Raw genomic sequence first — 72089 nt, forward strand, 5'->3', positions numbered from 1 at the left:
ACAGAAGGCAGGAGCAGATAAGGACATTTTTTGTCCTCCATTCCACTTGCGACGCTCTTTAAATACCCACTCCCCCTCCGTTCTATGTATTAGCATTGTCAGGGGTAAAGAATACTGTCACATGTCACTTTGAAGAGTTTCAGTATGATTGGTTAGTTTAGTAGTTATTGGTGCACCCACCCTCAGACAATCCTGGATCCGGCCCTGTATGATGAATCTTCCAATCCTTATTTTAATATTAATCCTTATTACTTTACTTTATTTTACTATATACTGTATTCCTATGTTACACTAAATTTTATTATTATAATGTTGTTATAACAAAATTTTGCCTCATCGCCAATTTTATCCTTGAATTGGAACCGGAAGTGATGTAAATCTACAACTTCCGGTTGCAGCATTGGTTCCCATAGACCAGAAACGGTAATTGGAGACGACAAACAATTTTTTTTTCGACATGGATTCAGGATTACAAGGACAAGTTTAATTTCAGCTCTCATTTTTCTACTGAAACCAGAAATAGTAAAAAAAAAAAAAAGTAACAACAAGTCCTGGTTTCGGTATTAATTCCTATGTAGTAATAATTGTAAGAAATAGCGAGAAACTGTTTTAGATGGGGCCTTACCTAATGGCGGATCTAGCCTTGGGCCGAGGGGGGCCAGGCCCCCCAGTTTGTAACCAGCAAAAATAATTGAAACTTTTATTTATATATTTTTGAAAGTTTATGTAGTAAGCACGTTGCCTTTTATTCTTTATTTGAAACTTTTTAAAACATTAGATATAATTTCAGATGCAGTTTTTCCGTTATGCTATGTGTAAAATAATACGTGAGGTCCATAATGTCAACGTCGAACCTAGCCATAACACTCATCGGGAGAGAGTTATGTTGGAAACTTGGAAACTGGCACGATCCATGAAAAATTGTAAACTCATAATATACCTATCATAACCTGGGTTCTGGCTGACACCCCTAGTTTTTAATTTCTGGATCCGCCACTGGCCTTAGCTGGTTATATCTCTGACTTTATCAGTCTATTACAACTGGAAGTAATAGATCTACTGTTTCCGATTTCAGTATCGAAATCGTGTAGTTTTAAAGCATATTGTGGTTTGACAAACTGTAACGAAACTCACTGTCAGTATTGTTATGTCTTTAAGAAGGTATTTATTGTCTGGGTAACAGATATACCAGAACATAAAAGAACTATTTGGACTTCGGTCGGGAATGAAGATAATTGAGTTTGGTTTACAATCCTTGAAGTCTTCCATCAGGAATCTACTTACGTAAGAACTTCACTCACAACTTCTGACCAATGAAATGCACCTTATAGCCACCCCTCCATTTAAAAGTCAAAACACCCTTGGTAAAGCCTGCAACAAGTTGGATTCCATTTATCAACAACTCCTGTAACTTGCTTCCCTTAACAATGTTTATTTTACGCACTGGTCGGACTAGTTTTTTTTTTAACCCAGATATATCTAACAAAAACAAAATGATACTTTGATTAGGTGCAGGTCGTTATATATTAACAGCGACAATATATTCCTTTCGTACACACATGATTGTTTACTTTGGTGGTCTGGTCTCGTTTCATTCTTGTCTGACTGTCCCTTCCACATTTTTCTCTGTTTGTTTGTTGGTATTAACTTCGTATTACGTCTACCGAGTTTTCCTTGTTCGGCTTTTAGCTGAAGAAAATACAAACTTCTTGTATGCGTTTTCCTGTAGAGTACTTACTTTGGTATTCATCTTACGCATTCGTGATGAGCCCACGTTAATGGGTCAAATTACATTTCTTTTTCTAAGTGTTCTTCTTTTGTAAATTTTCACCACTTCCTTCCCTCAGTCTTCTGTGAGTGTTCAGAGAGAATTAAAAGAGGAAATTTTTTATAAGAATTTTCCAAATATTAAGGTAACCAGGACCGACCCTAGGCAATTTGCTGCCCCGTGCAATTGCATCATTTCTCCAGAAAGAACAGATCTTTTCTCCAGAAAGAACAAATCTTAAAAACCACGACTTTAAGTATGTTACCCCATCATGAACCCCAAAGAACACTACAAAAACAATTTTGTTGTGTCTTTTTTTGAATATAATAATCTATTAAATTAGTGAAAGATAAACACACCTGCAGAGGAAAGATGGCAATCCTTTTTATAGAATTCAATATCGAGCTTCAATCTCAATATATCAGTTTGCAATTCCAGTACAACTAGATCTTTTATCTTTATTCTAGATTTTCCTTCTACATCTGTTAAAAAAATTAAAAAGAAAAAGAAAAAAGAGACTTGTTTCCACCTTCAATGATAAGGAACTTCAACTTGTTTGTGACAAAGACAAGACTAGTTTTCATATCAAAACTGTGATAACTAAATGGAACAAATAGGCTATTCGCTACTGTTCGAAAATTTAGATCTTGTATTTGACAACAATCAAACAATCAGTGCTGGGATTTGTTTGACTATTTGCTTTAGCACTGACCTTAAACTAATGCCACCTAAACATGATTTGTGAATGTAGTATTCAAATAGATCAGCTTAGTAAATTTAAGTGCCATCATCATGAAGTCTGTTTCCAACAAGAAATATTTATTTTAACTAATATAGTTATGACCAGGGGTAAAAGTGGGGGGACGTTGGGGACGCCCCCACATCCACAAAAAATATGTACGACGTCCCCCCAGTTCCTAAAAAATTACAATGAACAAAGATGGGCAAGGGGACGGCGTAACGTCATGCCGGTACCTGCCATCCCTCTTGCTTTTCAGATCCCCTTTTACTCCTGGTTATGACATATTTTGCCGCCCCTCAAAATTTGCCGTTCGTTGAAACGCACATGTTGCACATATTCCACAGCCGGCCCTGGTAACACGTGTTGAATTTGAAGAAAATAAAATTCATGATATGTAACCAAAGTTATATTTTAGGCCTGGAAGAAATAAGAAACTTATTTTGAAGTGCCTACAGAGATCAACAGAGGTTACAAGATCATTACAATTATTCTTAACGCGATGTCTAGATCTCTAATTCGATTACCGTAAGTACCTTTCAATTTATTCGTCATTTGTATTCTGGCCAGGCCTGGTAGCTATGTGATGGCCAGAGAGTCGGACTCAGTTCTCACTGAGATCATCTTCAGTCTCCACTAAAGCTATTACTTGTTTGTTTGGATAAATATGTGTTCAAAAATAAACAATCAGGAATTTGCAGTTTATTTTATTGCAAGCAAAAAAAAAGAAAAATTGATTCGGTTGTGGAATGAAATAGAGAACCCAATTTAAACTTTTGGTATTTCCGGGCCATTGTTTCTCCTAGAAAAGATAGGGCTTGCCAACCGTTCCGTAATCAAGTTGATTTAATCCATGGTTTAAACCAGCTGTTTTTTTTTTCAAAAAAAAAAAACAATTGGTTTAAACCAAAAAAAAAAAAAAAAAAAAGAACGACAAATGTTTAAATCGTGTGAACTTCATGATGACGTTTCCACATATCAAACCATACGCATTACGTTTATCTACTTTTCACCTTTTAATCAAGGGGTTCCGTATTCAATTCTCGGTCGAACCACAACCCATCTTTCAAGTGTAAACCAAGTAGCAATTCGAGGTGTCTCTTTAAGCGAAAGTCTTCTCCGTGATAACATTGGTATTTCATAAGGATTTTAAGCCTAAACATACGAAATGAAACCAAATTATATATTTCTACTTGAGTGAATTCCTGTTGTCTTATAAAGAACCCAATGTTGCTTAAAATTGGTAAAATTTATCAACTGCCTAGGTAGCTTCCAACATCAGCTTGGATTTGACTTTGTTTTAATTTTATTGAATTATACCTACATACCAAATTTGTAATTTAAAATCTCAGTTTTAGCGTAGTGATTATGATAAGTTGACCTTAAAATTTTACACACATATACATTTAAATAACAGGATTTTTCCGAATGGCTAAGGCGGGAGTTTCCCGATTTATATATAATTCTGTATAATGTTTTTACTTGTGTAACTGTTTATCTTTTTGTCCTTCTGAAATGACTCTTGACAATTATATTAACAAGTAAGCCTATGTAAAGATCAGTACAACGTATTTTTTATCAAGGGTCCTTCGTGAGTGAGTCGGCAATCACATTTGTGACCAATTATTCATGGTTTCGTGTCCAAATGGACAATTTCTCTTGGATGTAAGTCGAGAAGGAGTTTGGATTCCGTTGTAAGCTTAAGTGACCCCTTCCAGCATAACCTTATTGTTGCATAATAACACCAAGGCGAAACAAACTAATTTCTGTCCATATCTAGTATAAATACATAGAGTAAATTATTTAAACCAAAAAAAATAAAACTGGTTTAAACCCAAAAAACCGGGTTTAAACACAAAAAACTGTGTTTTTTTTGTTTTTTTGTTTTTTTCAATAAAAACCATGGTTTTTGCCAACCCTGGTTAAAGCAGAGCTTATAAATCGCTTTCATATCGACCTGTCATGCACGGAATTTGCTGAAGAGTTTAAGGCGAGGAAAATTTACTGAACTTATCAAAACTGCTAAAGGTCAACGAAAGTACATTTTCAAGAGCGCAGTTAGCACTTCTTCATCCTCAGTTACATACTCCAATTAAATAATAAATGCAGATGCAGTAAAAGTATATAAGCATTATGATACATTACCAGCCCCAGCGAAGCTAATAAGACTTATTTTTAAAGTATATTTTGAGCATGCCATAATAATATTAACAATCATATTTGCTTTTCTGTTTTAAACACGATGTATTTTTAACGGTAGACTATAAAAATTACATGTGCCGACTCAACCTAAACTGGAATAAGTAATTTTAATAAATGCTTCAAAAGTAACTAAAGTAATTAAATTTGAACTCCATAATCGCTCAATTTTATATAAAGTAAGTACTTTCAGGTTGCTTATATTTTTGACGATCAATGATGTCACAATATTAAGAGTAGCTATACGTACTCCAGGAGGGTGTCTGGTATTTCTGTTTTCATAAGTTGGCAACCCTAAGGAAAGATGAAGAAGGAGCTTTTTTTTTTTTTTTTTTTTGTTAACTTGACCACTATGTTACAATCAGGGGCGGATCCAGGACGGACTTCTGGGGGGGGGAGCGGTGGTTTGTAATACTGCTACTTAGAGCTACTTTTAAGAGCTCCAAACTCTAGGATGAGGTTTTATTTATACATATAAAATAAGAAAGTTTTATTTTCTGCTGGATCAGCCCCTGGTTATAATGAAGATTTCTGTACTTACTGACTTGACAAGGATTATTTACATCACTGAAGGAGAATGGATTTATTCATTTTTTGTCTTGAAACATTCAAGTATTTTGTCAGAAGCAGTACTTCTTTTATTACACTAAGCTGGCTGCTTCGATATTTTTCTTTCATTTTTTTTACATGAAAGTTACGGATGTTTTTTTTTTCTGCGGGCAGGTATGCTTCATATTTATTTGATTCGTTTTTTAAAATCAATCTTTTCAATTTTCAGAAGCTGTGAAAATCACATTAAACTGCGCTAATTTTTCAAAGCCCTTCAAATATTAATATTTCTATATAACTTAGAAACTATGGAGGTTCGAAAAGCCGAACTCAAGTTGACGTATTTCTGCCTATTCCTCCGGCATTATTTTGCTTTCGGTGGTTTCAAAGACATGAGCTACAAAGGCCCGTATCTACGGGGGGCTAGGGGGCCGCACCCCCTAAACTCTGGCTGCTCCTAAGAAAGTTTCACGGTAGGCTTGCAAATGAACTATAATATGGTGATGAAGTATAATATGATTGGGTCGGGACCCCCCTAACTTCTACCACCCCCCCTAAATTTTTGGGCTGGCTACGGGCCTGGAGCTACATATACAAGTTATAATGGTTAGGTTTTGTATTTAGTTATAAATATTATATTGAAAGGGAAAAACGCCAATTTTGTTTAAAATTTCAAAGAATGAATTTTTTAAAGAGCAAATGGATCAAATATATGGAGAATAAGGAAAGTATTTACATGGAAATAAAATGAAACACACAACAACATATGCTTTTCTAACTTACTAGCTATATCATTAAGAACTGAAAATGTGAATTATGGAATATTGCACTTCGGTTGAGAGCAAAAATAACGAAATTTACTTCACTGATCCCTACAATCGAAGGATTTTTTTTAATTGGGAAACGAATGAAAATAGACTTATGCGTGTGTGTTTCTAAGATTTTTTCTTCATTGAGTATCTGATGAAGACAACGATAAGTTGTCGAAAGTTTTAATAAATAAGTGTATTAACGTCTGGTCAGAAAGTGTTAGTTATTCGAGAAAACACATGCATCACACACTGGTCTAGCAGACACATGTTTCTGAGGTTTGTGGCAGTAATTATTTTGAGAGTATATTGCAACCACAAACATTATGCAATATAATACAATATCCTATAACCATCTAATATGACAATAAACAAGTCGCTTTGTAATTTTCCTTTTTTATATTTATAATTTTCCTATTGCAAATCAAGTCACGAAACCACTGAAAAACATTTGTCATCTATATGTTTGAACATTTATCCAATGAATCAAGTTTTTTCACTTGGAATTTAGAAAATAAAGAATACTCAACAGCACAAAAACTATTATTTTTAATTATAAAATATACGTAAATCAATCACACATATAGAGATACATTGTGGGAAGAGTTGGAACACGTATATTTCCTGAGGTTTTTTAAAATCATATATTTATAAATAACAAACAGGCATAGAACTTGAAACATGTGTGCAAAGAACAAACATTTAAGCACATATGCTGCAGAGCAATATTTTGTGATTTATTTGAGTTCGTACCACATGAACAAAATAACAATTCATAAATAATAATAACAAAAAAACAAAATCGCATGATGAAAAGAATTCTTATGGGCCACAAAGTTGTAAAAAAAAAAAAATAAAAAACACGATAGGTAGAAACATGATAGAAAAGTAAATAAAATGTACGGATGTCCCCACAAGAGAGGTTATGTGTTCGTTCCTTTATACCGTACGTTCAGCCTTGATCGAAGTGGAAGAAACCTGTCCGCAAACTCCTCTTGTAAAACCATATAGAACATCATTGCAATTGTTCTAGAAAATTATTCTAGAAATACCTATTTTGGCTAGATAAAAATTAATCAACTATATTGAAAACTAAACTGTTTAAAACTCACGAAATTTCCTCGTCATGTGTTCCGGAGTATTTTATAATTTTTAAAGAGTTTGGTTTACCAATCAGAACTTCTTTATATATTTTCCCCCTCTATCTGTCCGCGAGACTAGAGAATGCCCAGGTGACAAGAGTATGTGCGGGATACAAGAGTATGTCCGGAAGACATTATATTTCCGGGATACAAGATTATGCACGGGAGACAAGTGTATGTTCGAAATGAAATGAATCTTAAGTTTTACGTCCCACGGTTATGCCTGCTAGGCTAAAGGAGACGGTGATTATGAGAAATGAATGAAATGGTGGAATGAAGAAAGTGGGAGGAAACGGGAGAACCACACACATGGTGTTTGTCCATTACAAAGTTCACTTGGCGGAAGCTGGGATCGAACCCGGGACCCCAAGCACCAGAGGTGAACGCTCTACCACTGAACCACCGCGGTCCTAAGAGTATGTTCGAAAGACAAGAGTATGTCTGGGAGAGAAGATTATGTCCGAGAAACAGGAATATTTCCGAGAGAAAAGTATGTCCGAGAGACAAGACTATGTCCGGAAGATAAGAGTATGTCTAGAAAACAAGAAATGAAATGAAATCTTTAAGTTTTACGTCCGACGTTCATGCCGGTTAGGCTAATGGAGCCGGTGATTGTGAGAAATGAATGAAATGAAGAAAGTGGGAGGAAACGATAGAGCCCCAAGAAAACCCACGCACACGGTGTTTGTCCACCTCTAAGTCTACACGGCGCGAGCTGGGATCGAACCAGAGACCCTAAGCACCGGAAGTGAGCGCTCCACCACTGAGCCTCCGCACTCCCTTTCGGGAGACAAGAGTAAGTCCGAGATACACGATTATGTCCGGGAGACAAGAGTATTTCAACCGGAAGAGATGAACTAGATGAATCATCACAATTTTGGGCAGGATGTAGAGAGAGACTAAAGTTCGGAGACGAGTTAGTTTACGGAAGTAACCCATCCACCGGAAGTGCTAGAAATCAACTATTTCCGGTTTTAACGTTGATTCTATCGAACAAAAATCGGTAATAGATTGCAGGTAGTAGATGCAATCAATTATTCTTCCGAAGAATGTACATAAGAAGAAGAATATTCAATCTCCACTCAAATTCCTCTACTAAAGTGGGAAGTGACAGAAATTTACTACCATTTCCGAATTCAATATTAATTGAGAGAAAATCAGCTATACAAACCAAATTCCTTCACGTGGAGTACGTGTGATACTCCTACTTGTTTCAAATTAAATAGTTTATTCATTTATTTAATTTCTAATTTAATATCCAACATAAAATGCTTTAATAACCTTTGAATTTTGAGAAAATTTCCATTATGATTGATTTTACGGGTTTTATGCAATGTCATATACTAAAATGATACAAATCTCTTGAAATATACGTATGAGTACCCCATTCTTCAAACTCCACCGAACCGTTTAGGTTTTATGTGAGACTTTAAGTTTTAAGAATATGTTATTTAGTGAGCTACAGTAAATGTCACTTAACGCCATATGCCAAATGCCACTTCAGACGAAACTTCACTGATACCTCATTCACCAAATTCCATTTAGTAGTGTAGTTTCTATATGGGAATTTTTGTTATAACGGTATAGCATTTAGCATACCATGTTGAGTGTATCTGACATTATAAGCCAAGTGTGGAGATAATTCTTTGTGAGAATTGACAATTAGGTTAGTAACCATTTGGAGGTTTTTAAATGTTCTATCCCATGTTAAAAATGTTTTGTATATCAATAAAAATGACACACGGTTAGTGTCTCATAAATTACTGATTAGGTTGAACTTTTAAAAAGAAATTTATATATATAACTCACAAGAAGTTTCACATAAAAAACAGAACATCTGACAACATTTCCATGTGTCTGACGTTACTTCTAATCAATGCAATTAGTTCACCATCTTGCCGTCTAGAGAAACATATCAGACGAGATGCGTAATAAATATTATTTTTTCCATTTAAAGAAAAACAGTATTCAATGGCGTTAAAACTCAGAAATTCCCTTTGCGTACGCCACTGCTCACAACCATACTTAACAGCCTTGCCTACTCTCATATTGAGGCTTATGGTGTGTGATGATTGTCAGTTGTCCTAATTGTTTGAGGTTATGTAGCTATCCTAAATATAATATAGTGTCCGAGACAAAATGCCCTAATTTGAAACCAGGGCCGTGCCGTGGGGGGAGGCGAAAAAATTGGGAGAAAAGGGGCAAAAGCAAGGAAAAATTACTTGGGGTAAACGGCTCCTGAACGGGACATGTTATCATCTGCATGATCTTCAAATACACTCTCAATAACTAGTCAGGTTTCTAGCCTCAGCAAGCCATTATCGCACTTCACATCTCTCAAGCACACAGTCTTCATTCCCTAGTAGTTTGTGTGTATGCAACTCAAAAGTTGCATTTAATTTATGATAATTAGCATAGTAATCAAAACGAACTTTTGAAACTGTAAAACTTACTGAAAATCTGAGATATAGGTATTCTCTCGTAACTATATGTTAACGTACACGCTGCGGATACGCTCCTACTGAGCAGACATGTTAGTGAAGGTGATTTTTATGTGAATAAGCGCATAATTGAAGATTTGTTTCAGCATTTGTTAATACGACTGGTTCTCCGTGTCTGTATAAGCATTTCAAGTGGAGCGGATTTTTAAAGTTAAACCTTCATTTTTCCATCTTTCTTTTCGCTGTACAGTTTGCTGTCCACGCTAATAATGTTGTCTGAAAAACTTTAATGTAATGTTTTACTTTATTTGATTCACTAACGTAGCCCATAGTGAATCAACTCATCTGTAACCTAACAGTAAAGTAATTGTAAGTGTTGACTTTCTAAGCCCCATCACGGAATCGATATTTCGAGAAAAAAAAAGTAGTGAAGAGCGCAGCTTTACTGGGGAGTAGAAGCACAAGCTCGAAATTTGAATCGAGAGATTTTAAGTACTTGGCCTTCGATTTGACCTTGATGTCAGAAATCGGGTCCAGCAACAATCCATTTCTTGTTTTTTTAGGCTATCTAGATTATTTTTTAAAAAAGTATGTCCGGTTTAACTGATAATTTTAGTGGTTTTCATAAGACTGAAGTAGTTTTTTTTTTCAACCTGTATGTAATATCGCAAAGTGGAAGATTTCAATATATATATATATATATATATATATATATATATATATATATATGAGGGTAAGGCATTATTGTATCATTTTGAAATTTCCACCTTCAGATTTTATGTTCTGTTGGCCTAAATTTATCCCCCCCCCCCAATATAGATTATCTAATTCGCACACTGTTTACAAGTGTAGGGTTACAAGTGTAAAATCATTACTAGTGCTTTATGACGGGACGTTTTTGGCCATCCTCCGTTCAGTCTCGACCCCGCTCCTAACGACTTTCATCTTTTTCTGCATCTGAAGTCTGTCCTTGGTGGTAAGCGTTTCAACAACGATGTTACCATGTTACGATATGGTTGAAAACACAGGCGGCAACATTCTATGAGCTAGGAATATATAAACTTACACCACGCTATGAAATTTGGCTGGAAAATTACGGGAGCTATGTGGACTAGTGTTAGTGTTATCGAATTTTGTGCAATACATTGCTTTCTTCACCTGTACTCGATTTCTTTTTTATTACCAAACGAAACTTACTTTCCGAATGAACTTCGTACAGGCTTTCACCACTTTTATTCCTCTTTTATCCCAACCGTTTTTTAAATAATTGTTTAGTTTCTTAAATTTTACTTAATACGATTTGCTGTATTTGACAATAAGTGTCCACATAAATATATGTCTATCAAAATAAGAATTAAAAAGTCATCTTTAAAAATATACCTTTCCGCTATAGGATCCTAATTACATTTATCTTTTTCATCTCTGCTTGTGATTGCCATAAATTCCATTCGCGTCTCCCAGGCTAAGAAACACCAATAAGATTGATAATGTTTAAAAGTAGATTTTTATATGTGTACTTTGCTTTAGTTCAAATACGGAACCCTTTCCCTTTGTTTAGAAGGTTGGGAGAGGGTCGGGATTCAGCTTTGAAAGGTGGCCTTCCGTGAAGAAAAACCTGTTTTGCCTTTGGTGATAAGAAAGTGAAAAAAATTAGTCCTTAATATGAATGAATAAGTCTATGGACAACTTCTTGACTTGAGAGAAGCAGAGGTTAATAAGGAAAGAATGAAAAAGTAAATGTCTACACGAAGAGATGTGAATTCTCATAAGAATTCATCTTATTTACGATCCATCCCGTTGATAACCGAAACTAGTGGTATGAATATATTAAAATATAAAAGGGAACTCCGACAACAAGAATCAATTAGTTAGTCCAGACAGTGCATAGTGAAATCATCGATAGATTTTTAAAGTGGACAACCGGTGAGTACGTATTAAGAAAATACTCAAATAATTAGTTAATATTATAATTAACTAATTATATATATTAATGGGACTTATAAGATTGTAAAGTTAATAGTTTCTTTGTTCGTCAGTCCATTATTTCAAACGACAACTCTTGAACGAAAGCAATTTTTTTATTTATTTATTTATTTACTTATTTTTGTAATCAATAGTCAGTGATTACTCCTGTTAATTAATGGAGTCAATTCGTTCCTATCTTCACAGGTAACGGCGGCATCTCTTAGCAATAGATCCTGTTTATAGAAACGTTTTTCACACCTTGTTTCTCTTGGCATTGGGACGGGTTCTGTGGCGCTCTGCAAGAAAATAATTGACCTTAGTTCTGGATACCACCACAAGATTTGTGCTTTTCCAGCATTTGTTGCCATTTTTTTTTAAATATCAATTTCTTCGGTTTCAGCACCTAAATAAAAATGAAACAAAGATAAATAAAAAAAATAAAAATGAATTTGATAAACATTATATAAATTTCCACAGCTAATCTACAACCTAACATCTAGCTAAGTTGTTTGGGTTGTTTGTTAGGTTCAGTATAAGTGTTTCAAACAGTGCCGTGCCGTGGAAAATCAGCGTCCGGGGCGAGAGTATACGACGGCGCCCCCATACATATATTCCAAGTAATGGGTAAACGGCTCCTGAACGGGACATGTTGTCATCTACATGATCTTCAAATACACTCTCAATAATTAGTCAGGTTTCTAGCCTCAGCAAGCCATTATCGCACTTCACATCTCTCAATAACTGGTGTTTCATGGTTGAATGAACTTCCTCTTTTTCCTGAAATCAGCATTGCAACCTTCTGTCTTAAGATAAAAAAAATTAAATCTCAATATTTAACAGAATAAGGAGATATCACTAATAAATTTAATTTCGAGAGTACACTAAGTAATACGAAGTACATCGCACATAATATTATTATTAACTTCCTAGTAATGATAGGAGACAAGACTTGAAACTTAAGGCTTTTATAAGATTCAGGAGTTAACTCTTGCGAGTGACATCTTTCTGGACTATCTTCTCAAACGTGAATCAGTTTTATCAAAAAGGCTCAGGAGATTCTGCTTATATTTCATAAATAAATATTTAATTCCAATAACCCAAGAATAATATGTAAAACAAATTCTTATATAATAATATGCAGGAAAGGTAATTTCCTGTTAGGGCTGTTTCTCTCTCTCTCTCTCTCTCTCTCTCTCTCTCTAATACGGCATGCGATTTTATTGATACTTCCCTCAACTTGCAGAAATAACTCTGTTTGGGATTGCAATACATCAAGTTTACGTGAGGTAAAAGGAATAAATTCTACCCGATGTTGCACGTTTGAACATGCTCATACAAAATAATTTTCCAGTGAAACCTACCGAATAAATTATTGATTTTATTAAAATATGTGTACAGTTATCTTCTTTATCGCATTCAAACAATCCTCACTTGTTGCGATTGAAAATAGTAGGGTAAACGGGAACAAACACCCCAGACTTTGGGATTTCCATATTTTAAATAATATAATAAGAAAATAATTTTCTGTGAAGACGTTCGCCAAAATTGCTAGATTTTGACATAATAAAGAGTATAGTTTGTTTATGCATGTAGTTAAAATAGATCAAGGCCCCGTTATTCTCCCGATATTCTGAAAGTTATTCCCGCGACAACTTTCGTGAAAAGTATCCGCTTTTGAACAACGTAGTATATATATTGCTTGCGATTTAAATTAGTGAAGAATGGGGATAATCCTAGGTAGGTCATCCCGCTGGCACTTGAAAGTCTGTTCAATGGTAACTTTCGTAAAAAAAAAAAAAGTGCATTGTACTATATTATTTCTGATGCCTCAAATTTGCCACAATTTCCTTGATTTTAAAATCAATCAAGACTGAAGAAGTCATTCTTTTGAACATGACTTTAAAATACATTTTGTGATGATAAATTATATTTTTAAAAAAGTCAAAACATCGGAATCACAAATAAGAATACAAAATCATATTCGATATTACGGCACTAAGGGGAGTCGAGCTGGGTGAGCCTCCCTCTCTATGCCACTGCCTCAAAGCATAATTATGGAACATTAAACTAAAAAAAACCGTGTCAGAAGAAAATCGGCGATGCTTATAATAATAATAATAATAATAATAATAATAATAATAATAATAATAATAATAATAATAATAATAATAATAGAAGTAGTAGTATGAAAAATATTTCCTACTGTTTACTAGATTAATATTCGAGTATAATTTAACATTTTAAAACGGTCTTTTTGGGGGGGGATTTCCAGGTGTTGGCGCCTTAAATTTGGATGTATCTTCAAGAGATTATTCAGTGTGTTAGCACATCCTAGGCAAAATACTGCTGGTTAGAACATCCACATGAATTTATAACATGCGATATTGTCATTTATAAAATGTCACGATAAATTATATGCTGTCTACTAGTAGGTTGTACTAAGTAGGCTACAACCTCGAGGCGCAATGTAAACTTCCCTTCACACTTTATCCAGGCTTAGGACTGGGAGTGTAATGGTAGTGTATAAATTATTACCACTACATTGGCGTACTTAAAAGTTAAAAATTGCAGGGGAAATATACGTCCCTTTGTCATCATTCATTGAATTTAACGTCCCACATTATGCCGACTAGGCCAAAGGAGACGGAGTGATTCCTTAAAATAACATTTTATGTTTTCGAAATCCACTTAAAGCTAGATCAAATGAGCACATAAGAACGTTATAGTAAGATGGAGAATAGGAATTAATTACCTTTGTGCATACCCATACGAAAAGTTCTGGCTACGTCTATAGATGGAAAGCCCTTCCAGCTGGTCTATGTCTAGCACGCGCCTCTTAGGTGGACGAGGCCCTGGGTTCGATTCCCGGCAGGAGATTATTGAATGATAGTGGTTCGGATTCGACATTAAACTGTACGTCGAAGTCTCATATAACCGCGCTGCGGAAAAAGGAAAGAAAGGCTCGAAAGATGGCTTGAAAATTTTAAACTCAAGGAAATTGTAGCAAATTTGAGGCATCAGAAATAATATAGTACAATGCACTTTTTTTTTTTTTTTTTTTTTTTTTTTTTTTTTTTACGAAAGTTACCATTGAACAGACTTTCAAGTGCCAGCGGGATGACCTACCTAGGATTATCCCCATTCTTCACTAATTTAAATCGCAAGCAATATATATACTACGTTGTTCAAAAGCGGATACTTTTCACGAAAGTTGTCGCGGGAATAACTTTCAGAATATCGGGAGAATAACGGGGCCTTGATCTATTTTAACTACATGCATAAACAAACTATACTCTTTATTATGTCAAAATCTACAGTGACTCACATTAATATTCGGACACTTGCATTTTCTTAAAAGTAGGAAGGTTTATGAAATAAATGAGAGCCGTGTGAGTGAAAAAAATAGGTATTTAGATATTCATATATTTACAGAAAGAAACGAAGTACAAATACGGTGTCTTGAACGAAAGAAGCAGAAAGAACTTACAGATAGTGGTGACACTGTGTATTGGCAACGCCACTTTAATATTCGGACACCTACTACATATATGTTTTGTGTGTGTTGTTTCTTGCTCACAAACGCTTCACTAGTACTTAGTGGGAAACCCACGACGTTTCATGACTTCCTGTAAACAGTTGGACATGCTTCCAACAAGTTTGTTGGTAGAATGGGGCGATATGTCATCCCATGCTGCGCGGAGAGCCCTTTTCAAATCGTCTCGTGACGTTACTTGTACCCGTTTGACCTTATGCTGTAGCTCATCCCAAGTATGCTCTCTAGGGTTAAGGTCGAGACTCTGCGGTGGTGTTTCAAACACTTTCGGACAATTATACAGCAATCATTCGCGCACCACATGCGCTTCATGCTTCGAGTTATTATCCTGGTAAAATTTAAACATCCCCATAATTCCTAATTTTTCAGCACTTTGGTGGAGATTTTGCCAGAGAATATTCAAATAAACCTCCTTTGTCATAATCCCTTCAACAAACACGAGTTCTGCCTCTCCCAATGCAAAAATATACCCCCATACCATCACACTTCCTCCTCCATGCTTTACGGTAGGTTGAAAATTTGCAGGATCTAACTCTGTATTTGGCTTTTGCCACACAATTACCTTGGCATCGGACTCATGGAGATTGAATTTTGATTCGTCCGTGAATAACACGCCATTCCATCAAGTTGCGGGCTTCTCAATATGAACTTTAGCGAACTTAACTCTTTTATCTTTGTTAATTTTACTAATAAAAGTCCTTTTTCTAGCTATTTTCCCATTAAACTCTTCACTTCACAACACTCGCCGCACAGTTTCAGGATGCGCCGTCTTCCCTGTGTCTTCATACAGCTCTACTGTTCATTTCGGCGCACTTATTCTGGAATTTGTCTTCACTTTCTGAATCAATTTGCGTTTCTCTCCATCATTCAGTTTCACAGATCGACCCTTTTGAGGCTCTGACTCGATCTAATCATTTCTATTAAGTCTTTGCACAATGTCAAAACGATACTTTTGCAAATATTGAGTAGATCTGCAATTTCCCTGTACGATAGACCTTTCGCATGGTGAAAAATTACTAAATGCCGTTGCTTAAACGTTGTATTTGGTCCCTTCCGCCCCATTTTCCTTTTATGCTTTCTTTTGGTCACACTAATCACTCGTAAACGAAGCAGATACACATGTCCTGTCTAGGGACAACTTAAACTGCAACTGGAACTTTTCCGCTGTCTCGCTTATTATTGATAAACAAACGTCAAAACAACTGTCCGAATATTAAAGTGGCGTCCAAAAAACGATATATTATAATTGCGTGCTCATAAAGTGGACTTAATTAGCATAATTTAATTAACTGATAGCATATTTGTTCGATCAAACCATTGCCTTTTTGCTTGTTTTCCGTTGGTTTCCCATTTATTATTTTTTCCATGTACAGCAAGCAAATTATGTGTAATATCTATGGTGTCCGAATATTAATGTGAGTTACTGTAGCAATTTTGGCGAACGTCTTCACAGAAAATTATTTTCTTATTATATTATTTAAAATATGGAAATCCCAAAGTCTGGGGTGTTTGTTCCCGTTTACCCTACTATTTTCAATCGCAACAAGTGAGGATTGTTTGAATGCGATAAAGAAGATAACTGTACACATATTTTAATAAAATCAATAATTTATTCGGTAGGTTTCACTGGAAAATTATTTTGTATGAGCATGTTCAAACGTGCAACATCGGGTAGAATTTATTCCTTTTACCTCACGTAAACTTGATGTATTGCAATCCCAAACAGAGTTATTTCTGCAAGTTGAGGGAAGTATCAATAAAATCGCATGCCGTATTAGAGAGAGAGAGAGAGAGAGAGAGAGAGAGAGAAACAGCCCTAACAGGAAATTACCTTTCCTGCATATTATTATATAAGAATTTGTTTTACATATTATTCTTGGGTTATTGGAATTAAATATTTATTTATGAAATATAAGCAGAATCTCCTGAGCCTTTTTGATAAAACTGATTCACGTTTGAGAAGATAGTCCAGAAAGATGTCACTCGCAAGAGTTAACTCCTGAATCTTATAAAAGCCTTAAGTTTCAAGTCTTGTCTCCTATCATTACTAGGAAGTTAATAATAATATTATGTGCGATGTACTTCGTATTACTTAGTGTACTCTCGAAATTAAATTTATTAGTGATATCTCCTTATTCTGTTAAATATTGAGATTTAATTTTTTTTATCTTAAGACAGAAGGTTGCAATGCTGATTTCAGGAAAAAGAGGAAGTTCATTCAACCATGAAACACCAGTTATTGAGAGATGTGAAGTGCGATAATGGCTTGCTGAGGCTAGAAACCTGACTAATTATTGAGAGTGTATTTGAAGATCATGTAGATGACAACATGTCCCGTTCAGGAGCCGTTTACCCATTACTTGGAATATATGTATGGGGGCGCCGTCGTATACTCTCGCCCCGGACGCTGATTTTCCACGGCACGGCACTGTTTGAAACACTTATACTGAACCTAACAAACAACCCAAACAACTTAGCTAGATGTTAGGTTGTAGATTAGCTGTGGAAATTTATATAATGTTTATCAAATTCATTTTTATTTTTTTTATTTATCTTTGTTTCATTTTTATTTAGGTGCTGAAACCGAAGAAATTGATATTTAAAAAAAAATGGCAACAAATGCTGGAAAAGCACAAATCTTGTGGTGGTATCCAGAACTAAGGTCAATTATTTTCTTGCAGAGCGCCACAGAACCCGTCCCAATGCCAAGAGAAACAAGGTGTGAAAAACGTTTCTATAAACAGGATCTATTGCTAAGAGATGCCGCCGTTACCTGTGAAGATAGGAACGAATTGACTCCATTAATTAACAGGAGTAATCACTGACTATTGATTACAAAAATAAGTAAATAAATAAATAAATAAAAAAATTGCTTTCGTTCAAGAGTTGTCGTTTGAAATAATGGACTGACGAACAAAGAAACTATTAACTTTACAATCTTATAAGTCCCATTAATATATATAATTAGTTAATTATAATATTAACTAATTATTTGAGTATTTTCTTAATACGTACTCACCGGTTGTCCACTTTAAAAATCTATCGATGATTTCACTATGCACTGTCTGGACTAACTAATTGATTCTTGTTGTCGGAGTTCCCTTTTATATTTTAATATATTCATACCACTAGTTTCGGTTATCAACGGGATGGATCGTAAATAAGATGAATTCTTATGAGAATTCACATCTCTTCGTGTAGACATTTACTTTTTCATTCTTTCCTTATTAACCTCTGCTTCTCTCAAGTCAAGAAGTTGTCCATAGACTTATTCATTCATATTAAGGACTAATTTTTTTCACTTTCTTATCACCAAAGGCAAAACAGGTTTTTCTTCACGGAAGGCCACCTTTCAAAGCTGAATCCCGACCCTCTCCCAACCTTCTAAACAAAGGGAAAGGGTTCCGTATTTGAACTAAAGCAAAGTACACATATAAAAATCTACTTTTAAACATTATCAATCTTATTGGTGTTTCTTAGCCTGGGAGACGCGAATGGAATTTATGGCAATCACAAGCAGAGATGAAAAAGATAAATGTAATTAGGATCCTATAGCGGAAAGGTATATTTTTAAAGATGACTTTTTAATTCTTATTTTGATAGACATATATTTATGTGGACACTTATTGTCAAATACAGCAAATCGTATTAAGTAAAATTTAAGAAACTAAACAATTATTTAAAAAACGGTTGGGATAAAAGAGGAATAAAAGTGGTGAAAGCCTGTACGAAGTTCATTCGGAAAGTAAGTTTCGTTTGGTAATAAAAAAGAAATCGAGTACAGGTGAAGAAAGCAATGTATTGCACAAAATTCGATAACACTAACACTAGTCCACATAGCTCCCGTAATTTTCCAGCCAAATTTCATAGCGTGGTGTAAGTTTATATATTCCTAGCTCATAGAATGTTGCCGCCTGTGTTTTCAACCATATCGTAACATGGTAACATCGTTGTTGAAACGCTTACCACCAAGGACAGACTTCAGATGCAGAAAAAGATGAAAGTCGTTAGGAGCGGGGTCGAGACTGAACGGAGGATGGCCAAAAACGTCCCGTCATAAAGCACTAGTAATGATTTTACACTTGTAACCCTACACTTGTAAACAGTGTGCGAATTAGATAATCTATATTGGGGGGGGGGGATAAATTTAGGCCAACAGAACATAAAATCTGAAGGTGGAAATTTCAAAATGATACAATAATGCCTTACCCTCATATATATATATATATATATATATATATATATATATATATATATATTGAAATCTTCCACTTTGCGATATTACATACAGGTTGAAAAAAAAAACTACTTCAGTCTTATGAAAACCACTAAAATTATCAGTTAAACCGGACATACTTTTTTAAAAAATAATCTAGATAGCCTAAAAAAACAAGAAATGGATTGTTGCTGGACCCGATTTCTGACATCAAGGTCAAATCGAAGGCCAAGTACTTAAAATCTCTCGATTCAAATTTCGAGCTTGTGCTTCTACTCCCCAGTAAAGCTGCGCTCTTCACTACTTTTTTTTTCTCGAAATATCGATTCCGTGATGGGGCTTAGAAAGTCAACACTTACAATTACTTTACTGTTAGGTTACAGATGAGTTGATTCACTATGGGCTACGTTAGTGAATCAAATAAAGTAAAACATTACATTAAAGTTTTTCAGACAACATTATTAGCGTGGACAGCAAACTGTACAGCGAAAAGAAAGATGGAAAAATGAAGGTTTAACTTTAAAAATCCGCTCCACTTGAAATGCTTATACAGACACGGAGAACCAGTCGTATTAACAAATGCTGAAACAAATCTTCAATTATGCGCTTATTCACATAAAAATCACCTTCACTAACATGTCTGCTCAGTAGGAGCGTATCCGCAGCGTGTACGTTAACATATAGTTACGAGAGAATACCTATATCTCAGATTTTCAGTAAGTTTTACAGTTTCAAAAGTTCGTTTTGATTACTATGCTAATTATCATAAATTAAATGCAACTTTTGAGTTGCATACACACAAACTACTAGGGAATGAAGACTGTGTGCTAACAAAGTATACACTGGAAAATGAATAACATGTTATAACAAAACTTAACATAAGATGATAATCGATACCAATGTAGAGGATGAATATGACATGTCCGAACTTCGCCAAGTATGGTACAAGAAGCTATTTGTTTACTTCTTCTTAGCCAACCACTAAGAACATTTATAAATCCATATGTGGCTTTGTTATATGCAATTAGTACATTCACATTCACGAACGATGACGAACTGAAGGGTACGAAGTTAGAGTTGCAAGTAACAATCGTAGTCATAATAATATAGTTCAACTAAACAACGTTGGAAATAGCGGGTAATTAGGTGGTAAGTAGACATGACCAAAGCTGAATAGTTTACGTAGTTCATTTCGAAATACAGGTAGAAGATTAAACTTACAAGAAATGATAAAAATCAGTGAAATTTGGAGTTATACTGAGCATAGCTTAGGGGAGAAAGCGAGCATCCCCGGTGGGGATACTTCAGCTGACTTCCTTGGGGGTGAACAAAATGAGATTGAGGGGGGAATCCCCCTCATCCCCCCGGTAATTCGCACCCTGCTTGTAAACCTAAACTACAGCTGCATTAACTTTGTATTTAATTCTGTCTCCTGCAGAAATTTCTTCCTTAAAGCTTTTTTTTTTTTTTTCATGCAAAGTATTGAGTTTTTATCTGAAAATCTTCCAAAATGTAGTGCGCCAAAACTATACCTTACCAAAACGAAGATAAGTGACCTTAATCTTCCGACTTGCTAAAAAGTATATTCGGGTAGAACTTGATTCTTACAGATTTAACTCATTTTTTCGATAATTTTGATCACTCAAATATACTGTATAGTCGCAAAATAAATAAGTCAGCCGTGCAAATTACATCAAGAGGGGAAAATATGCCCAACCCTGTTCACATGAGTTAACTTCTTCGAGAGTCTTGCTGGGTAAACACTAAGTATTGGGGAGCTTTGCTCTCATTTTTTATTCAATTTTAACTATTTACAATTCATTACTTTGGACAATTTTATTATTTGTTACAATTTTAATATATTATATGCATTTTCAATATGTTCATGCGCCGCTTATCCTTCTGTATCATTACATTAATAGTGTGATAAACAATTTTATTTAAAACAGGCAAATTCGGCCATCTTGGCTCGTGCCATTTTAGTACATTTACTTAGGCTATTTGAAACAATTTATAATTAAAACAAATATAGTGACATAGTCCACAAGGCCCTAATGGCTAGGACTTTCTTTATAAATCTCCCGTAAGAGAGATGAATGAAAGAAAGAAGAGTCTTGCTACTTTCACGTGAGGTCTGTAAGCAAGTGACTCCAGTCAAACAAATCCAGTGTCTGCTGAAAACTAATCTTCTTTTCGATATTAAGCTTAGTGCTCTCAAACAGAGAGGAAAAAGAATACTTGGATTTGTTTTTTGAGGAAAACAAGAAAAATAATTCATGCATAGTAGCTTACAAATGCCGGATTACTTATTAAAATTAATTTAGATAATGAAATATTTATGGTCTACTCACAAGTAATTAAAATGTGAACAGTGAAAGGTGATATTGGATATTGAAGTGTGCATTATTGGTCTAACACAATGAAATGAAATGGGAATTTTAACATCGCACTATTATATCCTCAAGGCCAAAGGAAATAGATGAGTAAAAAAAAATGAAGAATGAAAGAAACCGAGGAATGGAGTGGAAGCAAGTAAAAAACTTAGAAAAGAACAGACACGATGCTGTTCAACGCATACTTACATGGCATTGCCTGGAATGGAACCTATGACTTTGAAACGAGAGGTGAGCGCTCTATCATGGAGCCACTGCGCTTGAGATTCCGATATCAATTGGTTGGTTTGTGAGTTGATTTGGAGTTTCGTCTCCTTTTCAGCGCCGAGGCTATTTAAAACATGAACCTACATCTTAACGTGGGATCCGAACCACATAAGCTGCCACCAGAAATCGATCCCAGGTCTTTCGCGCTGAAGTTGAATACGCTAACTATATAGTTACGAGGGAATTGTCCATGGTCACGACGTAAACTTCGTGATTTTTCTAGTATTGTTCACGAAATGAGATTTCAGACTCTCTTGTCTCGTAAAATATCATGAAAATTCAATTTCGTTTCTAAAAAGGTTTACCTATGGTCGTGTTGTCTCGTTTCCTTAGCAAAACTACTTTATGCACACAATAACACACACAACCATAAATAGCATGTATATGAGTTTTCAATATTATGGCGTTACATTCACTCGTCATACATTTCAATTAAAGGACAGGTCCCACACCTCTTTCTCCCTTTCCCATTCATTTCTTCCTTTCCCCTTCCCCGGATTGTATGCTCGCTGAGATACGTCATCCCTCATACTTGACAGGCTTAAGGCCATAGGTGCTGGTAATGCTCATAAAAATTTATAGATAAATAAATAAATCATCCACTGCGTTTGGCTGGAACGTTAACTGCTACACCATCATGCTGGAGAGGAAAATTACATTGTAGGTCTTAAATACTGATAACAGCAAAGTAAATAAAACTTATACAATATATTTTGAAGTTTAGATTGGTTTGAAATTTTGTTATGTTAGTAGAGCAAACATGTAAAATAGAATGGTTAGGGTATGCACCATCGCCACGAAAGACCCAAGTTGGATTGTCGGTGGAAGCTCATATGGTTCGAATCCCACTTTGAACTGTAGATCCACGTCTTATATAGCCTCGGTGCTGAACGGAACGCTAAGCCTATGGTCACAGTGAATCCAGCTTTCACCGATTTTTTAGTCTGACATACTCTGACGACATCGGTGAAATAAACAAATGCAGTGAAAGAAGTGTACGTGGTCAGACTGGCGCCAACATGGTCTGGCGACTACGGCCGACTTCTACCGACCACCAATCGGAAACAAATTATTTTGCTTTTTATCGTCAGACTACACCAGACTAACGGGTGGTTTACAACTCATCGCAAGTATTGAGACTCCCATTTACATTCGTTCTTCTGCTGATATATATTTTCGAAAATTACTTTGCTTCTCTATGCGTCCTCGGATCTTCTGTAAGATGTGCCTAAATGTATCCTGTTCCATTCTGAAGTACTGAAAAAAAAAAAAAAACTTCTCTGGCTGCTCCACCAACTTTGGAAATAGCGTGTGAAACTCGCCATATTTCTCTCTTTCTTAAAAAATAGTACAATATATTCGTTCCTATTTTCCTCTAAAAGTAATATTTTTAACACAGGATTTTCTAATAGCAGCAATTCCTCGCCCATACTATATCCCACAAGAAGACAGATTGACGACGGATCGGTTGCAGTGTGACCAAGCAGTCGGCAGACGAGGTCGGCCGTAATCGCCAGAGTGAAAAATCGGATACACTGACCGTAGGCTAAACTTCAAATCAATCAACTAACCATATAAAATAGAACATACAGATTAACGAGCAATGGATACTAAGATTTCTCATTGCAGCAGCCGTTATCGAAACAAGAATCTACAATGATCGAATTGGGCCAGTATGGCACACTGGTAGTAAACCAAGATGTCAATAATTATATCAGCTGTAAAAAGAAATTACAAATAGATCTAAGCTATACAATGTTGAAGTATACCTAAGATAGGTGTATACATACAAGTAAAACGATGCAACTTATTTTCATTTCGACCACTGAAAATCTAATATTAACTTGTTTGAGTGGGCTTTTAGTGCACTACCAAACTTCATGCTATTAATCTTGACACATTTACTAAGTAAGAAAATATGGAGGAATGTTGCCTTGTACTTTAGAAGTAATATAATTGGCATGTGGGAATGTGGTCGTCGTGCGTTGGATATTGCTATTACGGTTAATAGAACCAAAGTGTAAGTTCGATATTGGATCCGACGCTAAGAAGAAGAGGGCGAAGAAATGCTACAGAACCACCTTAGAGAAAGACAATGCACTCGACTCTGCTGGCCGGAAAAATCCCTTTCAGTCTGCTTCCACTTTTGGACAAGACTTGTACTTGCCGATATCAGCAGTTACAGTAAGGAGATGATTATATAAAGTGGGAGTCTATCACAGAATTCCTGGTCTGAAAGAAGAAGTAATTGTAGAACATCGTGCCTCAAGAATGTCGTTTTCGTTGGAGTGTCTGCCAGCTACGAAAGAGTTCTAGGATACCGTGATTTGGACAGACGATAAGTGTTCTCTTCCGTACAATTGCACTCGTTATTCACCAGACCATATTTTACAGAGGGCAAGAAGCGAAAGAATTAGCATTGCTTTCTGGGGTTAGATGTCAGCAACAGGACTTCAAGAATTGCTAGGCATATCGCCTAGAATGGATTCGAGGGAAAATGTGGGAATATTATAACGATATATGTTATCAACCGTCAGGACCATATATCCGGAAGACAGCATACCTGTCATAAATAACGTCCAAAATAACAACATTGTCCATACTTCGAAAATAACTAAACAGTGGTTCCAGAAACATTCTGACGTTTCTTTCTTCGATTGGCCATCTAAGTCCCCGGATCTTAACCCCGTCGAGAATATATAGTCATTAATAGTGCAGGATTGGGAACCGAGACGAGAGAATGACTTGTGTTCGTCACTAATTGATTCCATGCCCCGTTGAATCAATGCGGTGATAGATAATCATGATGTGTGGTCACGCTATTAGGTCTAAAATTATAACAAGATTTTTATGTTTATTGAAGAGTGTTTTGTTCAAGACTAATGTTACATTGAAGATATGAAGTGTTCACGAACAGAAGAAAATTATTTACGTTCTAAGCATTTGGAATTGCCAAGACAGACTAAAATATTTTATTTTGTTCTTTTTGTTCATTTTTCTTTCTTTTGTACTGGAATTAACAATTCTCTTTATTTATTTTTCTATGGAAATTACAAAAAAAAAAAAAAAAAAATCTGAACAATTTGGAAACACACAACGCCAAGGCGTAGGTAAATAGGCTATTTTATTTCGTTATCTTCGTAAAATATGAAATATATTTTCTCTCTTTCTTATGTATGAGAATCAACATTTCCCTTTGTTCTTCTATGGAAGTAAGACAAGATATTCAGAATAGTTGTAGGTTTTCAAACAGTTAATGCAAATGAGTAGATAGACTATTTTATTTTGTTCTCCCCACGAAACAAGCATATCTTTTTTCTTTCTTTCTTCATGGTGACCCTTAAGATACTTATCTAGTCGATCGCCAGTAGTTCGCCTAGAGAGAAAACGTTGCACAGCAAACAAGTGGATTCAACACGTGTCCCAACACAATCAATAGGGTGTAGTTAAATTTACATCAAAGTTGCACCATCATGACGGTGCACCATCATTGTGACGTAATGTCACGTGGTAACAGTGACGGATGCATGGGCCAACGGGGCGATTGCCCCCTCCCCAGAAGAGGAAACTTTTATTTTATATATAAATAAAACCCATCCCAGAGTTTGGAGCTCTTGAAAGTAGCTCTAACAAGTAAGGGACCATATGGTTGTCGCGCAAATCAGATGCAGACACACGCCATCTGATTGAGCATGTAAAGATATGGAGAACACAGAAATTTAAGGTGCTAAGGGCCATAGGGAGCGGAGCAAGGAAAGAGGAAACATTGAATTTCGGCAAAATTGGAGAAAGTCAGGAATGTCGGGAAAAGTTAATTTTTTGCAAACGGAAAGAAAGTCAACCAAAAGAAAGAAAATAAACATAACAAGGGCATCAAGGACGAAGAAAGATCATAATCAGGGTTGCCATCCGGACCGCAGTGTTGCCAGCTCTGCATAACATTGATACGGAAGATATAGCACAGTATAGCAATTCATGCACAAGATAAAATATTAGTAACACAAAAGACAATTGAAAAGACACTGTATATGTGCGTAAAAAGGTTTAACGATAGTCGTGAGTGAATAATGTACATGAGGGAGGACAAATATAGACATGAAAGTGAAGGGGGTACACATGACAACACAGAAACGAAAATGTTTGGGAGCATCGTTCCATGATGATGATGATGATCGTTCATCACAGATACATTAGTGTTCTCCAGTATTGATGTGTGGCAACGTGAAAACTTTCTCCGCCTTCAGTCATTTGTTCATTACCAGTTTTCCTCTAGGCGATTCCAAAAGATGATACGCTTTGCGTTTTTCAAATGTGGCTACTCCAATGAACATCCTGGACAGTTTGAAACACCTTCCGCATATTGCTTTGAAAAAGGACTCACAGAGGAATGGTGCAGAGACGCGTGTGACCAGATTGCTTTCATCCGCTGTGATCACTGCGAGAAATATTTGTGTGTTGACCACGCATTCATTCGTGATCTTCACGTCAACTGCAATTAAACTACAAATGGTGCGTACTGTTCTCTATTTTCCTCCATTTGTATTCACGCGGGTGTAATATTCACTCACGACTACGTTAAACCTTTTTACGCACGTGTACAGAGTCTTTTCAATTGTCTTTTGTGTTACTAATATTTTTCTTTGTGCATGAATTGCTATACTGTGCTATATCTTCCGTATCAATGTTATGCAGAGCTGGCAACACTGCGGTCCGGATGGCAACCCTGATTATGATCTTTCTTCGTCCTTGATGCCCTTGTTATGTTTATTTTCTTTCTTTTGGTTGACTTTCTTTCCGTTTGCAAAAAATTAACTTTTCCCGACATTCCTGACTTTCTCCAATTTTGCCGAAATTCAATGTTTCCTCTTTCCTTGCTCCGCTCCCTATGGCCCTTAGCACCTTAAATTTCTGTGTTCTCCATATCTTTTCATGCTCAATCAGATGGCGTGTGTCTGCATCTGATTTGCGCGACAACCATATGGTCCCTTACTTGTAAGTAGTAGTATTACAACCCACTGCCACCCCCCAGAAGTCCGTCCTGGATCCGCCACTGCGTGATAGTTAGTCCATTTTGCACACACAACTCTACTGATTAAAAAAGTGATTTACGTACGTTACGAAACCTAGCGAAGGGGGTTAGAAGTTCCGCAGGGTTAGTTTGATACCATCTTTGCCTCCCTGATAATACGACGTGACATTGCATCACGCTCGGGTGGTGCAACTTTGATGTAAATCTAACCTCACCCTTACTAATATACGAGAAAAGTCAAAAAGTAAAGGAATTTATGCAATTTCTCGCACTAGGGTTTGGTAACATTCCTACAATCCAGTGCTGAATTAGTGACGTCTGCAACACTTCTATGCAACGCGTCATTCTTATTCCCGCGTTAGTTGTTGGAGTGCAGCAGACCGTTAAACATGGCAGCTCTATTGTCGATCTGCACCAAGGAGGATATGAGAGCAATGATTCGCTTTTTGCTTGCGAAAGTTGTTATACCTGCGGAAAATATTAATTAAATGCAAGTGCAGTATGGTGACAGCTGCTTGTGGCGAAATAAGATCTACGAATGGATAGAACTTTTCAAACAGTGAAGAACTTCTTTATGTGACGAGGAAAGATTGGACAGACCATCGACGTCAACGACTGAAGACAGTTTGAAAGTCAGTGAGGGTATGGTGATAGAAAAGAGACGAATCACAGTGGACAAAATCACCAATATTTTACATATCAATCATGGTTCAGCGTAATCCATCTTACACGACAGGCTATATTTTCGGCCACATTCTGCCAAACGGACGGCCGATACAATAAAGAAGTTGGCATGCGAATAGCTGGAACTCCATCATACAGTCCAGACCTGGCTCCAGGCGATTCTCATATGTTTGGACCATTGAAGGAAGGGCTCAGGTGAAGATTTGCAACCGATGAAAAAGTCATTGATGTGGTGCAAAATTGGTTATAGGTGCAACCGAAAAATTTTTTTTCGGGAGGGGGCGAAATAAAAAAAAAAAAAAAAAAACTTGTGTAACGTTGGGAAAAGTGCGTTGAAGCGCAGGAAGATTATGTCGAAAAATAATGTATATTTCAGTTTTCTATCATTAGAATAAATGTACCTTTTCTCGAAAGTCCTTTTACTTTCTGACTTCTTCTCATATATATATTCGCTCCGTACATGTTGACAGGGGCATAAATACGAAGCGGCTGAACTGCTAAATATCCAGGGGCCCATTTTTGAACAAATGCAATTTTATTTTCAAGAAACTTTCCTGTTATGAAAATAGAGCAAAGATTTGCCTATGCATAAGTTATTTTTATGATAGACCTATCTATTTTGTTACAATTTTGTGAAGTTGAGCTAAGGGCGGCAAACACATCTTGGCTTAGGAGCGGCATCCGGCTCTACAACAGACCACCTCTTGAAAACATCACTACCTTGCTGTGTCCTGCGATATTATCACTTGATACTTGATTTTATACTTTAAAATGGTGTTTGGTAAAATGGTGCAATGTGCTGTCAGCCTCGGTGTGCATACAGTAAATGGATCATCATCTTGTAAATGTGAATTCTGGTGATAAAGATGTAAACACGTGATCTCAATATACAATCGAGTACTTGAGGGAGAAATCATGCTTTCTGTGCAGCTGTGCGAGGGTGCTACTTGAAGTTCATATTCTTGTCTGACAAGGGGCGTATGCGAAACGTGACAGCTAGATATTTATGAAAACTAGTGCCCTGCCTAATCGTGGATCGCTAATTATCGTGGTGATATTCACTCGGTGCGGAAATGCCTTGTTTACCCACTACGTATAATACATACACCAAGCAGTGACCGGGAGAGGCTGTGCCGAGTTATACCTCAAAATTGCCGGAAAAACGTAGAAAATGAAAAATGTATAAAGGTAATCTGATACCTACTGGAGGGGGACACGCGATCAAGAATACGGCAGTAATGTCACGCAAGCAGTGTTGCCATCCAAACACAAAATTATAGCTTTTCAAATAGAACGTACATTATTGTATGGCATTAAAACAATTGGCGTAAAACGTGAAAGAAAACAAGCAGAAAGTAGGTTATGAATGTTGTCAAATAAGGGAGATATGAGATTCTGAAGTCGAAGACGGCTTATGGGGTCCGTATGATGAAATGAACAAATGTATAACAACAACAAGAGTGCAGAAGAACCAAATGTAGAGTAGGGAGTAAACCGCAGCATGCGCCGCATCCAGTGATAAACGGGCTTGATAAGTCATGTCAAGTGTGCGACTAGGGCTAGAAATGTACGTATTTTGCCATACTGTCTGAGGCTTTTCTGTTGTATATTGTAAAGATTTCTCGGGTAGAGCAAATAATGTACTCGGGATTTGGACTTTTCCCTTCACCTTTTTATTACAAAAGTTTTATGTACACAAATTATAGTAAGAATTTCCTCTAATATTTAGGTGAGATTAGATAGGAGCCCGGTGACCAAGCGTCGTGGGCCTTGGGGTTAGGTACTCTCGGTGACCGTGCGTCGTGAGAGGGGTGTAGATTAGGTTTCTCTTTCTCGGTGACCGTGCGTCATGAGAAAGAGGATAGGAACCCGTTGACCGTGCGTCGTGGGTATAAGGATAGGTACCTCTCGGTGACCAAGCGTCGTGAGAGGGGTTTTAGGTGTTGTGATCAATCCGTGAAGATTGATGTTGGTCGAGGTGTGCAGGTCCTTTTTATTCTGTCTTGTCGGCTTCCATCGTGGGTACTCGTCCTTCCGACTGATGGCGATGGTGATCGACTCCTCTTCGGGAACGTCGTCTGTTTGTTTGTGTTTATTATCAACACATGTAGTTCACACGTGGTTATTGCCTGGTACGGCAACGTGGGGATCCTTACACCCCCGGGGCGTAGAAAAAAAATAAGCCACTGGATTATTTTTTCGTGTTTGTGCCAGCACGTGGAGTCCGCATATTGGGCACAGTAGACACTGGAAAACACTATAACACTGAAACACAAAATCAAAGTTAAAAAGCACTGGTCACTGATATCACTGTTTGAGATATTATCACATAAGTTTTAAAGTTGAAGTTGAGCACTGACAGTTTGTCCTCTTAAGCTAAGCAGGATCCGTATATTACGTCATCTCCCTCAAAGGAGAGGCTGTCGAAGCTCTGATGATTACAGTTAATAGTTATAACTACATCACTGATGGTAATGTCCGTAGTATATGTTATGAAGTTCGCACGTCATATGGTGCTATTATACAAAAGTTTCGAATATTGGTCTAGTTCAGGCTAGTACTAGTTAATAGATGACAGAACATACTTAGAGAACGGCTAAAGGCAGTACTTTGAGAATTGTAGTCACGTCGGAAAAAAGGTTGCCAAAAAAAATACAAGGGATCGCTTGCGATTTGAATACTAAGGTGGGTACTAGATTTGGTCACTTCAAATAGTTAGCTGTATCATATGCTGTATCTTGTTTTCTTCTATTCCATGTTTTATTTCTTTGTTTTTTTTTTTTTTTTTTTCCTTCTAGCTGGTGCGTAAGTCATCATTATCGTTGTATATGTATTCTTCGGCTGCATGAAATTGCTTGATCCTGTCAATGGAAATATTCTGTTCTCTCTCCCTGAAATTGTGGGGCATGCGAACTCGATAGAGATTATTGTTTAGTTTTGAGATTATTGTAGCCGGTCCGCAGTATCTATCGGTCCATTGTGATGACTCTCCAATCCTTCGAAAGGGAAAGTAAATGAGTACTTTATCTCCAGGGTGAAAAGTTTGTTGTTTATGTCTTCTATCAAAGTACTTCTTTTGTTGTTCGTGAGCCTTCAGTAAGTTATGCCGTGTCTTTTCTCGAAGTTTTACGAGTTGGTCCCGTTCAAGCTGTAGCTGAGGGGTAATCCTTAGTTTGCAATCGCTGATGGTCCTGGGTTCGTATCCAAACATGAGGAAGAAGCTGGATTTCTTCGTTCCTAATTGAGCGAAACTATTTAAACCAAAAGTAATATGAGGCAATAATTTTGGCCATGTTTCGTGATTTTGTTGGACGAAAAATTTTAAGGAATTCTGCAGTGTTTTGTTCATAACTTCGACTAATCCTATGTCTTGATGGTTGAAAGCAGGGCAAAACTTAAATTCAAAGTTATATATCTCTGCTAGTTTTTGAAGTTTCTTCGCTCTGTGCACAGGATGTCTGTCTAGATGAAGGAAACGAAAGGCGCCGAATTTCAGAATGATTTCTTCCAATAAGAATTGTTCAATTGTATCTGCTGTAATCCCATTAACAGCTTTTGTCACTATATAACGTGTACTTGTTTCGATGGCGACTAAAACATATTTTGGTTTTCCTTCTTCGTGCGGATAGGGACCTAAGCCGTCAAACATCCATCGTTCTCCTATATGGCCTATCGGGTGGTGCAGAAGTTCACCTTGTTGTTTTCTGGGTAGTTTTTTCAGGAGTTGGCACTCTCTACAGTTCTTGATTCTGAATGCCAAGTATGATTTCATGTTTGGCATGTAATATTTGTTAAGGACAGTCTTATATGTCTTAGAAAACCCAAAATGAGGAGCTGACGGGTCTTTATGAATAGACTCGAACCAATGTCTTGCCAAGCTTTTCGGGATGCACAAAAGATGAAGTAGCCCAAGTTCTGGATGTTTTTGTGTTCGATACAATATGTTGTCTTTTAATTGGAAATATTTGGCTGCCCTCGTGGTGGAACTTTTTGCCGGTTCTCCCCCTTCTAAAACTGTTATAATATCAGCATATGCGTCATCCTTACGCTGTTCTTCTCGTAAGTTCTTCAAAGATCCTGAGTATTCTATTTGGAGAATGGGTTCTTCTAATGAATTAGATCTGTATGCATATAGATCTTCGATTGCCTGATGTGGGTCCATGGGTTCTGAAATATTACTGCTATTCTGCTCTAAGCGGCTAATGATATCAGCCGGATGTTTCTTTCCTTCGATGTGACAGATATCAAATTTATAGTCAGCTAAGAAAAGTCTATAGCGAGTGTATTTCCCTACTCTGTCCGGATGACTACGTAAAGAGGTTAGACATTTTGCGTCTGTAAACAATTTAAATTTACGATTGAGTAAGAAATATCTAAATTTGCGTAAAGCATATATAATAGCATACAGTTCTTTTTGCCATACTGAGCTCTTGATCTCAGTTTTTGTGAGACGTCTGCTACAATAGGATACGATTCTTTCTTCGTTAGTTTTGGGATTAAAACAAGCTAATAGCCCTCCAATCTGGTGAGAGGATGCATCTGTGTATAGCCTTATCTCTAGCTTTTCGTCGAAATGATAGAGAGAAGGGGCATTCAAAATGTCTTCTTTCAATTTTTCAAATAATTCGTCATGTTTTTCTGTCCATTTAAATTTGGCATTTTTAGTAAGAAGTTGCTGGAAAGGTTCTACCTTGGCCGTGAAGTCCTTGATATGACTTCGTAAATAAGAGCATAGGCCAATAAAGCTCTTAAGTATGCGTTTGGTCGTTGGCTTTTTAAAATTCTTGATCTTTTTTGCGATTTTTGGTGAGATGCTTATCTTCTCTCCGGATACAAGGAATCCTAGTACTGGTAGTTCTGTATATAACAGGTGCGTCTTCTTGGGGTTGGCTCGGAAGTCGTGTTTCCTTAATTTTTGAAATAAAAGCTCCAAATCTGAAAGTTGTTGTTCCCACGTATAAGAACCGATGACGATGTCATCTGCGAAATTGGTTATGCGTTTAGGTAAGCCGTCTAGTAGCATTTTTATTACTATAGTCAAAGATTGGGAAGAGGAACAATGACCCATTACGCATCTAAGGAATTTATAACTTTTGCGTGTATGATTTACCTCGAAAGTCATATATTTAGTGCTTTTTGGATGCAATTTTATTTGAAAATACGACTGGGAAATGTCCAAACATGAAATCAGGTTTTTCCCTTTTAAAACCTGTAAAACGTCCTCTGTATTTTGAAATGGTATGCTTAGGTATTTCGTATAAACATTGCATGCCTGGAGGTTCAACACAAGCCTGAAATCTGAACTGTTTGGTTTTTTAATTGCAATTAATGGTGAGGAGAAATTACTAGTCTGTGTCTCCGTTATGATTTTTGCATCTAACAGCTGTTGTATCTGCTTATCAATTTGATCTCTTATCCCTAATGGAATTGGTGGGGAACGGTGATGGAATGACGCACTTTTATCTATACGAATTTTGTGTTCATATCCTCTAAAATAGCCTATATCCTCTGGGCTGTATGAAAACACATCTCTGTATTTATACAATAAATTGGTTACAGCTATTCGCTGGTATTCTGGTAAATCTGGATTTATGTCAAAAAGGTTAATGTTAAAAGATTTAGCAGTTTGCCTTAATCTTTCCTTTATCTCTTCTTGAGTACGAAATTGATGCGCTTTCTTTTCGTCTTCTTTTATTGTAAATGAAAATTCTTCCACGCCCTCCTCTGTATACGCCACTGGTGTACCTTTATTTAATGTTATTATTCGTGACGTGGGATTGGAAATGAGTAATGTGAGGTCGTTACTCGGTACTCTCATGGTCATTGCCTGTAAGCCGTATCGGTCTAATAATGATTGCAATGGAGTAATGTAAAATGCAGCGTCATGAATTGTTTCTCTTTGAATCGATACAGGAAAGAAGAAATGTGATTTCGCTGGTATCGTAACTTTACTTGCTGTGATGACGTTTGCATTCCTTTGCAAGTACAATGAGTGCATAGTGTCTCGTGACATTTCTTCCGATTCTTGCTTTTCTATTGGAAACGTAGGTTTCCTAGGTTTTCTGTATAATGATATTGATTTATTCTCCAAGTCTATTTGAGAAAAAAGTCTTGTGAGAATGTCATTCCCAAAAATTGGATTGAAGTCAGCATCTATGATGCGAAAGTAATGTGAGAAAGTAGTGTTGCCAATTTTAAATTTAATTAAAGCTATTTCTTTTAAAGTTAGAACTTTATTGGCAATGCCCTTGATACGAGTTTCAAATGGTATTAGCGTACACTTTGGGGGTACGTCCCGTCTTGACCATAGACTAAGACTAGAACCAGTGTCTATTATAGCTGGTAGACTGTTTGTATTTACATGAATATTGAGTAACAGTTTATTATTTTCTATTCCCAATCTAACATGTTCACGATGTTCATTATTGGTCGTCTGGGTGAAAAATTTGGCGTTCGTGTCCTTAAGAGTTTTCGCTGTTGCCTGCTCTTCTTGATTGCCATCACACTTAAATTGTGGTGGTATCTGTGTGGCCCGCGCCGACTTTTCGGAAATGGCCCGCGAGGCTTGACTTTGGCCTGCGAGCCCATCTAGGCGTTTCCCTGGTTGGAATTTTTTGGATTATTCCAACAGGTAGATGCTCCGTGGTTCTTCTTGTAACAAATTGAGCAGACTGATATTTTGTCGCCCTTTACAAAATTGTTCCCTTTTCTACCACCGTTGTTTCCTTTATTGCTATTCTTCGCATCCGCTTTTTGTCCGTTTCCTTTACGAATTTTTCCTCCGTTGTTACGCCTATAATTAGACTTCATGGCGTTCTGTGCTACCATTAACGATAACTCGGCCATTTGATTTGCTAATTTGGTAAGGTCCGTGTGAGGAGGTTGTGAGGGCGGGTTTTGACTATGGTGGGGGTGCGGATTCGAAACTTCTGGTGCAGAGGAAGTTGACTGAGGAGGGAAGATATTCTGCGATGGAGGTGCAGAAGGTAACGATTGCGAATAACTAGGAGCAGGTTGGGTGTGATGCACAGTAGAAGTTGGCTGTTGTGCATAGGTTGGTATGCATGAATTAGAATTCGTTTGGCTATAATGATCGTACAAAGGGAGTGGTGAAGGGCGGTTAGGTTGGCCGATTAAAGAATGAATTGCCTGTGACAATTCTACATAATTCCTCTTTTGCATGAGATCTTGAGCTTTTTCCAGTTCGTGGAGTCGTTCCTGCAGCCGCTGGATTGTTGGAAAGGATTCCAACGCTATCTTTTGCAGCAAATTTCGTTGTAGTCCTAACGAAAGAAAATGAATTTTCTGTTCCTCTGAAGCCTCTGGCATCAGCTGTCTAATAGCCCTCAATTTCCTTAAGAAATATGAATCGACTGATTCATTTTCGTTTTGTTGAATTTGAAAAATTTCTAATTCCGCCTTATACGCTGGTATATTTGGGCGGGACAGAGAAACTAATTTGGTTTTCAGCTGTTCGTAATTTAGTGTGTCGAATTGATTCAGATTTTGCAATTGTAAGACAAAGTCAAGAGCTACGTCCTGTAGATACATAGGAAGAATTTCTTTCTTCTTTTCGGGGGTCCAAGCCTGAAGTAAAGCCAAATGATCAAACAGCATGAAAAATCGATCGGGATCGTCAGTACTGTGACCAGAATATCTAGTTAAGTGAGGAATATTAAGAGGTATACGGGAGCCTGATTCTGCCATATTGTTATCGCCTTCTTTATATGTATTTTTCCCAGATCTAGTTGTCGGCATAAATACCTGCCAGCCTATAACGAATCAATCTACCGTTAAGAGTAATGAAAGTATTTATGAGAATACGGATACTATCTTTTATATGATCCTGCTTTTACTTACACTGTATTGTTAAAATGTTTTTAAGTCCGTATTTTTGTTAATAAAAAGAGCGCCCCGTAGGAAAGTCCTTTTAGTGTCTGCAAATAGACGCCGACGCATCTACCATGTAAAGATTTCTCGGGTAGAGCAAATAATGTACTCGGGATTTGGACTTTTCCCTTCACCTTTTTATTACAAAAGTTTTATGTACACAAATTATAGTAAGAATTTCCTCTAATATTTAGGTGAGATTAGATAGGAGCCCGGTGACCAAGCGTCGTGGGCCTTGGGGTTAGGTACTCTCGGTGACCGTGCGTCGTGAGAGGGGTGTAGATTAGGTTTCTCTTTCTCGGTGACCGTGCGTCGTGAGAAAGAGGATAGGAACCCGTTGACCGTGCGTCGTGGGTATAAGGATAGGTACCTCTCGGTGACCAAGCGTCGTGAGAGGGGTTTTAGGTGTTGTGATCAATCCGTGAAGATTGATGTTGGTCGAGGTGTGCAGGTCCTTTTTATTCTGTCTTGTCGGCTTCCATCGTGGGTACTCGTCCTTCCGACTGATGGCGATGGTGATCGACTCCTCTTCGGGAACGTCGTCTGTTTGTTTGTGTTTATTATCAACACATGTAGTTCACACGTGGTTATTGCCTGGTACGGCAACGTAGGGATCCTTACAATATATTTGTGTATTATATTAAAATATTTTGCACCTGTATATTGCACTGGTAGCCTGAATGCAGTGTGTTTTATCTTCATCGTTGTGTTTTCTATACTCTCGACTGACACCTATCACAGTTCATTAATTTTTTGCGAATCGATTCTGACGTACCTTTCTTGCCACAGCTTTTCTGTATTCCTTTCAGGCGCTACGCCTTTTCTTTCTGCGATTTGGAAGGCATGCAGGATTTTATACAGTGTTGCAGCCCCAAGACAGTTCATTTTGTAACTCTCGGGAACGATTATAGCTATCGATTCCACACAAACGTCATTGGAGTTGCTGGCTAGAAGACTTGTTGTTCACATTTCCGCATTATGTCACATGGGAGTTCTTTCTACGGCTACTCTACCATGTGCGCTTTTTGAGTGAATCCTGTATCAAGCTCGTTATAGCAGGGCCAATGCTACCCCTACGGTTGATACCAGTGTTATCAACCACAGTCAGTCTAATAAAATTGCCACTATAAATGCACCGAGAAAAGCCTTGACACGTGAGTAGTGGCAACGTCACCGCGAGTTGTCAGAGACCATCTCATACTGACCCTGCTATAGTCACTGGATGCTGTGCCGTGCTGTAGTTAACTCTCTACTGTCCTTCTGCAGTCTTCTTCTTGTTGTACATTGTTCATTTCTCTGTACTAACCATATAATTTCTCAACTTTAGAGTCTCATATCTCCCTTCTTTGGCAACAATGACAACCCACTTTTTGTTTATTTTCTTTCACAATTTATGCCAATTATTTTAATGCCATAAAAAGGTATACGTTCTATCTGAAAAACTATAAATTTGTATTGGGATGGCAACCTTGTGTGACAGTACTACCGTGTTCTTGATCACGCGTCCTTTCTGCCTTTTTCCTCGCGTTTTTGAGGTATAACTCGGCACATCCTCACCCGATCACTGCCTGGTATATGTATTATACGTAGCGGGTAAACAAGGCATTTCCACACCGAGTGACTATCACCACGATGATTAGTGACCCACAATTAGTCAAGGTAACAATTTTCATAAATATCTAGCTGTCACGGTTCGCATACGTCTCTTGTGAGTAAATTTTTAGGTAAGTTTAGGTTGACTCCATATTGAAGTTGCCATTAGTTTTCATTTAACGTCATGTTAATTGACGACTGAAACATTTTTCTGCTGAAGTGGACCATCAGATTTTTCTTTACGTTTATTTTTATGTGACTTTTTTTTTATCCAGGTTTATGTTTCGTTGAGATACCTCAGCAGCTGAATTTAAGTCTCCGTGCTAAACAAAGATGGAAATGATAACAGAAAAAGTTGCTAGAAACACGTTTAATGAGCTCAAATTTATAATGAACATTACTTGGAATAGAATTCGAAATCACATAATTTAGGAATTTGAACTTTAATAAATCCTGTCATTTCTATCCAGACTCTTATAAGAAATAAAGAGTTTTGAGCTACAGCTCGTAAAATATAGCCTTGATAAACATCTTATATTTCGTACTAGCACTATTCCAGAAAACTTTTTAACCTTATTATTTAGAATGTTGGGATTGTTACTGGTAATAATAATGCTAATTGTATTTCCTAATCTTGTAAGTTTAGCTCATTGATTCTCTACAGTGTTTTCCCCGGAATCCGAACGAAAAATTCGAGCAAATTTTTCCCCGGCATCCGAATGTTTGTTTGGAATCCGAACTCCTAGAAAACACTTCATTATGGCTCTAGCTAATTCTTTTTTTTTAACATTTTTATTCAAATATTATTATTTTCATTCAGTACTTTACCTCAAACTTCAGTATATTAACTGTGAAAATCTACAAGTTCGTGAACCTAGGAACAGATTAATGCAATTTATGTTATTTTAAAGCGGAAATTTTTTCTCGGAACTCGAACGAGACTATGGAATGGATTCATTCAGATTCCGAGATGTCATTGTAATGTTAAGCCTTACGGTAAAGAAACATGACATTCTCTTCGTGCTTTATTAGCCTTGCAATCCCACGAAGAGATATCTCTTTTTGCTTAACTTCACTCACTCTCACGCTCACGTTATCGATCCATCATCACATCCACTCAATCTCACAGTCACGTCATTTCGGCATCACGCTTACATTACTTCGATTTTACGCTTATTCAACGTCATCCTCCAACATCATTTCGATATCACGCTTACATTATTTGGACCTTACCTTCACACAGCCAGTCTGATATTACGCTTACTCAACGTCATCCTCCAGCATCATTTCAATATCACGCTTACATTATTTCGACCTTACCTTCACACACAGCCAGTCTGATATTACGTTTACTCAACGTCATGCTCCAATATCATTTCAATATCACGCTTACATTATTTGGACCTTACCTTCACACACAGCCAGTCTGATATTACGTTTACTCAACGTCATGCTCCAATATCATTTCGATAACACGCTTACATTATTTCGACCTTACCTTCACACACAGCTAGTCTGATATTACGCTTACTCAACGTCATGCTCCAATATCATTTCGATATCACGCTTACATTATTTCGACCTTACCTTCACACAGCCAGTCTGATATTACGCTTACTCAACATCATGCTCCAATGTCATTTCGATATCACGCCTACATTATTTCGACCTTACCTTCACACAGCCAGTCTGATATTACGCTTACTCAACGTCATGCTTCAATATCATTTCGATATCACGCTTACATTATTTGGACCTTACCTTCATACAGCCAGTCTGATATTACGTTTACTCAACGTCATGCTCCAATATCATTTCGATATCACGCTTACATTATTTCGACCTTACCTTCACACAGCCAGTCTGATATTACGCTTACTCAACATCATGCTCCAATGTCATTTCGATATCACGCTTACATTATTTCGACCTTACCTTCACACAGCCAGTCTGATATTACGCTTACTCAACGTCATGCTCCAATATCATTTCGATATCACGCTTACATTATTTCGACCTTACCTTCACACAGCCAGTCTGATATTACGCTTACTCAACACCATGCTCCATTGTCATTTCGATATCACGCTTACATTATTTCGACCTTACCTTCACACAGCCAGTCTGATATTACGCTTACTCAACATCATGCTTCAATATCATTTCGATATCACGCTTACATTATTTGGACCTTACCTTCATACAGCCAGTCTGATATTACACTTACTCAACGTCATGCTCCAATATCATTTCGATATCACGCTTACATTATTTGGACCTTACCTTCATACAGCCAGTCTGATATTACGCTTATTCAACGTCATCCTCCAGCATCATTTCAGTATCACTCTTACATTATTTGGACCTTACATTCAGACAGCCAGTCTGATATTACGCTTATTCAACGTCATCCTCCAGCATCATTTCGATATCATGCTTACATTATTTCGACCTTACCTTCACACAGCCAGTCTGATATTACGCTTATTCAACGTCACCCTCCAGCATCATTTCGATATCACGCTTACATTATTTGGACCTTACATTCACACAGCCAGTCTGATATTACGCTTATTCAACGTCACCCTCCAGTATCATTTCGATATCACGCTTACATTATTTAGACCTTAACTTCACACTACCAATCTGATATCACGCTTAATTCAACGTCATGCCCCGACATTACGCTTACATTATTTCCACCTCACGTTCACATTACCAGTCTGACATTACGCTTATTCTACGTCATGCTTCAACATCATTTCAATAACATATTCACTATACATCAAGGTTTACAACTAGTGTTCATTCAACTTCTTTTTCACGCTCACTTTGTAAAATTGAGATCAAGTCAACGTGAGTTCTGAGCTCGTAAGAGCTGACCTCATGAGTTCGGACACTTATGGCCACTTAAGAGCGTCGTCACTGAGTGGGGACAAGGAACACATTCCCTTATCTCAGATAATAATATACTAATGAAATACTTAGAACTTCATTTACATAAGAGAGGAATCTCTTTTTCCGTTCCCTAATCAAAACTGAAATGTCTCTCCTGACATTAGTGTTGGACACCAGACGAAAACTAAGTTTTCCTGTCCCATCCCGTCTCGTTTTGTAAATTTGTGTAAAAAAAAAAAAAAACTATGCCCTGATTTGTTTCTTAATTCAATCTAGAGTTGATCAGAATCATTCCGGGAAACAAAGAGCTCCACAAAGGGTGTGATACAACAACATTAGCCTTTAGTTTTCTGGATACTTCGCTCCCAGACCCTGCATTTGCTCGGCCTACGACCTCTCATCTTATATTTTAGCCTTTCTTTCCGTTCTTCGTAAGGCAAGAATACGTTTATGCATTATTCTTTGCGAAAAATTTTAACTCATTTTCCCTCTAGAATACACATTTAAGTCAAAGTGAAACGGCAAAAACCCGTGTAAGCTCAAGTGCTGTGTTCAAAAATTAATTCCAAATGGTTTACCGGTTTTTTTTTTCCTTATGATGAAATTGACAACCTCGAAGTGATTTTTATATGTTGAGGAAAAGATTAGAAATTGCCTCTTCTCTCGTTAAAAGTAGAATATCCGGAATTTCTGAAAGCGTTGTGGCATATGATCTTTGTTTCGAAAAAGACGTTTATATATCAAATTTCATATACTTAACGCGTTTCTAATCTTAAGGGATTTCGAGATACGGCCATCTTATTTTAACAACTGCAACGCCTACTCTTTTATCTTCCCTCTTTTTTCTTCCCTTGTAGGCAGTGTTACAGGGGCGAATCCAGGACGAACTTCTGGGGGGACGGTGGGTTGTAATATTGCTACTTAGAGTTATTTTTAAGAGTTCCAAACTATGGATGGGTTTTATTTATACATAAAATAAGAAAGTATCCTCTTCTGGGGGGCGATCGCCCCGATCGTTCCCCCCTGGATCCTCCCCTGCAGTATTAGAAGTGCGAAACAAAAAACAGAGGCGGTATGTTTTATCACGATTTTAACTCGACATACCGGCTATCTAAATGTTGAAATACAGTGACGGTATGTTGCCTAAAAGATTGCATTGCTATTTACATAATGACTGAAAACCACCGGAGTGCTTCTCTTTAGTTACGTGGGGGGACATAGAGAGACGTTGATCCTTCCCCAATTATTTTCTTTAAAAAAAAATTAAACTATCTCCTTATGTTGTATTATAGAGAATTATACATGAAAATGTTCAAAAACCGAGTTTTCATATTAACAATTTCCTGTGAGGAAGCTTCCGGATCCACCCACTCGACTAAGGGGTATTTCAAACCCCCGGGAGAATCGTCCCCACAGCAGACAACCTCTAAATACGCTCGTACTCAAAACAGGACATTTATGTGAGTTAATACCAAAAGACACACGAAAGAAACAATTCAATATGGCACATCAAAAGATAAAACTAGATGAACTTCTTTAAATACATCTCATTTTAAAAGCAAAAGGTAGGAAAAAGATAATAAAAATGTTGCTGTTGTCAACTTAGAAATTACTACTACATAAGAACTAAATTCTATTTACGTGCAAAGCTATTCGTCAATTAGGCCTACTGTATATAAAAATGGATTTATTAAAGATATTTAGCATCTACTCTTCAGTGACGGTATGTCTTGATCACTGAAAAACCAGAGGCGGTATGGCATACCACCGCATACCGTCTCACTTAGACCACTGCTTGTAGGAGAAATATATATATATAAAAGGCCTTATGCAGAGTCGTTTTGACGCGTGATTAGTGCCATACTAAAGAGTTCGACTAACATAAGTTTCCTGCAGTAGTCAGGTCTTTAGTATGACGCTAATCTTACGTCAAAACGACTCTGCATAAGGCGGAAAACGTTTAAGCACGTCTTTAATTATTTGAAGTCAAAAGTCTAAATGCCTAATTTAACGTCTTTAACCTTAAAGAATTTCGAGATATGATCATCCTGTTATAACAATTGTAATCCCACTCTTTTTCTTTACATTTTTTCCTTCTTTTAGGGGTAATATTAAAAAACGGCAAAACATGCGTCTAATTATTTTAAATGGAAAGGCCATATACAAAATGTTACGTTGAATCCTTTAGAAATTTGGCGATATGAACATTTTACTATAATAATAGACACCCCTATTCCGTCATCCTTCCCCGTCGAATATCGAAAAAAATCCTTCCTTAGTGGTACTGTACATTTCAAATCCTATGCCCTATCTAAATTTGAACTTTCTAGCTTAAGCGGTTTGACCTGGGTTTGATCGACCAGTCAGTCACTCGCTCAGGACTTATTCTTTTATATTGCAATATTTTGCTTGATAGAGTCTAATAAAAAGCTGAGAAACATTTACCATTTATTATAAAAATAGTGTCTTATAAAAATTTACAATGTTCTTCTAAATAATACGAAGTTTATAAGATGTTTTCCACTGTAAGAACAAAACTTCAGCAAATGAAAAGTAGCTTCAGATTAAAAAGATAAAATGTCCTAGCCCACAGCGGCGCCGAACAGTTGTTCAAAGAATATTTCCCTTACTCATTGCTGTTTCAGGAGATAGCGTACGTTAAGGATTACTCCTTTGCTCATTGCAGTCTTCGGAGTAGATAGTTATAGGAATACTCCTCTGCCCATGGCAGCTTCAGGAGTTGGGACTCCGTAATCCAAGGCGGTCTCGGAAGATAGCGTAGAAAGCTTAGCGATCAGCACTGGAACTGATGCTTCTGTTCAGTTGAGGTCCTTTTTTATGGATGTTCTCTGAAGGGGAGGTCCGTGAGGAGAGGATCGGCCATCTTCGGTTTCCTTCCGTACTAACTTCGTGTCTTCCTGGTATCTTCTGCTGGTGATTATGTTTTGAACACAATAACACACGTTCGTGATTGAAGCATATGTTTATAGGAGCTGCTTACACCTGAGGGGATGAAACCTTACAATATAAAGAGAGGTTTCAACCATATTTATTATTGGAATATATTGTTTATCTTTAAATGTTGATAAATGCTCTGTATTATCTTCATAAAACCACATTATTAATGTATAGTTTTATATTGTGAATTATATAACAGTGAAACATGGTTTGAGATTCAGGGTTTGGGTGAATTAGTGTTGTCCTCGAGTCTAGAGAAATTCCTCGGCTCGCCTTGAATTTAAAAAGGTACTTCTCACGTTTGAGAGACGAGAATAGACTAAAAATATCTCGTCTCGTGGACAACACTATCTGTCATCTACCTTTGCTAGGTAAATCGACTAGAACCTACCTTCAACCACATTCACATAACTTTACCCTTTTATCTTTCACTTTATATGATACCTCCCGTACAAATAAAACTATATTTTCGTTCGATGTACGGCATTGATTTTATGCGGGTCATTCTACACCACAGCCTCGGAAATAGCTCCGTTCTCCCTTTAATTATAAAGCTTTGAAAAGCGGATACAACAGAACACAAAGAGAACAAAACAACACAAAAGCGACTAAATTCTCTCCCAACGAAACATTTGATTATCTTTGTTTCTCTCTTTATTATTGCGTATGTCATTCATCGCACTTAATTGGCAGCGGATTAGCTCTTCACACAAGGGCATTCTTCACATTAATAGCCTTTGAATAGCATTAGTTATTTTGTTATGCTTCTGAGTTCATTTTATGATAGGTTAATTAAACACTTACAGCTTATAGAAGAGTTTTATATTTCAATATTTTGCATATGTAATTATTCAACTGGAATTGAAAGCGTACCAATGGCCTAATACTAACATTGGCCTTAATATTATTTAAATAGGTGCACCGACTTTGATTATCTCTTTTCAAAAACTATGCATTTCAGATGGTCCCTATTGTATTACTCTGAGATCTGATGGTAATTTTTGGAGATACTATGAAATACTTCAAAGGATGTTGTGTTAAATCCTCCAAAGTAACTTGCATACAGGCAACCACACATTCTTTAGCGTGGTTATGGTTGCATTACAGCACAGGGGTTGTACTGCGAAGTTTCGGAACACTTTCATTGAATAATATAATAAAATAAGTGGGTTACCTATGGAAAGCCGGTTAAGATTATTTTTTAAAGTTTTATAATTATTGTATACTAGTTGAATATATCCATGCTTCGCACGGAGGCTGTATTTGGAAGTCAACGCCTGTGAGAGTATCACCATTGATATCAGCGACTGCAAAAACTATGGATTTGACACTAATATCGGTCATTTTGGGCTATTTTTTTTACATGTCTCGGATTCCCACTCCCCCGCTGACTCCCGGCCTGCATTTAACTGTAACTAAATTTGCAAGTCATCGCTAATGGAAGTGTCACCATTGATTTCAGCGACAGCGAAAACTATGGATTTGATACTAATATCGGTCATTTTGGATTACTTTTATATGTCTCGGTACTTCCCCCCCCCCCAGTAACCCCCAGCCCGAACCGAACAACGTGAATATGGAAGTTAATGCGATTGGAGTTTCACCATTGATTTCAGCGACCGCGAAAACTATGAATTCGACACTAATATCGGTCATTTTCTACTACTTTTACATGTCCCAGTAAACGCCCCCCTGAGACCCCCCTGGTTCGAATTTTGACAAAAACGTTTAACTCTGGTCTGGAGCCTGGACCAAGGTATTTGTGACTAAAACTTGGTAACTCTCGGTAAATTTGTCTGGTTCACAAGCCGGTTCCGGTAAATGCCCCCCTGAGACCCCCAGGTTCGAGGTGCCGCGGTGGTTTAGTGGTAAAGCGTTCACCTCTGGTGCTTGGGGTCCTGGGTTCGATCCCAGGCCCCGCAAAGTGAACTTTGCGGTGGACAAACACCGAGTGCGTGGGTTTTCTCGAGGTTCTCCCGTTTCCTCCCTCTTTCTTCATTCCACCATTTCATTCATTATTCGGCATCACCGTCTCCTTTAGCCTAACCGACATTAGCGTGTGACGTAAAACTCAAAGATTTCATTTCATTTTCCCCTGGTTCGAAATCTGAAAAAAGTTCTTCGTCTTGATCTGGGGCCTGGACCAAGGTACTCCTGATCAAAATTTGGTAACTGTCGGTCCCCAGGCCGCACACAGACAGACACACAAACAAACTCTTTATTTTATTTATGTTAGATTAGACGATAGACATACTGAATGTGACAGCTCTGCCTCAATAGTTAATCCAACTCTTGGTGAAAAAATTAATTCTTAAAAACTTTACAGAAGAAAGAGCTAATCGCATAAGCCAAACCAATACCCAGAGGAAAACTCGAGATCATAGTCTACCCTTTAAAACCGAAACTACACTATGTTGCAATTCGTCACCGGACACCTTTCAAAAAATGTTTGGGAGTGTCTGTACACATAATACAATCTATAGAAGGCGCTGCTGTCAGCTCAGAGAAAAAAGTGACTTCTCCTAATGAGTTGCTTTGAAAGTGGAAGTTGTGTCCATGGATCTTTTATACAGTAGGCAGAAATGAAATGAAATGAAATTTGCGAGTTTTACGTCCCACGATTATGTCGGCTAGGCTAAAGGAGACAGTGATGATGAGAAATGAATGAAATGGTGGAATAAAGAAAGTGGAAAGAAACGGAAAAACCCCGAGGAAACCCCCACACACGGCGTTTGTCCACCACAAAGTTCACTTGACGCGAGTTGGAATCGAACCAGGGACCCCATGCACAAGAGGTGAACGCTCTACCAGTGAGCCACCGCGGCCCCACAGTTGCCAGAGCCTTAAAGTTTGATAAACACTGTTGTGTTTAAAAGCTGGTTCGTTCCTCGGAAATGACGTACTAAGAATAGCTCTTTGTGCTAATAATGAACAGGTTCTATATTTGAACACTAAAAACTGTAGAACCACATAGGAAACTAATTTTAAATAAAGACTAGAAAGCAGTATTCTGAATTTGGTTCTTGGAATTCGTTTTCAAACATGTTATGCATTTTAGGTTTTAAAGGACGGATGATAAATGAAACTAAATAATTGTGAAAAAGTTGAAGGAATACGAATATTGGAGGTAACGGGAGAACCCCGAGAAAACACACAAATACAACTATGTTCTCCACAAACTCACATTATCTGCGATTGAACGAAGAGCCCCTCGCATAAAGGTTTAGCGCTATGCTACTCAGCCAACAATGCTACCCAGCCATTGTTTCTGGACAATGATTTCTAGTTCTTGGTTTTAAACTACCATGCTCCACACAGTGGGTATAATGCTCACGAAACGAGGCGGGACGAGACGACACTCAATTTTCGTGTCGCGATATCAGACGAGACAGAGCTTTTCCAATAGGTACAGATATAATTTTCGAGACGAGACTGCACTTTACGGACAACTTTTCGAGACGAAAAATACATTGTTTTGTCGCGAGGGCAATACTAATTGCTTATAATTGTTATGGGATAGTAGCAGTGATGACGCCAGAAGTCAGGGGAAAGGGGTAGGCACCCAAATGGCGGCTAAGTCTGTCTCACAGACATGTATTGTAATGTAGCCCAAGTCATATAAAAATATATTTTTCAATATAATAATATTATTAATAATAATAATAATAATAATAATAATAATAATAATAATAATAATAATAATAATAATAATAATAATAATAATAATAGCTCTCCGCTTGCTCTTCCAAGAAATTAAAGCTAGTGTCGTCATTGGATAGGAAAGGAATGGAATTTAATCTTTCAGTTTAACATCCCACGATTATACCGTTAAGCTAAGAGGGACAATGACTAAAGCAAGTGAATGATGATGGAAGAATTGACAGAATGAGAATGCGGGAGGAAAAGGGAGTACTCCGAGAAAACCCACGGACACGATGTTGTCCACCACAAACTTATTTGGCTGCGGATAGAACCAGTGACCCCACGTACCAGAGGTAAGCACTCGACCACTAAGCCACCATGCTCCCCGTCACTGGATATTAGAGGCAACTTGTATCTTCTCTTAAGCTATAACTTAACATAGAATTTTGTAATCTTAAACAGGAAACCATAACTCATATCTAGTTTCAAGGGTAATTGAATTAATTTATCTTAATGACATGTTCCATTGCTTCTTGTCTTGTAACAACGCTCTTAAACTTTAAACTAAAGACTTAAAAGTGCTAAGTGTTTTTTTCGAACAAACGTGAAATTAAATGGAAATATGTAATGTTTTTATATGCTCGTATCCTTGATTTTGTTTTCTACTCAGTGACGTCACAACTGCACGAAACTATGATGTCATGTTTCTAAAGAAAGAAGAACTCTTGGCAGCAAAGAAACAAAAAAAAAAGATAAGATAAGATAATTATAATAATAAGCTAGTGATGCCATTTATAAAGATATTAGAACATATATATATACCGACGCAGATCTAACTTCTAGGAAGTAAATGCGGCTATTGCCTTCAGTTGACATCTTTTAAATGCATAAGGAAAAACAAAACTGTCCAAACGTCAATTCCATGAATAGATATAACGATTGATGACGTAACCATGTATTGTTCAATCTTTTCCTCTTGTTATGGGAACACCAAATGTTATATGTATTTACCACAATCTGCATTAATTGGAAGTTAATCTTATAGGAGAATTCTTATTAATGAATACTGCAAGCAAGCACAATATATTTCCAACCACTGACGGCGATTGAACGTTAAAAGTGGGTGAGCAAGACATGATCTGATTACTTGTATATCAATGTTATTTTTCCTGGTTGTTTCTAACACTTCGTTTGATGAAAGGTTGTATAACTAATAGGATACTATCTTTTTCAATTAAAATACCGTATATCGTATTTCAAATTTTATTAAGCAAATTGACAAGAGCAACGCAAGTAACTATAGGATCTTAGTACTCTTAAACAACGAAAATGTAAGAAGAGACTTGATTCCTTCATCACAAACATCTTAAATTCTGTCTGGAAAATTGTGTGGTCAGATTGTTTAATAACAAATTTGCAAAACAAATAAATAGAAAGGATAATATTGATCATTGTAATGCATAATGAGACTTGTTTTGTAGAAGTTATATTGAAACCGGGGATTAATGAACAACTTAAATTTTTAATTCCACACATGCCATTAAATGCATGTTATTACTCTTAGAAAATGAAAGACAGTAAATACTACAAGCATATGCTACGATATTTATAGAAATACATAATGGTAATATTAATTGCTTTGAATCGCAATTAAAACACAATTCCTGTAACTTTAACTCCACCAGAAGACAAATAACCAATACGTACTCGCGCAACGATGAACTGGTAATACAAAAACTTTACATTTCCAAATAAAACTATATACATTAAGGGGTCACTTCAAAAAAGTAGGGGGCAACTGCCCCCTCTTGCTCCCTCTAATCTCCGCCCCTGTTTCCAACGCTCGGAGGTAATTCTACTTATATCCATAACAAGGGTTTAAGTCACCCGGGACAAACAGGAAATTCGGTGCCCCTCAGTGTATGAATAATGCTCTTTTAGGCGCCCCACGCGTTCGGGACACGTAACCCGGTTACTCTTTCCTAGTTGTGACCTTGATTCTACTCACAAAGCAAACCAAAAAAATCTATTTAAAGGAAATTATCCTTACCCAACTTAACCAGCTCCCCACTGACTTCTATCCTTATCCAATTAGATCCAGTTTCTATTGCTGCAAGATTCATCCTAATATTGTCCTCTCACCTGTGCCGTCTTCGTAATGGCTTTTCTCCCATTACGTTTTCAGATATCGTTATTATTATTATTATCGTACTCATTCTCCTTTAATTTGTACAAAAAAAATCTAGATTTTACGTTTTTTTAAAAATAATGAGTGACCTCATGTGCATGTAAATAAAGAAATGACACTTTTTAAAACACCAGGCAGTTGAATTAAATACTGGTTACAATACCATGGCAATAACATTTTATTTCTTTCATTTATTCCCTATCTTTATCTTCCCAAGACTATTTGAAAGGAAGAGAAGAAATAAGAGAAGAGAAAAATAGTCAATCTTTTTAAAAAAAGAAGAAGAAGAAGGCAATAAGAGTATTGGCTTTCTTTTTTTCATTTTCTTTTCCAAAATGACTCCGCTTGGTATCTGGAGTTTCATCAGGCCAAGAGGCACGTAGCAAATGTTACATTGGAAGCAATATGACGTCGCCTTGAAGATACAAGACCATTTTTACAAATTGCGATTCTTTTTTTTTTTCATTCTGTTTTTTAGTGGTTCCTTTCTGTGGTGAAAATCATTTGAAGGGAATTAACCACGATATAAAAATTAAGAATAAAACTAACAATTCCAGAAAGCAAATTGTCACGTAAACAACAGAGCAATAGGTAGACGTGAGATGGAATAAATCAATATGTTTCCTATGCACAGAAAACAGTAATTGGGTTTTTGAAAAGAGAAAAAAACAGTTGAGAATACTCGACGAGCACTGCCAAAACAAACTTAAAAAGATTTTTTAAAATTTATATGAACTTTTCTATTAAATTTATTTGATTAAGTTCAATAGATAATATATTTACATATTTGGAACCTGCGTATTAGGGGATTTATTAAATTAGCTATATTAAGCTGTCACTTTTTATCACCGTATATATACTGAAAATGCAGATATAACTAGTGGCCACCGGTTACTATCTGGTACCAAAATGTGCACCATCCTCTTAGGTATTGACCAACACCAATATCATCTCTCTATGACTTATGGTTCCCAAGATGTGGCTCCTTAACTCTTCCGAAATCGGAACTTTTTTGGCCAATATCTCGGGAACGGTAAGAGTGGCGCGAAAAATTCCGATGTCTTAGCGAATGGAGGGCTCAGAATTGAGAAATTCGCAAATAACACACACACACACACAGGCATAGAATTCAGTAACGAGCTTTTAAAGTTCGTTGAACAATATTGTAAACCTTTTGATGAACTTTTGCAACAACACAAGTATGTTAGTTCTATATGAAATCATATCAGTTTTACCCCCTGTTCACACGGACAGACAGTGCTTAACGAAACGTCAATCCTTAAGCATTCTTTGGCTATGGCTGGAGATAATGATGGAATCTCCTACACGGACTGGCTAACCTAACCTCCGTGTGCTGAACGTCTTAAGAGTCTTCATCCCGGCGAAATTAAAATACCGCGAATTTTACAGTAATTATGTGATATCTTCAAATATATATATATAATATAATCGAAATGTGGAACAAGAGCGCCCTAGACAATATCATTTTACATGAGATACCATTATCACGACTCCCTTATCTGCTTTCGATTTTGAGCCATTTTGAAAATTGGCATTTATTTTCGCGTTTCCAAACGGCTGAAAACGGAAAGCCACTAGGTGACTTGTTATAACGGTACCTCACGCAAAATGATATTGTCTAGGTTGCTCTTGTTCCACATTTCAATTATCTTTTATTTATTTGAAGATATTACATAATTACTGTAAAATTAGTGGTATTTTAATTTCGCCGGGATGAAGCCTCTTAAGCACTCCGTAAGCATCGTCCGTAGCGGACAAAGTGCTTCACGACAGCTGAGCTGACTGCCATTTCTATTGCCTTCTGGGCTGAATAATCATGTGAAGTACTTTGTGAATTGTTTGACACATCGTAGTCCGAAGTTGTAACATTTTACTGGTTTAATGATTGTCTCAACATTTGAAGATGGGTGACAAATATGTGGATAAAATATATACTGAGGCAGTGGCGTATGGAGAAGTTTCTCAGGGAGGAGACTCAAGCACCTTAGTTCATATAATTTCAGGTGTTTGTAAAATGAAATCAAATCTTTCAGTTTAACGTCCCACGATTATGCCCTCTAGGCTAAGTGAGATGATGATTAAGACAAGTGAATGATGATGGCAGATTTGGTGGAATGATAATGTGGGAGTACATTGAGAAAATCCACGGACATGATCTTGTCTATCACAAGCTAACTTGGCCTGGAATCGAACCACGGACCCTACGCAACTTTGATGAGCGTTCTACCGAACTATCCTTACTTTATGTTAATTGACTACCCTGATGTTACTAAAGCCTGTGACAAACATCTTGACATTTCAGCTAAACGAATAAAACGCAAGCTCTGACGCAACGTTGCCAAGTGGTAAAGGGGTGTGGCTATGGCCAAGCAGACGAACTACAGCGTGATCAGATGGCAGAGGATAGACGTGGACGTGTACAAAATAAACGTGGCAATTCCGGTGGCCTCTCATTTGCTAGCAGCATTTAAAGGGAACTTGCAGCGCCCCCTTCAAATGCCAAGATGTTTGTCACGCCGTTTAATTACAATGGCCCGTGTCCAACGAAGTCGTATACAGTTTTGGACCCTTCTCCAAAGTAAATTATTGCGTACGTTCCTGATGCATTGTTTCCCAACCTTTTTTGACTGACAATACACTTTATTCAACTCCTACGAAATAATAATAATAGTAATAATAATAATAATATAAATTAAAGCGGTATAAGCCCCTGTATAAGTTTCTGTAAAGCACTTAAACAATACAGTACAGTACTGAGCATTGCTGGTGTCGTTGAAGACGTTGACTGGTACAGTCGGTTTCAAAATTGATTTTAAGTAATTATTAAATGTTTCACAATTTTAAATTCTAAAATTTCGTGTGACATATTCTTTGGGACTGTCTGACACACCAGTATGTCACGAAACACCGATAGGGAACCACTGGCTTAGTGACTCGCGAGCATCATTGAAATTGTAAATGTGATCCACACTGTCTAGTGGGTTCAAGATATCTGCCATATTAGAATTAATTATTAAGTTTGCGAAATAATATATTTTTCTTGATTTTGTCGAAAAGTGCGCATGAGAATTTGCAATTATCCAAATCATTTTGTTTTGATCAATTAGATCTATCAATGATATATATGTATAATTTTTTAACTTCTTTTTCGTTCAATAATATTGTAGATCTAGCAGAACGTCTGTTCTTTGCACGAGGAGAGTACGTCTCCCTTTGGACATAAAAAGCACAAAAATGTCACCAATGAACTTAGGGACCTCAAAAACTATGAATTCGACACTAATATCGGTCATTTTCAATTATTTTTACCTGTCACCATCTTCCATTAGGAGTGCCAATGGGGGCTGAATTTTAATTTAAACAGCACTGCAAGTGACACTGTTCATCTCAATGTCCCCGAAAACTGCGGATTGGACATTCATTTTTATATATCTCCCTCCCTCAAGTTGTGGGGCTGAATTTAGATTTAAACAGCATCGGAAGTTTCACTGTCTGTCCCAGCGACTTCGAAAACTATGAATTCGACACAAATATAATTCATTTTCCTTCATTTCTATATATCTACCCTCTTCCCCAAGTTGTAAGGTTGTACCGTCCCTAAGAGAGATTAGTGAAGTTAATTAAATCTTTGTTGTAAGTCGTGTAACAGAATACAGTTCTTGTATTTTCTCACAAGAAATCACTCAAGTAAACGAGTGTTAAAACTCGTTCTGAATTTACCTTAAAGAAAATCATCTTCTTAGTAGAGAAGATAAGTGAAGTTATTTTTATACGCATTTAAGGTCACCTTACTTAATTTCTCCTTAGGGAAGCATCGCTAAAACGTCAAAGATGAGCTCCACACATTTTTCACTTCAAAATATTTATGTTTTCACTTCCGAAAGAAGACATTTTTAGATCTCTTAACGAATATTTGAAGCTAGCTACTTTTTTTATTACTTCTTTCTCTTTTTCATCTGTCTCTCTAAATGCATGTGAAGCAGATCGTACTCTTTCTCGTTTGACCAGTAACCGCAGCCTTCGTCTTCAGTGCGCGGAAGGATATGAGACAGACGGTGCATGAATGCAGGAAGAAAAATGGAAACTTACAATATTTCCAGCTTTAAATCCAAGTTGCCATCTCAATGGCTTGATTTAATTCGAAATACTTTCCACAAATCGAAAATTAAAAAAAAAAGGAAAACTTATATTATTGTAATTATGATCTTTATACGTACTAGCAGCAGTAGTAATCCAATGTGGCGTTGGTCTACTGCTTCCCGCGAGATTACCAAAAGTAATCAGTACTAGATTTGGTCACTACTTGAATTCGTGACCATTGTGGAAAACCAATATAGTTGTTGTTTATCCAGCGTCGGATCGTGAGAACAATTGGGGGGCTACCTAGAAAAATGTTATAGTGTGAGCGCTGGTGAAGAAAATAAGTAAGCCTAATTAAGGCGATAAGGCTATTCACTCATCGAAAATTTGAAATCACGGCCTGAACAATTTAAGCTTTTCCAGGTTTTGGGCCAAGGAGCTTTTTCATATTTAATAATAGGAGAAAAAAATGTATTACTGATTCTTTTAGTTCAACGTTCCATGATTATGCACAGTGCTTAAGGGAGGAGCTAGTAATGAAATAGATGATAATGGTGGAATGAAGGTAGTTGGAGGAAACGGGAGAACTCCGAGAACACCATCACATACGACGGTGTTTTCCACCGCAAAGCCCATTTGTTGGGAGCTGGGATCGAACCAGGGCCCCACACCCAGAGGTTAGCGCCCTGCCACTGAGCCACCGTGGCTTAGTAGTAGTAGTAGTACTATTAGTATAATAGAAATACTATATTATTAGTAGTAGTATAATAGTAGTACTAGTAGATGCAATAGCAGTTGTAGTAGTAGTAATAGTTACACGTAGTAACGTAGTAATATTATTAGAGTATTAGTAGTAGCAGTAGCAGTAATAGTAGTAATAGTAGCAGCAGAGCAATAATAGTTACGAAAGTAGTAGCAGTAGTAATAATAATAGTACAAGAAGTAGAAGTAGCATCAGCAACAGCACTGGTACTATAGGGGAAAATGGGGGAATATCGACCACTTAAGATAAATTGCACATATCTCAAAAACTATATGCAGTGATAGGAAAAGAAAAGGTTCATTAGAAAGAGCGATGATTCCAGTATATCTTTGTGCATTACTTTGTTCGCTGCCGTTATTATTTATTGGTACAAACGTGAAAAGTAACAGTTTACGTTCCAGCGCAATTGTCCTACCGGTAGGGTGGTGTCAATCAGCAACCTTCGTAATAGTCAGTGGCGTATTTAGGGGGTGGCTATCGGGCTCAAGCCCCCCCTTCGAAATTCCATTAACAACAATAATCCTTCTTACCATTTCTAAGGAAAAATATAAATGCTTATTCATGTGTTGTGCATAGTCCCATCCGAAACAAAATCTTAAATACGCCACTGGTAATAGTAAATCAATATCAATTTTTTTTGTATCATACTGAAACTATATGTTTCCCTCTTATATTTATTACTAAACTCATATTCATTCTTTATTGATTATACAAACCTAAAACAGTACGTCTGAAAGAATCAAAACTTAACGTTTACAGATTTTGAGAAACGTTCTCGATAGATTATGCTTGTTCTTGGCAGTCGCTTTTATATGAAGGCTAATGGATCATTCATAGAAATTATTCCCCATAATATTATGGAATCTTTATCTTTTGTTTTCTTTTTTGGAAGTAGATGGGATAGTATAGAGTTCAGATAGTCAGAAGTGTATTGTACAAGGTAAAATAGGGACAGGAAGAAATGATATTAAAGCAGCACATCGTACGTCTAAATAAAGAGATTAGCAAAGAACAGCAGTAGTGTTGTAGATTTTATCCAAACATTCACCCCTCTTATTAAAAAAAAAAAAGTTTTATTCTTGTTTAAAGTTGTCAGAACAGGAGCGTCATTTGGGGCTTGATGGGGGCTAATTCCCCTCCGCGTTTCATATATAGGGTGTCCCAAAAGTAACTTGGGGTAATAAAACTTAACAACTTTTAAAATAATTCTAATATTAATTATTTTTATTATTTGTTTTAGCTTTGAAAACTAAAAGCCTGGAAATTTTAACTTTTTTTTTTAAGAAAAAAAAAATATTTTCAGATCTGAAGAGATTGAAAATATGAAGGTATTCAGTACTGAACAAAGAGTCGCAATTGTGGAACTTTATTTTGAAAGCCAGTGAAACCATCCTCAGAGATGACTATTCCTAACCTGATTACACGTTTTAGACAACTGTAACTGACCTACCTCGAACAAGGTGACCATGTTCTTGCAATACCCAGCAGAATAAGAGCAAGCATGTGCGAGGCTGAAAATGGCTCCATTTATTATGGTATATTTCAGTGTCAACCCTTTTCGTAAATTTCCTCAAAAAGTATTGGCTTTTCAATCACTATGTTTTGGGACACCCTGTATTATTTAGGTACTATATATTAATCAATAGTAATAATATAGTTATTAACAACGTGAATCTCTTAGTTATCTCGTAGGGTCTTCCTTTCCCCCAGGTAAAACCTGAAATAATGCTGCTGCATCAGAAAACTATAGCACGGCCAACAAGAGATGGTCTCTGACGTTCCTTACCATATGCGGTGGGACATTGCAGCCCCTATTTTGATACCAGTGTTACCAACCACGATCACTCTGTCGTATACCATTAATTAAATTACCACTACAGTTGCACCGAAAAAAAACCTTGACACGCGAGCAGTGGCAATGTCACTGCGAACTGTTAGAGACGTTCTCTTACTGGACGCACTTATAGCAATTCCTGTTGAACCAAATATTATTAGAGGTTACTCTCGATACTGAATATAGATAAAGTGAACAAAATGTTGGGGTTGCGGTGGCTCAGTGGTAGAGCATTCATCTCTGGTCCATGGGGTCCCGGGTTCAAACCCTGTTCCCGCCAAGTGAATTTTGTGGTGGACAAACACGTGTGCGTGGGTTTCCTCGGGGTTTTCCCGTTTCCTCCCACTTTCTTCATTCCACCATTTCATTCATTCCTCATAATCACCATCTCCTTTATCCTAATCGGCATAATCGTGGGACGTGATAAAAATGAACAAAATATTTAATGATATTACACTCCGTAACCGACTGAAATCTTACATATGAGACCCTAATTATTAGATTACATTATCCTTTACATTATTAAAATTGTATCTTTGATGTTCTAGAAGTAAGTTGTCGTGAGCTATGGCCTAGAAATTATCTTAAGTATTTGTTTCAAAACTAAAATTTTAGAAAGAAAATAAAAGTTATAACAGAAATTGTAACAATGGCGGTACAGACATTGCTGAGTTGCCTGTCGTGTGTTATAGTTGCTTTAACCTTAATTGCTCAATTTAAACGTCAGTAACGTCACTATACAGGGTGGTCCAAAGATATGGAAACACTCTAAAAGTGATGAAAGCTGCAAAATATAGCCAAAGTAACAATGTGACAATGTAGTAACAATGTAAGGTAAAATCATCTTGAATTTTATGCAATTGTCTTAAATAGAAATCATAGCAAATTCGTAGAAACTGAATGGTAGTGTTATTTTTGCTTTAGCGCTAACTATTACGAAGTTATGACTGCTTGTTTGTATCATTGCAGGTGACTTACTAGTAAAAGATGACCTTGACGCATGCAGAGCGCATTCATCTCTGGAGAACGAAGCACCAGGGTGACCGCAGACGATTTTACCTGCCGTCATCCGGAAAGGATTCTCATCATCAATGGTACCGTGTTCGAAGTTGTGAAGAAATTTAAAAACAACAACAAACGGATCTGTGGCAGATTGACCCAAAACTGGGCAGAGCACGCATTTCAACAGACGACGCAACAACTGTGGCAGTGTTGACATTATTCAGTAAAAGTTCCTAAAGAAGCACGAATGGTGTAGCTCGTGGTGTTAATCATACCTCAACACTACGCATTATGTCAATGAAAAAGAGGTACTCTTACAATCTGCAACTTCACTAACATCTTACGGAAAATGATCCAGAACGTCGTCTGGAATTTGCTCAATGGACCACAAAGCAGCTACGACAAAACACTACATTCGTCTCTGACATATTGTTTACTGATCAGGCAAACTTTCACGTGTTGGGCGAGGATAATAAAACCGAACGTGCGGTATTGGTCGGATAATATTGCACATTGGTTTGACATATCTGCAGGTATTCCCAACAAGTTGATGGTGTGATGTAATGAGTAAGGGACTTGAATTGTGTGCCCATTCTTCATCGACAGGGCCCTAATGGCATTGGGTTATCAGCGTATGTTAGAAGACGGCATTTTGTCATAGCTTTTGTCGGAGGATAGGTCATTCCCTAATTTTTTCCAGCACGATGGCGCACCACCATATCACGGTTCCTGTGTCCGTGAGTACCTCGATCAGCAGTTTACTAATGCGTGAATTGATCGGCGAGATGATGTAGAATGGCCACCACGTAACTCTGACCTAACCTCACTGGATTCCTACCTCTGGAGCAATGTAAAATCTGTTTTGAAATTAGGGATAGAAAATGTGGTGAAAATTAGGAATGCTCATCATGTGAAGGAACAAATTGTAGACGTATGTTCCAGAATTACAGCCAGACTTTGCGCAAAGTCTTACGTGACTGGAAACTCAGAGTCGATCTGACAATCGACCGGAATGGGAACACATTGCACAGTGAGTAGTCCTTGCCGCATGACTAATCTCTTTTGTTTGAGACACAAAAAAGAAACGGTCATAACTTCGTAATGGTTAGCGCTACAGCAAAAGTAACATTGCCATTCAATTGTGGTTTTGTGCAGTCAATTTAGCGTTACAAGAATATACTCAACCTCTATTCTAATCTCTACTAAAACCGGAAGTGGTAGATACTTACTCTAACGCTCTCTCCTTTGGTGCTAGCGATTTCGCGTTCGATTCCTGTTGGGAACACTCCATGGGTGCCTCTGGCGGGGAGACAAGGGGGACGTGTCCCCCAAATATTTTGAAGTTCAGAATATTAAATTTATTTACTAACGACAGAATAACATATAAATAATAATTATTATATTTATTTGGAATGTAACATTCAGGCTGTGAAACGATTATAACAGAGTTCTTGATATAACTCAGGGGATCCGTGAAGGTAAGCAGAAAGGGAACAAATGGAATCGAAGATAATAAACAGGTTGCGCTAGGTAGTGCCATTTAAAACACTTTCTTTGATGTCTTCCCCTCCCTCCTAAAAAAATGTACTACCATGAGCAAAATAAATGACGCGTCTCTTTATTTTGAAGTTTTTTGAAAATATCTCCGTTTTCTTTATATGTTCGAAATTTCGGAAGGTTTCCCCAGCAGGACAGGTTAATATCAAACCCTTTTTTATATTTGTGTTAGATATTAGCTTAAAATAAAGAAATTAGAAGCAAAAAACATTAAATCGACAGAAATCTCGAGAATTACCAACTCTGCTAAAGTGGGAAATTTTCAAGAACACGAGGGAATTCTGCATTTCAACACGAAGCAGCGACATCTATGTCATTGAGAGAAATGTGGATTAAATCTACAAACTAAACTTTTAACGAATATTTCTAGTATGTCTTATTATATGCATTATCTGCAAACTCCAAATATATGAATATATGCTAAGTATTAACATAAACATAGAGCAAATAGTGGAAATTATCTATGGAAAAGGACGAATTGGTAGGACGATCGTAATGAAATATCGTCTTTACCGGAACAGGCTCAGTTCACGTAAGAAAACAAATAGCTCAGTTAATTAAAGCAACGAGTCTGTATGCTGAAGGTAGCGGGTTCGATCCCGTGGAAGTGCCGTTATCATTTTTATCACTACACTACGGTTATTTTATTATTTTTTTATTTGGGAAAGAATCAAATTGTAACATATGTGTAAAACTCATGACGATACCAAAAAAAAAAAAAAAAAAAATGCTGTTGTCGCACTTGCATTAGCGTCCCTAATTTTGTTTGCAAACAGTTTCGTAATTATTTCCCCTGTGCTCACTGCTCACCATATGCTCGCTGGCGCATAACGAATGTTTCCCAGTAAATGTTAATTCTAATTTGGAGAATTTTATAAAGTTTCACAATATTTCTCACTAGATAGTCTTCTATCTACGTGTTTGGATATTTTGATAACAGATTTCCCTATTAAATGTTTAATTTTCCCTAGATGTTTAATTACGGAAAAGTTTTACAATGTATTTGTATTGAATTGAAATTGTTTTGAATTTACTACATAAGGTAAGTAGACCGAAGGAGGAGAACTCAAGTAATTGATATTCTACGTAAAAGCAACCTATTGTAGAATGATGATGCTTCTTACCTTCAGCACATAATCTTTACGTTAGAGAGTCAGAGAGAGAAAAATCCTGGTTTTTCCTCCTCTATGACCACCCATCTTAAACCTTTACATATCATTGTTCGTCTCACAAAATTTCGGTGCTCCAAAAACATTCAAATAATAATAATAATAATAATAATAATAATAATAATAATAATAATAATAATAATAATAATAATAATCCTGAATATGCCATCCTTACATAATGTAGGATATCTTAGTTTCCTAGTTTAAATCTTAAATATCTTAGTTTAAAATGCTTTCTTTAGTACTTATTTGAGCTACCATGTAGGAGGGGGTACGACTTTTTATTTTGCCCCTCTCATTTCAGTAGCCTTCCAACAGAAAGTAATTTTTGATAAGCAGGACAGACAAAATGAATAAGAAATATATTTACAGCATCCTCTCCCCTTTCATGATTGGAATATCACGTAATATTTTTTATTCTACGAAAGATGGCCCTGTGCGGTTAGGGGTAGGTAACTAAAAAAATACCTAATATATAGCGCCCCTTGATTGTAATATTACCGCTTCTTTATTTGTACGAGGGAGCCCCTACACAATCAAGGGTGACAAAAAGAATAGGAAGAGTGTCTATTGATTCCAGTGGTGGATCCAGCACGAACTCCTGGGGGAGGGGGGGGAAGTGAAACATTCTTTTGATGATGTGAAGCTGTCACAAATTACCAGTCAACTAAACTAAACAATAGTGGGGGGAACTGGAACCCAGTCAGTTTAAATTGATGTAAAAGTTTAATTTTTGGATTCATATTAAAGTTTTGGTTTCAAATGAGAATTTCAGTCCAAGTGGTCAATGATCAAATCTCGTGGGGCTCTTCAGTGTAGGCTAATACGGCCCCCTTATGAGAAAAGGCAAAATTATTAACATGTTTATAACTTTCGAATTTTTCGTCTATTTTAAAGAAATATTTTGCTTCGTATTAAAGTGTTGGTTCCAAATGACAAACTCAGTCCGAGTGGACAATGATCAAATCTCCGGGGGGGTCTTCAGTATAGGGGCTACGGCTCCCTTATGGGAAAAGGCAAAAATATGAAAATGCTTATAACTTCCGAATTTTCCGTCTATTTTAAAGAAATTATTGGCTTCATATTAAAGTCTTGGCTTCAAATGACAATTTCAGTCCGTGTGGACAATGGTCAAATCTAGGAGGGCTCTTCGGTGTAGGGGTTTCGGCTTCTTTATGGGACAAGATTCACGTAGTTGATATTGCAAAATTGTTTTGTATATATAAGTGGAAACTTGCACCATTTGGTTAATTTTACCTCTTATGTTTTGCAGATTCATATTCCAAGCAATAGTTACTTCGCAGAGCTAAAAGAAGGCACTTACTAGTTTCATTAAAATGAAATGTCTTTTATGAGAGGAGCAGACGAACGAACAGGCACCCAAACGTTGGTTGAGTCGTACGGTTGAAACTCGTTAAGCTCGCTTCAATTATTATTATTATTATTATTATTATTATTATTATTATTAATAATAATAATAATAATAATAATAATAATAATAATAATAATAATAATAATAAAGCATTGCAGGGACCTTTGGTGCAGGGGGTCCGTGGCTCGATTCCACTTCGTGCCAAGTGAAATTTGAGGTGGACAAATACCGTGTGCATGGGTATGTGTTTTCTTGTGATTTTCCATTTTCCTCCCACTTTCTTCATTTCACCATTTCATTCATCATCATTCTCCCTTAGCGTAGGTGCATAATTGTCCAACGTTAAACTAGATATTGCAATTTCAATAATAATAATAATAAAAATTAATTCAACTGAAAGGACTGTAATTTATGTGGACAGCAATTATCATAAATATGAAACCATTATAAAAACAATGCTTTGAGTAGAAAGATAATCCTTCCCAAGTGTTAACGAATGCGCACGAGATACGACATGTCTCGAGAAAGAGACAAGACGCGCTTTGTGACATCCAAGATAATACGAGGCAAATGTTTTGGACACGAGATAGCTTGTAAAATGTCTCGTCTTGTCTGGAATGTCTCGAAAACCAAAGTCTAAGTTTTAAAATTATTTTTCAAGATCTATTCTCTCAGAAGTAGTTCTCTGCCTTAAAATTAATAACGACATTTGTGATTTAAAAAAGATAAACAATGCCTAAAGTTAATAGTTAACTTTTCGAAAAGAAGCTTCATTAAGGGTGAACCTGAAAGATGTCCACAAACTTCGGGAGGTGATTCGTGACATCAAAAGGAGACAAATGGTCCTCTTGCAGTTTTCGAATTCAGCTTCGTTGTCGAGATACAGGGTTGCCAACTGGTCGTGTTTGAGAAACTCACTGGGAATAAATTCAAGTCCAAGAATAAACTACTACTCATATATTTTTCAGGTCAATTGACTTATACCATGTTGTAAGGTCAAATATTTATTTATGAAGTGTGTACAAAATTCGCCAGGGTCTTTTCTGAGAAAATCGTCGAGAAAAAGTCACCTCCAAGAATAAACTACCCCTCGTAAATTTTTCTAAGAGAAATATCTGATACTGCAATATAGGGTTGTTAATTAAATACCGTATTGATTAATGAAAAATAAACAAAATTGTTAAAACCATTTTTGAGAAAATAGCGTTTTTCGATTTTCGGCTGTTTGTAAACCACACTTATTTTAGGTGGTAGAAAAAAATGGAAAAGCTCCTGTAAGAATACTAAGTAAACCCTAAGTTTAAAATTTGGTGTAGATAAGTTGAACGGTATGGACTCTAGGCGAGTGCATATAAAAGTGTGCCGAACGGACGGACCGGAAGAACGGGTGTCGAAAAGTCACATTTTCGGTATGTAGACGCCATGAAACATGTAGATCCGTTGAAATCTGAATTTGATATTATTTTCACAATCACTATATTTTCTTCTCTCTTTTGTCGCTCGAAAAAGAAAAGCCTGAGTTTACCACAAAAAGCTAGGGAGTTTCTCAAAAAATATTCAATTACAGGGCCACCGCACTAAACTTTTTCAATTCAATTTCTTAACTGTGTTAGGCCGCAGTTGTTACTGAAGTGTGTATTTGGATAATACGAATAAAATTATCGTATTATTCAAATACATCGAATGTCAGATTATCGAATAAAAAACTTCGATTGAAGAAACTCCATACTACAAAACTAACTCACACTTTGAGCACATTTTCATTAGACATATAATAGACCAATTAATGCAATCATTGTTTATGAAATATGAAAAAAATTAAATGAGTCACTTTGGGAAAGTCGTTCAAAAAGAACACGTCAGGAGTAACCTACCTCTTGTGAATTGTTTCGAACAATGAGTTAAGATATACTTTTGGTTATTAATGAAATATTTATTTGCGAAATTTGAACAAAATCGCCTGTCGTTCGAGAAAATTGTCGGGGAAAAAACCTTGACCCCAAAAATAAACTATCCGTTGTAATTGTTTTTCATAGAAATGACTTATACTAAAATATAGGGTTATTAATGAAATACTTATTTATGAATTATCAATAAAATTGTCCGAGTAATTTTTGAGAAAATCGTGAGGGAAAAATAACTCCCCGAATAAACTATCTCTTGAGGATTCTTTCAGGGTAAGCGAGTTATTCCATATTACTAGGTTTTTAATGAAATATTTATTTCTGAGTACGAACAAAATTGCTTGACTCATTTTTGAGAAAACCGTGGAGGAAAAACACCCCCAAGAGTAAACTACCCCTCGCATATTTTTTCAGGACAAACGAGTTTTGCCATATTGTTCGGTTATTAGCGAAATATTTATTTTTGAAATATGAATAAACTCTTTTGAGTCGTTTTTGAGAAAATCGCCCAGACAACACTCCACCAAGAATAAACTACCCCTCGCATTTTTTTAGGACAAACGAGTTATGCCATATTGATAAGTTATTAATGAAATCTTTATTTATGAAATATGAACGAAAACATTTGAGTCCATTTTGAGAAAATCACTGGGAAAAAACTCACCCCCTTAGTATAAACTACCCCTTGTAGATTTTTCTCAGATAAATGCCTTATACCACAAAATAGGGTTGCTAATTAAATATTGATTTATAAAAAAAGAAAGAAAACAAGATCGTTAGAGCCAGTTATGAGAAAATATCTTTTTTTATTTTCATCGTACAGGACACTACCCTTGTTTTGGGAGTAGGAGGGAAATAAAAAACTATAGGAAATACTATGAAAATCTTAAACTAAAATTTGGTGCAGATAAGTTGAACATACCATAAATTTTTCAACTAATTTACGGTATGTTCAAGTATGGCTTCTAGGCGAGGTATGGCTTCAGGTATGGCTTCTAGGCGAGTGCACAGAAAAGTGTAGCGAACGGACGGACGAACTGATGGACATGTATCGAAAAATAACTTTTTCGGTGTTAGGGGCTATAATACGTGTAAATTCGTTGAAATCTCAAATTTGATTTTTTTTTCGAACACCATACTTTCTTCTCTCATTTGTCACTTCAAAGTAAAACAGTAAAACTTATAATAAAGTTTAAAATATAATCCTTAAATTTAGGCTAAATTTACAGAGAAGTTGGGATTTCAGAGGGGAGTCCGGACCACCTGGACCCACCCCCTAAATGCGTCCTTGTTTGTCAGTAACGTTTCCTCATTTTGAAACCCTCAAAAACTTCGGATATATGAAGGAAAACGAGTTATTTTCGATAAAATATCACTTCAGAAGACGCGACAGTTTTATTGCACATGGTGGTATCCCAAGTTCACAAGGGCAAGAATTCATTAATTTTGATTCTCTGTCATTGTGCTCTATCGAAAGGTTAGGTTTGTAACATATTACTCCTACGAACAAGCATGACTGGCAGATAGGAATACTGAACACAACTCCAGAGAAATGCATGCTGAACTTACGTTTATAGCTACGCTTTGGGGATTTGCCCTCAAGGTCAATCGAGTGGTAATTCAGTTCCGTCCCTGTTTTTAAGCCATGTTCGTATTACTTCGAACAGTTTTGATAATGAAAAGCATGCCTCTTAATATAACAGACTTCTTTCGCGTAAGAAATCGAAACTCAGTTGGTCAGAGCAACTAGTCTGTAAGAATTAGGTTGTTAGTTAGTTAGGAGCCCAGTACGAGTAAGGGTTTTTATTACTATTGTTTTTATCTTTTTTATGTGAGGAAAAATCAAATTGTGACATCGCGATATCAAATGTATTTGATTAGGTAGCTTTGTCTTAGCTAAACTTTAAACATCAGTAACCGTCGAAATTATTTCACCAACTGATCACTTACTGGACATTTCAAACACGTCAAACCAGTGGCATAACATGAAGGTTAACCTCTCCTCCGCAGTCCTTAGTTATGCGTCCGTACTTTCAAGGGCGGACTAAGGGCCGGGCGACTGCCCGGGGCGCCAGAGAAAGAGGGGCACCAAAACGAGCCTCAAAAAGTAAATTTTATAATTTGCTTTCTACTGACGTTTTTGGTTTATATTCTTGTAAAGTAGTGGCAATTATATGATCTTTTTCCATTTCACTATGGAAGAAGAGAGTTTCATAGTACTAAGTGGGCTATATCGAAAAATTGAGAGATGGCATGTAGAATATAGAGTGCCGGGAATTAAGTATTGTTTGTTTGTTTGCTTGAGTTTAGCGTTCCACGGTTATGCCTTAATGGGCAAGGGAGATGTGGATACTAATTATAGTGGAATCCGAACCACTTTTATCGTTCAACAGTAATCCACCGGGAATTGGACCCGGTATCACAGAAGGCAGGCGTGCTAGCCACTAGACCAGGGGGGGTGGAGTTGGTATTGTTTATAGCGGGCCACATTCTTTGTGAACTTTTCCTAGGTAATGGATTTCTTTTTGAAAATGGGTTTAAAACAGGGGCGTCATTTAGGGAGGGCAGGGAGGGGCATTTGCCCCCCGTGAGTTTGAGATGTATATAGATTTTATCATTAGAATAGTAGTAAATCAGTGAAAAACGCGAAATTTTACTTATATCAAGAGGTCTTTCCCCCCCCCCCAAAGCAAAATCTGAAATGACGCTCCTGGTTTAAACTATTAAAAACACTATGATAAAATGTAAAATATAGGCTACTACTAGGGGAAGGGCGCCAAAAAGTCACTTTGCCCGTGTGAAAATTTGGCCTGCTCCGCCCCTGCGTACTTTCTGTATATTTTTTGGCCTTGCAGCTTGTGCGGTCCCCACGCCACATTGTTGCGGGGGCGCTATTTACGCCTACCCTTCGAACGTAATTCAATAACTGTTTAAGAAATTCTACCATCAGCGTGAAAACGGGAATATATTTTTCTAATAGTCCCATAGAACTTTCACTCAGAATGCCAGATGCAATTTTTCAGAGTGGGCTCTGGCTAAGTAGAAGGAAGATCTGTTTCCTAAGTAAGTTCCTTTCAGAAAGTTTGCTATTTCTTTAACAGTGATGTAAATAAATATACTTATCGTTATTAGCTCGACACCAAACCATCCTGGACAAATCCCTCTAGAACAATGATCGGCAAAAGTTATTCTGCATAATTTTATAAGCGACTCAAGGGTGAAACACTTGTTAACGAAAGCAATGTTGTGTATATACTGCCTTGTTTCTGACAAAATATAAAGTCTTTTGTAATCTTTAGACACTTTTCCTATTCTTTTTGTCACCCTTGGTTGTGTAAGGAAGCCTCGAACAAATAAAGAAGAGGTAATATTACAGATAAGGGGCGCTATAAATATATTAGGTATTTCTTTTGTTACCTAACCATAACGGCCTAGGGTCGTCTTCAGTAGAATAAAAAATGCTACGTGATATTACATTCACGAAGGAGGAAAGGATGCTCTAAATATATTTCTTATTCATTTTGTCTGCCCTGCTTCTCAGAAATTATATACCTTCTGTTGGAGGGTGCTGAAAAGAGAGGAGGGGAAATAAAATGTCGTGCCCCCTCATACATTTTAAATTTTGTGACGTGGTTGCTCAAATTATTACTAAAGAAAGCACTTTAAACTAAGATGTGTAAAGTTACAACATTATGTAAGGGTGGCATATTCATTAATAATAATAATAATAATAATAATAATAATAATAATAATAATAATAATAATAAATATGAATGTCTTTGGAGAGCCGAAATTATGTGAGACGAACAATGATATGTAGAGGTTTAAAATGGGTGGTCATAGAGGAGGAAAAACCAGGATTTTTCTCTCTCTGACTCTCTAATGTTAAGATTATGTGCTGAAGGTAAGAAGCATCATCATTCTACAATAGGTTGCTTTTACGTAGAATATCTATTACTTGAGCTCCCCTCCTTCGGGCAACTTTGCTTATGTAGTAAATTCAAAACAATTTCAATTTAAGACAAATATTTATAGAGAAAATTAAACATTTAATAGGGAAATCTGTTATCAAAATATCCAAACACGTAGATAGAAGACTATGTAGTGAGAAACATTGTGAAACTATAAAATTCTCCAAATTAGAATTAACATTTACTGGAAGACATTCGTTATGCATCAGTGAGCACAGGGGAAATAATTACGAATCTGTTTGCAAACAAAAATTAGAGACACTAATGCAAATGCGACGATATTTTCTCTCTCTCTCTTTTTTTTTTTTTTTTTTTTTTTTTTGGTATCGTCATGAGTTTTACACATATGTTACAATTTGATTCTTTCCCAAATAAAAAATAAATAAAATAACCTTAGTGATAAAAATGACAACAGTACTTCCACGGGATTCGAACCATCTACCTTCGGTATACAAACTCGTTGCTTTACCTAACTGAGCTATTTGCTCTCTTACGTAAGCTGAACCTGTTCTACAGTAAAGACGATTTTTCATTACGATTGGGCTAACAATTCGTCTTTTTCCATGGGTAATTTCCACTATTTGCACTATCTATACGTTAATACTTAACATAGATTCATATATTTGGAGTTCGCTGATAATGCATATAATAAGACATACTAGAAATATTTCGTTAAAATTTTCATTTGTAGATCTAATCCACGTTTCTCTCAATGACATAGATGTCGCTGCTTCGTGTTGAACTGCAGAATTCCCTCGCGTTCTTGAAAATTTCCCACTTTAGCAGAGTTGGTAATTCTCGAGATTTCTATCGATTTAATGTTTTTTGCTTCTAATTTCTTTATTTTAAGCTAATATCTAACACAAATATTAAAAACGGGTTTGCTATTAACCTGTCCTGCTGGGAAACCTTCCGAAATTTCGAACATATAAAGAAAACGGAGATATTTTCAAAAAACTTCAAAATAAAGAGACGCGTCATTTATTTTGCTCATGGTAGTACATGCCAGAGACGCCAGTGAGACACTCTATCGAAAAAATGTAAAAGTTTTTTCAGGCCTGTCATCTTGAGTGAGATTTTTTTTTAAGTTTCCCTCATTCACACCAGGAAAATGCCGGAATGGTACCTAAGATAATGGTCCCAAGCTACTTCGCTCCTTCTCTATTCTTTTCTTCCTCTGCGATTCCTCGGGCAGTGTGGTCGCCGAGGGACGTCATATGTGACTGGCTAACACGGCCATAGCTGCCGGAAGCTCAGAAATCTAATTCCTGTTCCTATCCCTAGAAATTTACTACCATCTCTACTTTCAGTATTAATTGAGAAAGTATCGTGCCAAACAAACCAAACTCTTTCATATGGAGTACGTTTGACACTGATACTTCTTAAGTACATGAAAATTAGCATATAGTTGACAACACTGACACTAACGTTCCTTAGAAATACGTATTTATTTATATTTCTTTCCTCTTCGGCTATGTATTTCTCTTTCTTCCATTTGAAAAAAAAAAGAAGAAGAAAGTTCATTTGAGATCTTAAGAAATGAATAAAAACACACACACACAAGGAGAAAAGTTCTTTCTGGAAACACCAAAAGTAGCTCTAAGCCAGCGCTGAGACTTTTGTGTCTGGCAGAACAAATGAATTCTGTTCATTTATAAGACTTAGTGCCACACACGGCACAATGTTAGCTTGTCTAATTTGGAAATGGATTTCATTTGTTTTCAAAGGAGAAAATGCCACACAGAAGCATTCTGTGGTTCTCGTTTTCCCTAAACACAACTCACCCGTTACCAAACCATAATGGCCTAAAAGTACTTGACAGAAACTCAGTAAATAATTTATTCCTCCCCCCCCCATATATATATATTAAAAGAAAGGAAAGTGATGCTTCTTTTAAAAGACTAAATGTAACGTACTGTTGTGGGAAAAGAACTTTCTTTGTATTCAGTGTTATTTAAAAGAAAAGTTCATGTAGCTTTCAAACAATAAAGCATGTTTCGAGCATATTTTTTTAAAAACCTTAAAGTAATGTATTTTAACTCAAGTAAGTACATGCGGAACAGTCAGGAGCCTTTCCACTGGGTTCCTCACTGTTTGATATTCAAACATGGCACAAAGTGCTTACAAATATGACACAGACCGTTCTGTAGTTAAGAGAGATAGCATGTGCAAATAAAGGTAGATTATAATGGCAGAGATTATGAAGATATAGTTTAATTTGTTAAAAAAGATTAGTGTAATTGTGGGATTGAGTATAGCCCGCTCCCCGCAGTGATTTTTAACGCATCCTAGTGATTCTAACGATTCATACTAGTTCATAATGAATCGGAATCGCATGTTATAAAGATTTAAGATATAAATTTTGTGGTAAGGGAGCTTTAGTATAAGTAGTAGTAGAAGTAGTAGTAGTAGTAGTAGTAGTAGTAGTAGTAGTAGTAGTAGTAGTAGTAGTAGTAGTAGTTAGTAGCAACAGTAGTAGCAGTAGTAGTGGTAGTAGCAATTGTAGTAGTAGGAACGAGTTAGAAGCCCCGCAGGGGTTGGTTGGGTTCTGTTCTCGATATAAGTAGTAGTAGTAGTAGTAGTAGTAGTAGTAGCAGTAGTAGTAGTAGTAATAATAGTAGTATTAGTAGTATTAGTAGTAGTAGTAGTAGTAGTAGTAGTAGCAGTAGTACTGGTAGTGACTCTTCCAGTTCCGGTGACAAAGAACTGGGGGGAGCGGGCTATACACAAGCCTAATTGTGGATTACGACTGATATAAAGAACTATGTTGGAGAAAGGCATAAATTAAGGATAAAGGTTAATAGAAGAATTAAGTAGTAGCTATATATATATATATATATATATATATATATATATATATATATATATATATATAATTCTTTGTTAAAGATTTCTATACTCACTTTGTGTCAACCATATTCAATTTGTGTAGCTGAATGTCGTATCCTCCGAATATTCCCGGGTTCGATTCCCGGTGGGAACACTCGGTCAAAAAAAGGGTAGAAGCTTTTTCAGGCCAACCATTCTAATTAAGCTTTCCTGAGTTCTCGTCATTCACACCAGGCAAATGCCGGGATTGTATCTAACATATAGGCCCAAGCTGCTTCCTTCCCAAACCTTTCTTCCTTGTCTTTCCTCGGATGGTATGATTGCCGAGACACGTCATCCCTCACACGTGACGGGCTAAAATGAAAATAGATATCAAAAGTCCAGAAATCTAATTCCTAAATCATAAATTCTATATCCTCCGAAAGAAAAAAAAAAGTTCCACTACACTAAATTTTATACCTACGTAATATGTTCAGCACTTGTAAAGGTAAGCTTTATCCTCATTCCTCAACATCTTTTGAATTTTCAAAGTCTCCTACAAGTGAATTCGTTATAAACGAGTTTGGTTTACCAAAGCTCCTTTATATATTTATCGTGTTTATATATCCATCCATCGCTGAGACAAAAATGTCAAGAACTAGTTCGATTATAATGTAGAGGGTCGGAAATTAGGAATCGAGTTCGTTGGTAGAGATTATATTCAACCGGAAGTAGTAAAAATCAAACATTTCCGGTTTTAATATTGACCACTATAGAGAAAAAACAGTAATAGATAGCGAGAAGCGGTTTTCTGCAATCAATTTAACGGCCCAAGGATATATTTTATCTCTATCCTACCGGAAGTGACAGAAATCCACTACAACTTCCGGTTTCTACAGACAATAAGAAAACCATATGTGATGGTGAGAAGTTTTTTTTTTCGGAATCGATTTAGTGTTCTAAAATCGATTAGATACTATTTTCTCCCATAACCTTTTATAGAATCTGGAAATGGCAGAAATCCGCCATATTCTGTTTTAATGTTGATCACTATAGGGCAAAAATGATAATAAATAGCAAAAAACAGTTTTCTGTAATTAATTAATCGACTCAAGAATATACTCCATTCTAATCTCTCTACTAAAACCGGAAGTGCTAAAAACCTACTACCACACCCGGTTTCAATATTAATAGAGAAAATATCATGCCAAACAAACCGAACTTCTTCATGTGGTATACACGTGACAACGCTATTTGTTTTCTCCGCACTCTAAAACAAGAATGAGATATTTATATTAAAAACCTAGTCTTTCTCAATTGGTGGTTCGCGAACTTCTAGGGGTCCGTGGTACAAATTTAAGTGGTCCGTAAAATTATTTACACTTCATAATTTATAGGAGACTATCATCAATTACCCGCTTCCCTGCGTTAAACAAATTAAAATAGTAATATGTTCCGTTATTCAGTCACTTTTTACTATTGCTAAAGCGCTCTTTGGTATCGATCATTTTCGATGATTTTTATATATCCCTGCCCTCCCCATGTTGTTTGACACGGTATCGGAAATGTCATTGTTCATTTCAAAAATCCTGAAAACTATGAATTCGACAACGATATTGGTCATATAGGGGAACGTGGGGCATAATGGGGAAGCTAAGATATTTGCCTTTCTAAATTGGTAACCAATATCTCAATTGCAGTAATTTTTCTGCGGTAGACACGTTGGACATTTATTGTGATATTTCAACCAGCAAATCCTTTCAAAAATATTGTTTTGGACCTTTTTGCTTAGCTTATTCCAAAAATGGCTCTTTTCCCCATTATGCCCCCTACGTGGGGCATAATGGAACATTGGATTTCAGTCAACCCCATTATGCCCCTACCCCATACTGCCCCGTACACTATTACATCTATAATATCCAGCTCTAATATAGACTTATCATAAAACAACAATATATGATTACTATTATACAACACAACTTGAATTTTATGAAATATTTATTAGACTCAATAATCAAATATAACAAAAGATGAGTACTCTTTTTTAAAAAAAAAAATATTGATAATTACTTCAAAAGGTACATTCTGAATTAGGCATTATTAAGAAAAAGAAAAAATGTGATCATTGGGAATTGTACTACAAAGTTTATGCAGATAACATTGAATTATTGTCAGTTAAATCTTAATATTTCCTGACATCAAATCAACCAAATTTTGAAAATTCAACATGAAAAACTTAAACAAAACTGCGCAAATGCAATCCCAGCATTAACAAGAAATGTTTCGAGCTGGATAGTAAACTACACAATCGATACTCTTACGGGGCATAATGGGGAAATGGGGCAATATGGGGTGATTGCAATACCGTTTTGCTCCACCCCGTTTTGCCCCAGATGAGTTGTAGTGTGAAATCAACGAGTATCTCTGTTATAACTTACAATCCGTAAACCTCAAAAACACACAACAAACACAGAAGAAATATTCTTTCAACATATCAATAGTTTAAAAGTGTGTAATAAATAACTTGCCTTACCTTGACACAAGTAAAATCCCAATCGTTATATGCCATAGCACGAAAACAAAGAAGTGACACACAGCACTGTTCCTTTTCAACTGATAAGAACGCTGCTCAAGCGCAACAGCCCTTCGTCCTTGAGAATCTTGTTTAGGTACTTATCGCTAGAT

This window comes from Thermobia domestica, chromosome 1 (genome assembly GCF_964235325.1).
Source record: "Thermobia domestica chromosome 1, izTheDome1.hap1.1, whole genome shotgun sequence".
Classification (NCBI taxonomy): Eukaryota; Metazoa; Arthropoda; class Insecta; order Zygentoma; family Lepismatidae; genus Thermobia; species Thermobia domestica.